The sequence below is a fragment of the Miniopterus natalensis genome, chromosome 20, assembly GCF_054644295.1.
Source record: "Miniopterus natalensis isolate mMinNat1 chromosome 20, mMinNat1.hap1, whole genome shotgun sequence".
Classification (NCBI taxonomy): domain Eukaryota; kingdom Metazoa; phylum Chordata; class Mammalia; order Chiroptera; family Miniopteridae; genus Miniopterus; species Miniopterus natalensis.
Genome location: NC_142100.1, coordinates 25,002,025 through 25,071,604, shown reverse-complemented (window position 1 = coordinate 25,071,604; position 69,580 = coordinate 25,002,025). Strand labels below are relative to the sequence as shown.

At 46.5% G+C, this 69,580-nt stretch overlaps 1 protein-coding gene across 1 annotated transcript; it reads left to right on the top strand.

Moving 5' to 3' along the window:
- Positions 1-26,761: 26,761 nt before the first annotated feature.
- Positions 26,762-63,631, top strand: ATP2A2 (ATPase sarcoplasmic/endoplasmic reticulum Ca2+ transporting 2). The gene is made up of 20 exons (XM_087828391.1): positions 26,762-26,879; positions 27,633-27,650; positions 27,742-27,824; positions 34,454-34,558; positions 36,052-36,190; positions 47,572-47,652; positions 49,559-49,644; positions 50,947-51,411; positions 55,153-55,241; positions 55,774-55,876; positions 56,627-56,758; positions 57,940-58,062; positions 58,161-58,379; positions 58,795-59,130; positions 59,364-59,584; positions 59,988-60,190; positions 60,860-60,945; positions 61,223-61,356; positions 61,955-62,072; positions 62,158-63,631. The coding sequence occupies exons 1-20, from the start codon at positions 26,762-26,764 to the stop codon at positions 62,425-62,427; spliced, it is 3,129 nt and encodes a 1,042-aa protein (XP_087684517.1). The 3' UTR covers positions 62,428-63,631.
- Positions 63,632-69,580: the final 5,949 nt, after the last annotated feature.

Below are 69,580 nucleotides of genomic sequence, written 5' to 3'. Positions count from 1 at the left end.
TCGCTTCCCAGCCCCGCCCGGTCGAGGGACCACAGTGCCGCTCCCTCCTCTCCAGGGAGCCTGTTCTGCGGTCAAAGAGCACAGTCTGATTCGTTTCTTGGTCCTGAAAGTGAAACACACTCACCGAGGGAGAAAATAACTTTCAAACAGCCGTTGGGCAAAGCAAGATGGAACACACTGGACTCCCCGCAGCTCCAGAACCATAGTAACCCTGATGGAGACGGTGACAATGACAATGGCAGTGGCCAGCCCATCACTGAGCACCTCGTATGCACCACGCACTGTCCTGAGTGCTTGGCCTGTTTGGACTAACGTGACTCTCACAACAGGCCTGTGAGGTCCGTAATAATATCCTCCTTGTCCACATGAGTAAACCAAGGCCCGGAGAGGCGTCCACAGCATTGCACAGCTGGTAAGTGCGGCAGAGCCGGGGCTGAGGCCTGTCGTCCTCACTGCCAGCTGCACTGCGGGGTGACCCCTCGATGTCCACTTATGAACTGTAACACGCGTGAAGCAATTTTTAACGCTGCTTATAATTCTTTCTTTCAGTGTGTTCGCTCACTAAACCCGAAGCACAAACTTGACTGAGTGACTAAGAATAAACTCAACCAGCCAGATGGGGGAAAATGCACATGACCTGGTTTTGCTGTGAACAGAGTCGCTGTCTAGATGACTCTAATATTATGTCGCAAAAAAATTTTTATAGTTCTTTATATGTAAAAAAACAACAGCAGAGGAAGAAGCAGTTAATTCCGACATGAGGGATGCAGATAGATGGGAGAGGTAGGACCTGAGCTTGAGATTTTGGTAGGCCTAGGACAGGCGGGGACGTGGAGGCAGTTAAGGACCTGGAGCGGTCAGGGAATGGCCAGAGGTCCCCGCACAGCAGCTGCCCAGCCGCACGGGGGAGGGGAAGGAGCGCCTATCGGGCTCCAAGCTCTTGGGCCCTGTCATCTGATGTGCTGGACTCTACAAAAAGGCACAGCAAAAAGTGTGAGACTTGCCCGGCCCGCGTGGCTCAGCGGTGGAGCATCGACCTAGGATCCGGGAGATCATGGTTCGATTCCCGGTCAGGGCACAGGCCCGGGGTGCGGGCTCGATCCCCAGCAGGGGGCGTGCAGGAGGCAGCCGGTCAGTGACTCTCATCATCGATGTTTCTCTCTCTCCCTCTCCCTTCCTCTCTCTGAAATCAAGACACATTTAAAAAGAAAAAATGTGTAAGACGTGGCCCCTGTCACCAGCAGGACTGACAACACGTCGGACACGCCAAAACCTACTGGCCCAGTGCTAAGTGCCGCGGTGCCGTTAACGTCCATGGAAGGAAGGCCTAGGGAAAACTACAGGAGCAAAGGGGAGGCCAGGGCTCTCCGTCAAAGAGGGAGAGGTGACCAGGGCCAGGAAAGGTGAGTGAGGATCGGGTAGGTGAATGGGGGGCAGGCCAGGGGGAGGGCAGGAGCGAAGCCTCCGCACCCTGCTCTGCATGGAGCCCATCGGGCAGGAAAGGCCAGGGCCCCTCCTCTCGGGGGACTCAGCCTAGGTGTCAGGACGAGAAATGTAACAGTTTACAGCCCCGGATCGTCTAGTACGTGAACGAATGCCCCCCGAGTTTTCTGAAAGTATTTGCTGTCTTAGAAATCAAAGAAGCTTTCATTAGAAACATCGGAACTCTATGAGACTTCCTTACATTCTTTGGGGGGGTTTAGGGTCCCTAAAATTTCAGTTCGGCCTTTGGGACTGGGGTCGGGAGTCCATCGTCCTAAAGTAATTCAAAGGGGGGGGAAACACACGCACACACACGCCCTCACGCAGCACCGGGCTGGAGCAATCTGGGCGGCTGGAGGGGGCCCTTCTGGAAGCACAGGTAGAGCTGGGCTCAGGGCGGGAACGAGGGGGGCGCGGAAAAGTGGGAGGGGGCGCCCCGGGGTGCAGGCCCCAGGGCCCGAGGGAACAGCGTTGAAGCTGGGAGAGGGAGGAAGCTAAACTGCCGAGGGTTTGGCGTTGTGGGTGCAGCTGCGAACCGCGGTCTCTCTGGCATCCGATCGTCGCAGTTGTGCCCAATATTCCCGCTTCCTCCCGGGCCCTTGACGAAATGAGAGAAGCGGCTGCGTTGCAGGGTGACAGGTACGTTCGGCTGGTTTGCTGTGACCCAGGAGAGCAGTGCAGGCAATGAGCCAGCTATTTGTTTCATTGTATCTCTGGGGGGATAGTTTTTACACCGCGGAGATTCAGCCTTTTACCCTTCGATTCCGCCCAGGACTCTAGGTCATTTACACCCTGGCTTTTTTGTTACATGTAACATTTTCAGACATTTTACACCCTCGCTTTTTTGGTTACATGTAACATTTTCACACGGGCAAAAAGATCCCATCATTCCAGGGAATTTAGCTGGGAAGCAGAACATTTCACAGTTGTGTTTTTGTCGGGAGACATTTCTATAAGCGTATATGATTTTCCTGTGTATCGGAAAAATGAGAGAGGAATCCGGAGCTGCCGTGTAAGGGCGCCCGGTTTCTCTTTCCCGGGGGGAGGGGAGAGGACCTCCTTTTCTGTAATCGTTTTGCCAAGTGTCCCTGGGGCGCGCGCCCCGGCGCTGGAGAGGCCCACTTGCTGGGGACTTGGCAGTGTCAAGCGAATGTTCAACTTTTATTCTGACACGTCTTGAAGAATTTGATTGAAACTATATATGTCCAGATAACACTCAGCAAAGTGCCCTTCTTGCATTTGTTTCAAGATATATTTGGAAACAAGAGCGATGACCTTGGACTTGGACTCAGCTGCTTTTCCAATTTAGGACTTCTCTCGGGTCCACTGAGCAGTGTCCCTCGACATTGAGGAGGCGACGGACGGAGAAGCGTTTTGGCTACTATATGCCATAAGCGTTATGGTTAGAGGGTTGGGTTTGGTGGTTTTTTTTTTTTTCCCTTTTCCCTCGGCAATATGTTCTGCCTCTAAACGAATGTTATATTTAGACCGCAAGCTCTATGTTAACTTTCTAACCGTCTACTTCAAAATACATTTGGGAGCACATTTGCTTTTCATCAGAGAGCCTTTTTGTCATCTAAATTGAGCTGTCCCTGCTTTTTTAAACCATTTTAGCATCTAAGAAATAAAAAAATAACAAGCACTTAACCCTTCACCCTTGCTTCCTGGCATTTGAAGTTCGTTTCGAAGCCAGGGTTCATTGTTGCTTGATGTCAGATCTAAAAGGAGACACCGGAGGCTCCGACACTCCCGGGCCAAGGTTATTGCCACCTGTCCCGATGACAATAGAAGTCCTCCTGGTCTAACCTCAGGCCTGAAAGCCAAGGTTAGCGTCCAGCTGAGTCTACATTTAGCCCTTGGAGATGGATGTTTTTAACTGTCCTCAAAGTGACTTTTTCTTTTCCCAGTTACTATTTTGCATATTTTGAAGGTATGAGCAGTTCCATTTTTAACTTGTCAAAGTTACAGGACGGGACTTAGGTAACCTTTTTGATAAAGTGACTTTATTTTGAAGCAAATAAATGGCTGAGAATTATAGTCTGATCATGGTCCTACCGGGCCTATCACCAGGAATAGTTATATTTTCTATTTTCATATTGTTTCCTGAGATGTTGTAGTCAATCGGAGCGTGTATAGAGTCAATTACGTTGTTAGCAACAATCTCCAGCATGTGCAGTACATTAATCCCCCCAAAAATGTCATGTTGCACACACACGAGCACATGTAGAAATAGAAAAACATACAGTATTAAAATGCTTCAGGCCCTGGCCAGGTAGCTCAGGCCCTGAGCATCGGGATGGTCAGAGCATCGCCCCGATACGCCAAGGTTGCGGGTTTGAACCCCCAGTCAGGGCACATACAAGAATCAAGCAATGATGCATAAATAAGTGGAACCAAAAAAATCAATGTTCCTCTCCCCCCGCAAGTCAGTTAAAAAAATTTAAAAATAAAATAAACTTCAAAGGATAGCTTGTTGTCAAGGATCCCTGGTTCCTTGAGTCGGAAGCAAGTGTGATGTCAACTGTGAGCCACAAGGGGAACGATTGTGAACAGGTGGTCAACAGATTTTCAAGCTGTTATTAACTGAAGATGCTTTTAAAGGTGATCTGTCCTAACAAATAACAGCGATCTGAAATTTTGCATCGTTACGAAGTGTTGCACCAGCATTCCTCTGAAGTTTCCTGAGTCAAAAGCTGGTGACTTTTCTTTGTAATCTGCCATTGACGCCTATAGGAAAACAGGTTCTGCAGGGGCGTGGCCGCCCTGTGTACATTTCCATTATTTTATTGATGTTGAGCGAGCACAATTGCCACAGTCACCACACTGCCCTAATTAAGTAAATAAGAGCTCATAGGTCCCGAGCTAATTGATTTTACAAGATAAGCAGTGAGGTTTGCTTTTCCTGGTGCCGGGGACTCCTGTGCTTTCTAACGATGGCGGAGGAAACTCTGAGATGAGCCCCAGGAAGATCCGAATGAGGGAAAGCCTCGGGGGAAGCGTCATTCTACTTGAAGTAACGCAGATTAAGTGTGAGTTTTGCTGAATGTTTTCAGAAAACGTTACCTTTCGAATGCGTGTTATCCCGTCCGTCCTGTAAACAACACACACAAAACTTCGAGCCAGAGTCAGAATATTCCCGCCCGGCGTGTGCTCCGGGTGTCAGGATGTCTCAGGGGCCCCCTTTCTCTTGAAGCGGCTCCCCTTGGAATCTCACAGACTCTTAACCAAATCAGCATTTTTAAATTTTTTTTTAAATCCTGACGTGAGGATATTTTTTCCCATTGCTTTTCAGAGAGAGTGGAAAGGAGGGGGGGAGAAAGAGAGAAACATCGATGTGAGAGAGATGCATGGATGGGTTGCCTCCTGCCTGCCCCCCCCCCGGGACTGGGGTCGGGGATCAGCCTGCAACCGAGGTACAGGCCCTGGGTCGGAATCAAACCCCGGGGCCTTTCCGTCGGCGGCTGACGCTCTAACCACTGGGCAAACCGGCCAGGCGCATCCGTCTGAGCGTGCTTATGATTATTGCTTAGAAACAGAGCTGATAACTTGGGAAGACACATGCTACGCATACGGAGGGAGCCGGAGCTGTTCTCACAGCTACATGATCATAATGAGCGTCTGTCCCTTTCGGCTTATCTTGTGTCCGATCGTCAGAGTCCGTTTTAAGCAGTGGTTACATTTTGGAGCGAATGTGTGTGAAATCAGAATTTATGAAAGACCTGATGTGTTGCTCAAGGTAGTTTCTACGGCCTTTCCAGTGTGCGGAAAGAGGAAGCAAGTGTGCATTCTCAAACCGGTTAAAATAAAAATACACTTGGAAATGTAAAAGAGCATGAGCTCATAGGCCTCGGGGAGGGCACCTTCCCACGGGGCCCAGGCCCCCAAGCTCCAATTTATTTAGAAACAAATTTTTTATAAAAACGTGACGCTAAGGAGAACCATGTCTCAGCCTAGTCCTTCGTAGTATAATGCCGTAAAAATAACACACCGGCACCTAAACGGTCCTTTTTTTTCCTATCTGTGACCCAAAGCGTTGCGCAATCAGGCAGGATCCGGGAAGTAAAAGTAATCACCGAATTAAACCGAGTGGTCTGCTTTCATTCCGCCCGCAGAAATAAAAAGTCAAGAGAGAACACAGCCAGCCCAGTTCCTTTGTCAAATGCAGAGTTTCTTTCCGCGTCGGTCCCGCCTTAAGAGAATGAACTTTTTATTAAGGCTTTTCATTCAACACTGCCCTTGAAACTCCTTTAATTGTGGTGAGACACACATAATCTGAAATTTGCCACCTTAGCCCCCCTCGAGGGTACAGTTCAGTGGTGCTAATATAGTCACGCTGTTGTGCAATGCCTCTCCAGAACGTTTCATCTTGCAAAACTGAAACTCTTTGCCAATTAAACAATTTTCCATTCCCCCTCCCCCAGCCCCGGGCGGCCACCAGTCTGCCTGCTGCCTCCGTGAACCTGACTGCTCCGGGCTCCCCGTATGAGCGGAGTGACACAGCGTTTATCTTTTTGTGACGGGTGAATTTCGCTCAGCGTCACGTCCTCAAGGTCCTTCCACGCCGTAGGGTGTCACAGGACTTCCTTCCTTTTTTTTGAGGCCAAACGGCCCTTTTTAATATCGTGTTTATGGTCCGGTCCACTCTCATCTTGAACACCCTGGCCGGTGTCGCCGGTTAAGATGTCGCAGGAGCGTGGCCCAGCGCGGAGCCATGAGTGGCGAGCTCACATGCACGTTTGCCCTCCCGAGTGCTCTCGTCTAGGGACCCGAGGAGGCGATGAAGCCATTAAACAGCGCAGGGCTTCCTGGGAGTGAGGAAAACGAAAAGATGCTCAAGTAGCAAGCAGGCCGGAAAGAGGTTTTGCAGGCCCCCTGCCTGGACGGCTTTGGGTTGCCTTGCTTGTCTAGAAATGTCTTGCTTGCCCATTGCAACTTTTTTTGAAGCACCTTGTGATCTAGCTGCGCTGCTGGGGTATTTCTTCCCCCTCCAGCCTGCAGCCAATCTTTCTAAGATCTCCAGATGGAGTCAGCTGTGTCCCTGTTTGCAAATAACGCTCCTCCCCTGTTCTGCCATAGCAACGGCCCCGTGGCCCACGCGGGTCGTCAAGAGCGTGCAGTTGTCAACTGTAGATGCCGGTAGGTTGCAGAAGCTGACAATACTCTTTCTTTTAAAAGAAGCAGCTCAGCCCGGCCAGTGTGGCTCAGCAGTTCAGCATCGGCCTATGATCCAGGAGGTCACGGTTCGATTACAACTCACCCATTTAAAGATTCATCGGTTTTTGGCACCTTTCTAGAATTATGCCTCCAGGGCCATGTTCACTCTGAGAACAACATCTCACCACCCCCGAAAGAAACCCTGCGCCCATCAGCAATCACTCCTTGTTTACCCCAGACCCCCCAGCCTTAGACAACCACCAACCCGCTTTCTACCTCGCGACATGTGCCTGTTTTCTATCAATAAAGCGACACAATGCGTGGCCTTCTGTGTCCGACTTCTTTCCACAGCATCATGTCTTCAAGGTCATCCCTGTCATAGCGCGTATCATTATTTCACTCCTTTTTTTTAGAATTGTGGGAAATACACATGAAAAAATTGACCACTGTAACCATTTTTAAGTGTACACTTCAGTATTTTGCATTCCTGTTGTTGTGTAACCAATCTCCAGACCCCTCTGCATCTCATAAAACTCAGCTCTATTCCTGTTAAACAACGGTTTCCTGTTCTCCTCTCTCAGCCTCCGGCATCCACCATTCGAATTGTCTCCATGAATCTGGCGCCTGTAGGTGCCTCGGACATAAGCGGGATCCTACAGGGTCTGTCCTTTGGTATCTGGTTTGTTTCTCGTAGCCTAATATCCTCAAGAACCTTGTCGTTCACGTTGCCGCCTGTGTCAGCATTTCCTTCCTCCTTCGTTCCTTTTCATGGCTGAGTAATATTCCACCGTATGGATATACCAGATTTTGTTTATCCATTCACCTGTGGATGGACCTTCGGGTTATTTCTACTTTTGGGTTATCACGAAGGACACTGCTGTGAACGTCCATATTGAAGTTTTTGTGTAGATACGTTTTCGGCTCTATTGGGCATGACCCGTGGAGCGGAATTGCTGAGTCATAGGGCAACGCTGATGTTCCGTGGAACTGCGAAACTTTCTGAAAGCAACTGCACCCTTTCACACATGCGGGGTGGGCAGCCCCCAGGTGCCACGTATAAAAACCCTGAAGGGTGGCTGCAAGTTAGGCGCAATAACGGGAAGGTCACTGTCGCCTCGGCTACACCTCTCCCACGATGTGACTGCCTTGCCGCGGCAGTCATTATTTTGGGGTTCTTAGCAGTTTTTCATTGTTGTTAATCCTCACTTGAGGATATTTTTTTCCATTGATTTTTAGAGAGAGTGGGAGAAACGAAGGGGGGGGAGAAACATCGATGTGAGAGAGACACATCGATTGGTTGCCTCCCGCCCGCACCCCGACTGGGGCCAGGGATTGAACCTGCAACCCAGGTACGTGCCCTTAACCGGGAATTGAACCCGAGACCCTTCGGTGTGCAGGCCGACGCTCTAACCACTGGGCCACACCGGCCAGGGCTGGATTCGTAGTAGTTTCCTTCTCAGAAGGTAACCTTGTGAAGAGGTCTCGGGGCCGTCTGCCGTCCGCCGCTTTGCCCTGGGTCCCCGTCTTCCCTCCCCGCTTCCCCTCGCCAGGAAAACCCATTCCTCCCATCACGCTCCGTGGGGTACGTCTCACACAGGGGAAGGGCACTCGGGGGCATGGGTTATTTTTAGTTTAGGACTGGTATAAGGTTGAGCGATAGTCAACGAAACGCAAACCCGAGTCCGCCGGGAGCTCAGATGTTAACAAGCGCCGACCAGTCTTCCCAAGCCCCACAGGCGCGCCCGTCCTGTCTCTCGCCTCCTCTCGCCTTCGGCCCCCGCGGTGGTATTTCATCGCCTTCCTCCATCCAGATGCCGAGGGTGGGCGACCTTGCCTTTGTCGGCCGCTGTTTTCTGCCCTCTGCCCGGCGTAGCTCCGAGCCCAGGCTGTGGCCCTGCCCGCTCTGGGCGCTTCGGGAAGGCGCCTCGCAGCACCAGCCTGATCTCCGCGCCGGCTTTTGCGCAGCAGCCCCCCCGGGAACCTGTCCCACCGTCCGCGACGCTCAGACCCACTCCCTCCGCCCTCTTGCGGGGTTTGGGGACTCCTATTAGTTTTGCTCGGGAGAACGGCGGGGGGGGGGGGGGAGAGAAGCTAGAGAAAGATCTGCATTGATGCTAAGGGGGAAAAAGAAAGCTCAGCGTGGGCTGACTGGGGCAGGGCAGCAAACACCTGGAGCTGGCAGTTGCTTCGGCCGCACAGTTACTGCCTCCCAGGTTCACTCACACGCGTGCACATGCACACGCACACGCTCACACGCACACGCTCACACGCACACACACACACAGCCATTCAAAGCTCTGGGCTGGGAAACCTTTGCACGGGGGCGTCAGGAGCCTGTCTCTGATGACCGGCTTAACTCCAGGGAGACCACCCGCCGGAGCTGCACCCTGCCAGGGCCTGGCACGGGGCACGGGGCATGGGGCACGGGGCCAGGCGGGCGGCACAGGCCTGCGAGTGGGGAAAGCTGTGCGCGGCGCCTCTGACCCGCTGTGTGACTGCGTCCACGGGGCTTGCCCTCTCCGTAACTCAAGGTCCCAGGTTACACACCGGGACCGATGGCTCTCGTCTCCTAGAAATGTCACGAGAACCGAGTAAACCGTGGCCTTCAAGCGCTTGTCCTTCCAGGAGGCCAGGAATCAGGGAAACCCTGTGCGTTTCTCCTTTCTACGTTGAGACAGGGTTTCCGAGGCTCTCGTGTGCAAGCCCTTAGGAGATATTTAATCAGAAAATAGCCTGAGCCCCGCCGGTGTGGCTCAGGGGCTGAGCATTGGCCCGGGAACCAAGAGGTCACGGTTCGATTCCCCGTCAGGGCACGTGCCCGGGGTTGCAGGCTCGATCCCCGGGGGGGGCGCGCAGGAGGCCGCCGAGTGATGTTTCTCTCTCATCGATGTTTCTATGTATCCCCCGCTCTTCCTCCCTCTCTAAAATCAATTTTAAAAACATATTAGACAAGAAACTAGTCTGAAAAACAGAAAAAAGCAAACCTGGTCACCCAAAGAAAAGCCTCGCAGCCTCTTCAGTGTTTCCCAGAGATTCTTCAGTGGTTTCTGGCCGGCAACCTGGAACAGGGGGACAGAAGGGACTCAGTTTTCCTTTCTTCCAGTTTCCCTTTCTGGTCTGATCTCTCTTCGAGCGACACCGGTTGGGGTGGGGCCGCAGGTCCTGGGAGGAAACACAGGCCCCGCCGCTGGAGCCTGCGGGTTGTGTGACACATCGATCCGCCCGCCTGGTCTGTGTGTAGGGAAAGGAGCAGCCTTTTTATTGATTTGGGTTTATTTGGTCTACGGTAACGAATGGGCCCAGCTGACTCAGTCAGGGCCCTCCGGTGGCCTGGCCGTCCACGGTCAGGTGTGCAAGGAAGGAAACGCCTTGGTCCCCCAGGCTCCTGCCCGCGACACTGGAGTGCGGAGCACCCGGGAGCTAACCGTAGGCCTCCCGTCGTCGTGAGAGACCCTCGTGTTTCCAGCGGCTGTGTTAGCCTCCTTTTGCTGCTGTGGACAAATCGCCACAGACTTCAAACGACACACATGGGTTTTCTTACGCTTCTGGAGGTCAGAGTCTAGGAGGCTGAGACCCAGGCGCGGGCGGGGCTGGTCCCTGCGAGGCTCCGGGGCAGAGGCCGACTCCCCCTCTTTTCCAGCTTCTGGACGCCGCCCGCATCCCTCGGCTTGTGGCCCCTTCACCTGTCTCCCAAACGCATCGCTTCAGCCTCGTTTCCACGGTCACATTTCTAACTCGGACCCTCCTGCTTTCCTGGAACAAGGACCCTTGTAGCTAAGTTGGGCCCCAGCCCTCTCCTTCCTTGGGTTTCTGAGGCGTTCTCAAGAATGGGGACTCCGATCACCCCCAGGGCTGGGGGCCAGTCGGTGCTACATTGATTAGAGGAACCTTCCTTAGGCCGGGAGGCAGCCTGGCCTAACAGGCCCTGTGAGCCGCACACACACATACACCCTCCCACCAGCCCCAAATTTGCTGATTATAAGAAACTCTGTTAACAAAGGTGAAAGCAGCCCAGTCGGCAACACTCCTTCACCCCAATTTTGGGATTGCTTCACCAAAGCACCACCCCGCTTCCCATCCCTTAATGCCTTTATTTTTAGTTTAGACTATTTTCTATTGTTTGAAGGTTGCCTTGCAACCCATTTGCCTGGAGCATTTAAACACTATAGAGTTTCCTTGCTGAGCAGCAACAGTAGCCAAGAGAGAAGAAATAGAAACTTTTTGGTTTATTTTCTCAGAGTTTGATGGAGTTCGGGCATCGGTGAGGGCTCTAAACAGACCGACCCCCCCCCCCCCCCCAGGCTCGTCGCTCCCTCGGGAGGGGAAGGGGGCGAGGGGAGGGGGGTGAGAACATTTTGTGTCCTCTTATCTTCTGGGCTGGTGGACACGCAGCAGCACCAGAACAGGAAAACAAAAATATCTGGCTATTAATACACCCCGAGCCCTGCAGCACATGCACGGGGCTTGTTTATTTGCGAAAGACAGAAGATGCTGGAAGGAGCGCGGCGGGCGCCGTGGCCCCTCCGTGAGGTGAAGGGGACGGGGCACCGGGGCCCAGCTTCCTACTTGAAAGAGAAAAGACCCTCAAGCAACGTTGCCTTCCTGGCTCCACCTGCCTCAAGCCCCAGCAGCGCAGCAGCAGCATTCAGCAAAATTACCAAAAAATAAAATAAATAAATAAAATAAAATGGAAAAAATAGCCTCAGGTGTGGGTTAAAAAAAAAAGAAAGAAAATAGAGGAAGATTTACCATGAAAGAGCCAGAGAGCGCCCTTCCTCTCCCCACCAGACACGAGGGTTCATCTCAGTCCTGTGTCCTGCCTGGGGCACGAGAGGGCCAGAGAACCCCGGGGGCAGAGAGGACATACAGGGCCCCCCGATGACCCCTCAAGGGCATGAGCGAGGCGGAGGAAGGGGCTTGGTCTTCCCGGGGACCTGGGCTGCCAAGAGGCCAGCCAGCCTCCCTCCCGAGCTCAGGCTCCGGACCTGGTCCTTTATTACATTCGTTGGACCCTTCATGGTTGGCATGGGGTGCCCCAGAGTAGACAGTTTCCTAGAGGGGCAGGTGGTTCGTTAATGATAAGCTTTCCAGCTGGGACAGAGCCAAGAGGGAAGAGATTTCTGCTGGGGGCAGAAGGGCACATGCCTACCAGGCCCGCACCTGCCGAACCTTGACTGAGGTTCTGAGTGCCCTTTGCCTGCCTGAGAAGGCCTCTCCTTGCCACCCACCAGGGCCAGGCCCTCTCAGGTCCCCCCCAAAACACATTGGGTAGCCAGGAGTCCCAGGCGGACGCCCAGAGAAGAGCGGCCTCGGCGGCGCCCGCCCTCGCCAAGAGCAAACAGGGACAAAGGTCGGTGTACTCAAGGCCGCCTCTCCCGGCCCGCCAGCCCGCCTGCCAGGCTAGATGCCCAGGTCGTCCCGGCACTGCTACATGATGCATGAACCTGTCATCTGCTGCCTGCCGGGTCACCCAGTACCCCAGATCCAGTTCCCGGGCCAGAAGGTTAGGACACCTGGGCACAAGCAAAAGGCATTGGCACCGCAGAGCTTTAAAATCGCAGGCTGGCGTGTCTTCACCTGTCCACTCCGCCTGTTGCGATGTGAAGTATGTGAGAGGCAAGAACCTGTAAGCTCGCTCCCCTGCCTGTCGGAAAAGGCGCGGCTGTCTGCATAAACCACAGCTCTTCGGGCACTTAGAACTGGAGCAAACTCTCTATTTGATTTATTTTTTATTTCCTGTTAATCGTCACATGAGGATATTTTTTTTCCATTGCCTTTTCAGAGAGAGCGGAAGGGAGGGAGGTTGGAGGGGGGAGAGAGAGAGAGAAACATCGATGTGAGAGAGACACATCCATCGACTGGTTGCCTCCCTCACAGGCCCAGACGGGGCGGGGAGCCAACCCACAACCCAGGTACATGCCCTCGACCTGGAATCAAACCCTGGACCCTTTGGTGCGCAGGCCGGTGCTCTAACCGCTGAGCCACACCGGCCAGGCCTGGAGCAGACGTCCCTCGGGGTGACTTCTTCCACTGCCTTTCCTGCCACCCCAGCGCGTGTGAACCCGTCTCCGCCCCAGCAGGCCTGAGTGTCCCTGGTATTTGCTGTGAGAGTTTAAACAAGTCGGAGGCCACTGGGGTTGCCAAGCAGAACCGGGGCTGGCCCGGTCTGGCGAGAGAGCCAGCGGGGGGAAGATGCTCTGGGCCCCACGAACCCTCCGGGGCCTGGCCCACGGCCCTCCCCTCGGGGATTAGAATCAGATGCGGCGTTTTGGGCCCTGTTTCCTTTCCTTCTTTGTACCTGGGAACGGCCCTCAGCGAATGCTCCTGGAGGCGCCACATGCACTAAGCATGCTCCTGGAACGATCACATTTAACCTCAGCCTCGAACCCGCGCGGGAGACACAGCAGGATCCCTATCTGTAGGTGAGGATCCGGCCCAGAGAAGCAGAGTGACACCCTTACGGTGCTGGGCCGGTGCCGGGCTGTATCCACCTGCGACCAGGACTCGCCAGCACCCTATCCTGAGAGCAGCGGGAGAGAAATCGAGGCCGCGGCTGTGTACAGGTCCCTTGGAGGCTGGGCCCTCCCCGTTTATACTCCGTGGGGCCATCTGAGGGAGTTGTTTAGCTTCCGAGGTGACAGACGAGGGCTGGGGCAAGGGCAAGTCGGGACACCATTTCTCCCCGGTCCACGTCAGGGGCTCCGCAGGCCGACTCCTGCCGCTGTGTTTATATCATTATTTCGAAGGCACCAGCAGCAGCCCAGCAGCCCTAAGCTCTCCCTTCCTTTAGCCAAGGTCCGTGTGGAAAGAGCCAACGGGAGAACTTCCCCAGCCGCTTCCCCTCCGCGCAGCTGGTACCAGCTTGAAGCCGAAGACTCGGTAACCCCGCAGCCCAGCTGAAGCCTGGCGAAGCCGCATTTCTTTAGGTGCAGCAGGAAGCCATGGCCTGGTCTAATCTAGATACTAATCTAGGACCATCTCAGGCCCTGGCCGGTGTTGCTCAGTGGTTAGAGCGCCGGACTGCGGACTGAAGGGTCCCGGGTTCGATTCCGGCCAAGGGCATGTACCTGGGTTGCAGGCCTGATCCCTGGTTGGGCACATGAGGGAGGCACCCAACCGATAGATATGACTCTCTCACATCGATGTTTCTCTCTCTCTCTCTCTGTCTCTCTGTCTCTGTCTCTCTCTCTCCCTCTCTCTCACTCTCTCTAAAAAAATAACCTTGGGTGACAATTAACAACAACTAAAAAAGAACCATCTCAGGGCCCAGGAGGGGCTCTGCTTCCTTGGTTTGACCCAGGGGTCAGCTGGCCCAGGAAGCCCATAGCTAGTCACTCTGTAGACTGGGACTGTCCACAGCAGCTTTGCATATTTCATTTGGGGCCTCTTCTAGAAGAGTAGTCTCTAGAAAAGGAGTATGGTCCAGGAGGATGGCCCAGGAGTTCCTCCAGCACTGAATGAGCTCCCTCCACACGTGGCTTTGAGACGGAAGTGTCAACCCAATGCCTTGCCCACCCCAACCAGGATCCCTGCAGCCGCCTTCAGAGCCGTTCCTGTCCTTCGTCCTGGCTGGGGGAGCTCTTCTACAGGCCAGCGATGTTGGTAGTGAGCCCCGGCTCTCCTGACCACCCCCAAAGGTCACGGGGACCCTCCAGGGTGAGGCTCCAGCCTGGCGACCTGAGCCCGGTTCCATCCTGCTGGACCAGCTCTGTCACAGGGGCGGACAGCCTCCTCGGCTGCGTCCCAGCCTGCCTTTCTGAATTGCACTCACCAGCTCGCCCCTCCCGGTGCCCTGCTAGCCCCTGGTTAATAAGCAGCTCACGTAAACGCAGCGAGAGCCGCGCAGGCCAGGCCGGGAAAAAGGCCTCGGTGGCTGGCCCCAGGCCAGGGCGCCTGGACTTGGCCCAGGGGCTCCGTGGCTGCTTCTGTTCTCTGCCCTCCGGGAGCCTCCCTCCCGGCCGGGCTGTCGGAGGAGAAGCCTGCGTGGTCTCCGTGTTGGTCAGGCCTGCGTGGTCCGGGCCAGGAGCCTCGGACCCTAAGGCGGCAAGGTGTTTACTAACCCGTGAGACTCCGGCTGGAGCTGGCCGGGGCCCCTCCCGGAGGAAGGACATTGGTTCTCTCTAGACCAGGCCCAATTTCTGCCCCTTTATTCTTTCAAACCTATTTTAGGAAGAGTCTGAGGTCCCTGTTAATTAAGCACTAATCCCCCACTTCTCTCCCCTTCCTGCCCTTCTGAGCTGCCCAACTGGCACTTTTCCCACCCCCAGCCCCCCGCCCCACCTGACACCCCCCCATCTCCTGCACTGCTTTATCCCTCAGGGTCTGGAGATGTCCTTGAGATGTCCCTGTGGAAGGAACCGGTGGGGAGTGTGTGCCAGATACCCCTCCCTTCCCTCGTCACTTTGGTCTGAATCCAACCCCACAAGGGAGCCGGAGCCCTCTCCCTGGGCCTGCCCATTGTCAAGGTCCTGGTCACCTTTAACGCCTCCTGCAGGGAGTCCCAGTGCCAGCGGAGCCTCAGCCCCTCCTGGAGCCCCGCCCCGTGGCATTTCAGATTTGGAGATCCCTCAGCAAATGTGTCTGCTTAATCCCCACTGAGCTGACCCCCAGCAGAGACTCTGTCTCTCGGCCAAGCTTATCAAGTCCCACCAGTTCTACCAGCAAACGTTCCCTTTGCTCCAGGCATTGTGCCCGGGACTGGGGATACAGAATACACAACGCCAGGTCCCTGTCCTTGAGGGGCAGCCAGGCCACATAAAACGGGGGCCCCTCTCCCTCAGAATGCCTCCTACCCAACCCAATGTTCCTTTACTTTCCCAGGCCCTCCAAGACCGCGGCTCCCTCACTCTGACTTCAGCTCAATTGCTTATTACAAGCCTCGGGTTGCCTGTCTGCAAAATGGAGCCATTCATAGCATTCAACCTCCTGAAGACATTGTGGGGACTCAACAGAACCACTTCACGTAAGGCACATAGGGGTCAATAAATGCTGGCTGTTACTGTCTTCCTCCCACGAAAACGTTTGTCAGGGAACGCCGTAGAAGCAGGCGGAGCTGGCTTCGAGCCTCAGTTTCCCCACCCGCTAACAACTGCTCGCTTACTGGCAAAGCAGCCTTTCTCTGAGCGTCGGCTTCGTGGGCGACAATAATTTCCTTAATAGGAATGTTAACCCCTTGGACCGGAGGCCCTAGCGCTGCAGGAAGCCAGGAGGGACAGGGAGAGGTGCCAGTGCCTCCTCCGGGAACTGTCCCCACTCTCCCGGCTAGCCCCCAGAGCCTGACCCTCCCTGGTGTGCTTCTGTGCTCGGTGACCAGCCGTGTCCCCTCCCTCTGTCCTCTGAGCTCCTGTGCTAAGTACCTGGAGGCCCTTGTCCTGTCCACACTCAGGCGTCACTCGGCCCGAGATAGCCATTCCGCTCCCCTAATCTCTCCCCAGAGCTCCATCTCCCCCTCTCCTCGCCCCCCACTTCACCCCTTGCTCCCCCAGCTCCTTAATCAAATTAAGGGACAGACGAGGGTTTAGATAGAGTGACTAAATATATTTCTGTTCGGGGCAGGGAGACAAAGAGACGGGTTTGGCGGAGGAGGCGGCGTGTGAAATTCCTTAATGGAACGCGCCCCGAGAGCCTCCTTTCTCTAGAATAAGCCCCAGAACCACCTATCTGGACAGACTTTTCTCTCCGGCAAAGTGCTTTTCACAGACATTATCTCATTCCGACACGGGCCGGCCGGGTGGCAGGGTGCCCGCTCCCTGGAAGGTCCACCGGGGCCACCGCCCCTCGTGAGCCGGACCGGCCCTGGTCTATATATTTCACAGGACACCCTGGCCCCGTAGGGGTGGCTCTGGGCTCTCTCTGGAGCCTGACACCAACCAGGGGCCGCTCACGGCTGGAGGTCACAGTTCTCCCTTCTGTGTTCTCCCAGCAGCAGACTCACCATCTTCTGAAAATGCCTACTTTTTTAAAACTGTAAAGTGCTTATTGTAGAAACCTTTGAAAATACACCCACAAACAAAGGAGGAAACAAAATCACCCATAATCCACTATTTAATTACTGGTAATTTTTTTTTTTTTTTTTTTGGTTAATTCTCACCTGAGGATATTTTTTTCCATTGATTTTTAGAGAGAATGGAAGGGAGAGAGAGAGAGAAACAGCGATGTGAGAGAGACACGCCGATTGGCTGCCTCCCCCCTGCGTCCTGACCTGGGCCAGGGATGGAACCTGCAACCCAGGTATGTTCCCTCAGCCAGAATCGAACCCAGGACCCTTCAGTCCGAGGGCCAGTGCTCTAACCACAGAGCCAAACCAGCTAGGGCGACCATTCTGTTTTGAACATTTAAATTGTTTCCTTTTTTTTTTTTTTTTTTGCTATTATAATAATTCAATCATCATCGTTGCACAAAATCATCTGTGCTCACATCTCCTGTTATTCCTTTAGAATCATTTCCTAGAAGTGAAATGACTGAGTCATCGCTTTAGAAGTCTTGGCACTGATTACCCAGTGGCCTTGCAGAAAGCCAGCGCGAGCTGCCCCCAGCTCGGTCTTTAAGAACCGTCCAGTTAGGTTGTTAAAAGTTGTCTCTCTTTGATTTCCATTTCCTTGATTGCTGGTGAGGTTGACCTTTTCTTTCACGCATCTATCAGCTGTAGATCCCTGGGCAATTGTCACAGATTTCGGTTTGTCATTCCTGCTGGCATCTGTCTCCAGCTCTCACTCTCTTCTGTTGATTCAGCCTGGACCCAGATAATAATATCGGGGTGCATCGGCAAGGGAAGAGTCTTCCACATTTAACATATCTGGTAGGACTCTGGTCTTAGTGAGGCCTCCCCACTTGGCTCCCCCTTCTCACCCCCAGGCACACTGTGCGGGTCCCTCAGAATTGCCCCGCCTCAGGGGGGAGGTCAGAGTTCAAGGTTTTCCTTCAGACAACCGACCGGAAACTCAACCTGCAATCTCAGGTCTTCCTGGGGACAGAAGCGTTTATTCAGGAAGTCGCTGCGCTGTAGCCAGAAGGCCCATGAACTCTGCTCTCTCCTCCCAAGAAACTTCAGTTCCTTTTGTTGGGAGGTGAGAAAGGGGTAGGAGCCAAAGAAGAAACTCACTTTCTCCGGAGCCCCTGGCTGAGGCCCATGTATACAAAGTGTCCGATTGTATCATTAGCCTGCAGCCTGAAGTTCATCTCCTTCAACCCCGTGCCTACAGGCCTGGATCCTGGTGGGCTGGGAAAGCCGGGCCTGTCTTTTCTTACATTTCCACTCACTTCTCAAGTCTTTATTCCTGCCGGCCACGGGCACCTCTCGCTCTGTTTCCCTTTCTGTGTGTGCACGTGGTGTATTTGCTGGGTAGCCTTGAAACACCTTTGTCCTGCTATCATCGGTGGGCAAGCGAGCGATCACACTCTCCATTTAAAAGCTGGGTGAGATAAGGTCAGCAAGATGTGCGGTGTGGAGATGGCACCCGGACAAGGGAAAGTGACTGGCAGTGGCTCGCGTTGTTTTGGGGCCGGTTTATGTTGCCGTGCAGTTGTAATGGAAAAGAAATAAAAATAAAAACCCCGGGGCCCATTTCGGCCTGAGCTTGGGAAGTTAATCCCATGGTCCTGGCCGAGTTCCAGCTCAGGTCACCGCATTCTGCTGGCAGAAGCCTCCTGGTGCATTTTCCGGTGGCTGTAACTTTTTCTGTTTTGCCTCTTTCTCAGCTCCGTGTGCCGTGAATTAAACTGCTGTCCCTTCTCCACCCTGGGGAGGTTCCAGCTCTGTGGGACTCAGGATGACCCCCCCCCCTTACCCCAGTGGGAGGAGGGACTGATCTGGGACCAGGAAATAAACCAGGTCCGAGGACAAGCCCGGGAGATGTTTGCTACAGTCAAGATCTATGTGAATGTCACAGAGTCAGACTTCTTGCATTGAAGGTTTTTCAGGGTGCTCAGTGGTTAGAGTGTCTGCCCTTGCACCAAAGGGTCAAGGGTTCGATTCCTGGTCAAGGGCCCTTGCCTGGGTTGCACGTTCAGGAGGCAACCATTCCCTGTGTCTCTCCACGTCAGTGTTTCTCTCTCTCCCTTCCACTCTCTCTAAAAATCAATGGAAAAAATATTCTTGGGGGAGGATTCACACACACACACACACACACACACACACACACACAAGTTTTCCAGCAATCACCTAATTTGTTTCCAAAACTCTATGCATCTATTATTCCATTTGTTTTGTAACATTTGTTTTGCAATTTGAAAATGTTTCTTTATCTGAAACATTTCTTTACCCGGAGTACTTAGAAATGTATCTCCTTCCCTAATAGATATGCTTTTGTTGCTTCTTTTAATTGCTTTACAGATTTATCTTCCCTAACGTTTAACTCTTTCCCATGTGAAATTTAGTGCATTGCAGGGCGTGAGGAATGGATCTGATCTAATTCTCCTTACAAATAATCTATTCTCGACACTTTGCTGAATAGTGATTTCTAACTCGTGTGGCCTCAGCAAATGACTTAACCTCCCTGAGAATCAGCTTTCAGTAGCCGGAAGAATTGGCGTGAGAATGACACCTGTCAGCCCGGCGTGTCCTGAGGAGGGAGCGAGACCACGCGTGAAAAGTTCCCAGCGCGCTGCAGGCCCGGGATGGCTGTGTAATGAACGATGCCTTCCTTTTCGTCTCCTCCGCTTCCTTTTTATCTGCATCGGCCTTTCCTTTTCTTCCCTCTCCCAGAACTCTTTTATGTACCACTGAATTCAAGCCTAGCTGGAAGGAGCCAAAGGCTGTCTAGCCCAGGTTTTCTATTAGGAAGTTACTGAGCAGAGGACTTGGGAGAAGCGAGTGGGGCACTGAAGGCATTTTTCCTGAAAAGCCCCATCCTAACAACACGTGCACTTTCTTTGCCTGCGAGTGGCCGGGCTGTGTCTCCAGGCCCCTCTCTCCCCAGGTCAGAGAATGCTCTTAGAAGCTGTTCCTCTGAGGCCTCAAAACGCTCCACTCCCCATGGAGTCGCGTCAGATCTTGGGGCGAGTTTTGAGGACAAAGCTCTGCGTGTGGGTTGCTTTATTTTGGGGGTGGGGTGGGGGTGGGAGTTGGCCGTGGGTTTGCTGCATTCCAGGAAGAGGGAGGACTTCGCTCTCCTCTGATGAGTCATGGAAGAGAAATGGCTAATGTTTGCAAAGATCTCCAGCCAAGCCTCCGCTTTCTTGTGCTCCACCCATCCCCCACCTATGCAGATTGGACCCACCAGAGAAGATTCCCACGTTAGGCTTGAAGGCTCAAGCAAGAAGGCATGGGTTTGAGATGGAGAAGCAGCTGAGAGAAGGGGAGGCCCTCGTCGTGTACCCCTGGACTCCAGGTTTCGAGGCACAGGACAGGAGCTCACAATGGGTGGACCTGTCTCCCCATGAGGACGTGATCTGGGTGAGGTGGGAGGACTCAGTGAATGAACTGGGCCGTCCCAAGGGACCTGCATGAGAGAACTTCCAGTCAACTCTGCGTCTGCAGAGGGGTGAAGAAGGGAGCCAAGGGGACTGCAGAAAAGAAGGCAAGGGCTAGGAGGAGAGGGGAGTCTTGCAATTGAGAGGAGCCGTGAGCTTCATCTTGGACGGGGCAGGCGGGCGGGCGGGGTGAGCCAGGACAGGCCATCCCCTCAGCCTCCGCAGACTGCTGAGGCCAGATGGGGCTCATGAGGCCTCCTCCCAGATGGAAGGGATCAGGCAGGTCATCAGGCATGCTTCCTTCAGGATACACAGTGTCCCCCTTCCTCCCTTCTCCAAAATCGGGAGAGAATCACAAGGTGACAGGGGAGGGCAGCCAACCTCCTGGGACCTTTTGTGAACTCTCAGGTAGCTACAGCGGATCACAGCAGGAGACCCAAACAAGCCTCCACTCCCCCACACACACCCTCCCTGTTTTTTTTCTATTGTGGGACATCAGGGGAGCCAGAGCTTGGGAACAAAGATCCTATTCTAGGAATTTGTCCACTGCAACCCTACCCACTGCATTCATAGTCCTTGAATTTCTGCCCGAAGGAAACCCGACCTGCTCACCATGCCACCAGCAGGGCCGGAGCAGCACCCTGGCACCCAGCGGGGCAGGGAGAGTCTGAGCAACTCATCGTTTAAAATTCAAATCGAGCTTAATCACTATTCAGTTTCCTACCAGGCCCCGGAGGCCCCGTCTCTGCTGCATTTTAAATATTTCCCTGTTTAAGGTCTGAGCACCTAGTGGGGGGAGTTGGGGGGGGGCTATGGATGGAGGGCGATGGGGGAGAACTTTTGAAATCTTTCCACCAAAATCAAAGAACAAACCGACCAGAGAGAAAATAGCTGCTATATTTAAACTACATTATCCCATCAGGGAGCTATGGTTCCAAAAACCATTCCATGGGACTCTGTCGCTGCATGGGTTTCTTCAAATTGTTTGCAAATGAAAGACCTCGTTAATTTTGTAGATATGTACTGAGCACCTGCTACATGCCCCGCACTGCGCTAGGCACTGGGGACGCGAAGGAAATAAGGGAAACTCAGTCCTGAAAGCAAATGGCGATCACGCGGTCATTCATTTCTGTGCACCTTCTAAGGGGCGATGACCCCTGTCCTCCTGGAGTTTAAACTCTGGTGGGAGACAGGCAAAAAAACAAGTGGCTTAGGTGGTAAGTGCCATGAAAGAGAGAGAACTCTTCACCGGTGTGCCCCTTTGTTTTCTGTCCTGCCCTCAATGCTGTTCTTCTCAGTTCTGGATATGCAAACGGAGGCAAATTATTGGAGACTCAGGTCTCAGGGGAAGGTGGCTATCCTACCACCCCGCCCGCTACCTGTCACTTTTGTACGTGAGTCCGTGTCTCCGTCGTGTGGCAAGTTCAGTCAAGGTAGACAGCTGGGTATAAAAGTCTGGATTTACAAACATGTATATCATTAATATCTTGGTGGCGTTTAAAGCAATGGGCCAAGCAAGGGAAGGTGGCAGGTGGGGGGAAATGCCAAGTCCTAAGTCCTGGGCCACGGCACAGTTCGAGTGGAGCAGAAGACAGGAGGGGTGGGAGAAGAAGCCTGGAAAAGGGTCAGCCAGGGAAGTAGGAGGCAAACCTGAGTTACCGTGTCGTAGCTGAGCAATATACAAAATGCTGTGACTAACTTTTGGGTGGTGGGGAGGGAAGCAATGGAGAGGGCCATTCTCAGGGAGGGTTTCCCACAGGGGGTGAGATTTGAGCCCTCATGATTAGAGGCTCACCAGGCAGATCCGAGTGGCAGGAACAGCCTGAGCAAAAGGTAGAGATCTTGGACCCTCCTCAGTGAGGTGGACATCTTTTGTTGGGCCAATCCAACGTTTTTCACCCCTCCTCCTGGTACCAGCACCATGATTTTCCTTTGGGGCATTGTTTTCCTGGAAATGGGTCCTGAACTAGCAGGTTAACCTCACCTGGGAACTCATTAGAAATGCAAATTCTCAGGCTCCATCCCAGACCTACTGAAAGGAGAGTTGTGGAGGTAGGGCCCAGAGCCTGCCTGGCGATGCTGGTGGGTGCCAGAGTTTGATGATGGCTGCTCTAGGGAACCACTTGTCCCCCACTCTCAGTCCATGTGATTCAGGTGGGGCTGACCACAGCGCATGCTTCAGTGGGGGGTGGGGGGGGGGGCATGTGACCCTGAAAAAATATTATTAGGCCTTTCCCTCTATGGAAATTGCTGAACTTGGTGAATGGTAAATTGCAGATGCTGGGAGGGCCATGTCTGCTACCACCTGGACAGAGCCCACCTGAGAGCAAAAAACTAAGGTAAGCAGCGGAGCCCCGAGAGAGATTCTCAGTGACTTTATCTGAGCACCTGGGTCAGGCTGTTCTCAATTTGGAGTCTCTTTCCAAGAAGTCTCTCTCTTTTTTTTTTTTTATAAGCATAAGTTAGTCAGTTGGCTTTTTGACCCTGAGCCATCAAAAGAATGCTTATTAATAGTGTCAGGAGGCAAATTTTGGAAATGATATTCTATTAAGTTTGGCAAATTCTCAGATGTTAGAGTTATGGTTTGTGGTCATGTAGGAAAAGCGGTGGTCCCTAGGCCCTGGCATGTGCTTGGTAACAGGAGCTATGACAAACTGGATGCATTTCTGTGAAAAGATAACTGGACAGTGGAGGTGGAAACTCTTGTAGACAATGTATCTGGAACTTAGCAACATATTTGAGAGTCTTCTCATTAAGTTCTTACTGACAAGAAGTGTGGGCTAGCTAATAGCGTAATGGATTAACATCCCATAATCGCCTTAAGAGACTTTGATTTACATAACAAAGAATGTATTTTTCATACCGCAGGACCCTTCAGTCAAGCTGACTACATCAGGTGTTCAGCCAAAAGAATGGCCTGTTCTAAGGCTATAGGATAAAGTATTACGGGAGCTAAGGAGGCAGGGGAATGCCTTATCAGATTTTCACTTCCCTGACTTTGGAACCTAGAGTCGAGTCGGTTTATAGCAGTTGAACAACTAAATCCAGTTGACCGGTCATTTTCTGATCTGCAATGAGTCTCTAGAGGTTCTGTTGGGTAAGGACATAGCAGTCACAAGTCCTGCCTGTCACATTTGCGTGTCACAGCAGCTGGGATATCTAGCCAAAACATCGCTTTGAAGGACTCTAAAAGAGCACGACAGATTGCAGAGACGGGCCAAAGTGAACAGGAGAACATTCCCCTATAGTCAGAGCTCAATGCCTGGGTTAAAAAATAATAATAAATCAACAGTTCAAGGACACAACGGGAAGAGTTAACGTGACCGCAATTCACATATACAGAGCTCAGTGGATTGTTAACACAGATCAGCAATGTGAGGGGAAAGCATCCGGAACGAAGGCCGGCAGCGAGAGGCCCCGACCAGACTCTCGCGCCCAGGGTCGGGTGTGTCCAGGGCTGGCCGCGAGGACGCTGAGGGGCTGCAGGCGCCTGCTACAGGAGGAACAGCTCAGGGCCCACGCTGTTCTTTTCAGCCGAGAAGAGAGACTTATCTGGAAATACTCAAAGGGATCTCGCACAGAGGAGGAATTAAACCTATTCAGGGTGGCTCGGGAGCGCTAAACAGGAACCGATGTATAGGAGGAGCTAGTGGGAGGTGGATTCAGCCCCGAGTGAGCCGGCTTTAATGATGAGAGCTGTCCTAATATGGAACAGGCTGCCTTTTGCAGCCTCCGTGGCTTTACAGGAGGGCTGTACAGGGCTGGGGAGCTGGCCCCGGCCTCTTCCGCAGAGTCGCTCTTCCTACTGGGCCTTTTATCCTCTCTGTCTTTTCTGGCTGCCTAGCTTTTTTAAACTAGCCTGCCTCCTACCAGCTGATGACCTCCTCTATCAATTCCTTTGAGGTTCTTTGATCGAATCGTCCATCTTTCTGAATCCCAGTTTCTCTTTATCCCTTCGCTGTCCTCAATTAGTAGAACGAAAACCCGTCCTCGCCTTGGTTGACCTTGTTAATGAGCACATGGAGGTTATACATGGAGCTGCAATTAAATTGCTACGTATGAGTAACTAGATCATTCTGCCTTTCCTAGGGGTTGAGGAGCCAAAGTGTATAGCTGTTATGTGATGCAGAAAAGGGCAACACTGTTTCAGTTTAAGGGAGTTGATAGGGCAAAGAACAGTCTAGGAGGGTGTTGACAATGTGCTAACAGTACCAGTGGGAACACACACCGGTTACTTGTTCCTGGGAAACCTGCAATGCTCCCTAGCTCTGTTTCTCGGTTGTCTGAAATCCCACTAACCTTCACAGCCATTCCCACCACACCAGTAGTTCAGAGGCCCTCCTGTTGATTTCACAAATTGGAAATCAATGAACTTGAGTCGGGCAAAGGGAGGCAAGGCCCTTTGCCAGTGGCTGAGAGTTCAGGGATGGTGGGACTCTTTCATTCACTCGAGCAGTAGGCGGTCCATCGGTGAGGAGCGTATCCCAGGGATTGTACTGCCTCCTGAGGTTGGACAAGCTGGAGGAGCCCCTGGTTCTCACAAAGCTTATATCCTAGGAGGGGGAGACAGGCAGTGGACAGCTAAACACAAATATGGCCAAAGAGGTAAGTGCTGCAAAGAAAATAAAACAGTGTGATGCTATAGCGAGGGCGACTGGGGAGGGTAGCTACTTAAGTGAGCCCAGGCATCCCTGAGGTGACACACAAGCCGAGATCTGAATGAGATGGAACCAGGCACTGTCCCTCCTGCAGGAGGCTGCAATCCTGTGACCCAACCAGTTTCCACCTGGCCTGCCTCAGTGCAGTTGCCCTGCGCTAGACTTTTGTTTCATGTAGGGTTTTGTTGGTTCCTGTCCAAGTATCAATCAAAACTGCATGCCAGCCTCCTCCACTCCTTGGAAATAATTAAATGAAATGACGTGCCTGATTTTTTTTTTCCAGCTGGGTTAATGCGCGGTGATTTACATCTGTTGAAGGCATTTATCTGAAGTCCCGAGGCTGAGCCATCTGGGACAAGGGAGGTGATTTTTTTTTTTTTTTTTTTTTTTGCTCCGCTTTGGCACCCGCGGATGATACATTGTTGCCGAACACAAAAGCGGACTAAAATGTTTCATTCTGCGACACGCTCTTAAGAAAGCTGTTCCCTGCGACGCCAATATGTTCACGCTTCGATCATGCATTTTTCACCGCAAAGGTCCCCGTTGAGTGGTCTAACTTCCTTATATGGCAAAATTCCCTTCATCTTGCTGTTACCTAGGTTTCCGTACAGATTTCAGGGGCTTCGAATTAAAAGTCCCTTTTCTGCCTAGTGGGGAACGTGGGAGTCTAGAAAATAAGCCTTGATTTCAGCGCCCAAGCGAAGCCCCTTCTAGCGCAACTCTCTCTGCTATTTAGCAGCGTGACCTGTGTCTTCGATGCAGACGTGAGTCAAAGGCCGCGTGGGCTAATTAAACATAAAATCAAAGCTCCTCCTTCCTCCCCTCCAGTGGGATTTCCGCAGTCAGGGCACAGAGCCCGCTGGGGAAGGGCTCCTGGCGCGCGGCGGGGCCCCCGGCTGGGGGCGCGGGGCTCCCGAGGCGGCGGATGAAGGGTGTGGGCCGCGTGGGACGTGAGCTGCGGCACCCCTGCCCTCGGTCCCTGCGGCGGCGCTGCGAAGGAGACTTCAGGCTGCAGAGTGCGGCCCTGGCGGCCAAGGGCGAGGGGGCGAGCCAAGGACACGCACCCGCGTGCGCTTCGGGGAGCCCGGCGCGGACCGAGCTCCCGGGCTCCCGGGCTGCCACCCCGGCACGTGCCGACCCCAAGGGCAAGCGGCTCCCTCGGGGAAGCGAGTGCAGGGAGCCCTCCGTGAGCCCCTCGCACCCCGGGACCATAGTTCTTTGGATGGATGGGGATCGATAGGCGCACAAGCGCCGGACAGATGGGGCCCGAGCTCGCCCTGCGCCAGACAGCGGGCCGCAGGGCGCACGGCGGCCTCGATCCGGGTTCCTGGGGGCGGTGCGCGAGGGGCGGGGCCTGCGTGGCAGCGTGGGCGCGAGTCGCGCAGGAGGGAGGGGGCGGGGCCGCGCCTCCCGCGCCGCGCTGGGCCCTCTCGGCCAATGAGCGGCGTCCACATGCCGCGGCGGCGGCGAGAGGGGAGGCAGCGGCGGATAAATGCTATTAGAGCAGCCGCCGCGGAGCCGTCCCCGACGCCACCTCCTTCTCCGCCGCCGCAGTTTCCTCCGCCGCTGTCGGGGGTGCGGGGCTGAGGGAACCGCGCGAGCGCGCTGCGCACCACCCGCTGGGCCCGCTGCCCTCGATCGGTGCCGCTGTCAGCGGACGGCCAGGCGCCCCCTCCTCCGGCCCGGGCGGGGCCGCGAATCACCTCAGGCGCGCGGGGAGGGGGCTCGGGGGCCGCGGCCTGCGCCCCGGACGGGCTGTTGAGGGCGAAAGGAGGCCCTCTCTTCGGAGGAGGAGAGGGAGGGTCGGGAGCCCCCCGCCGCCCAGCGGAGCCCGAGGTGGGCGCCGGCGAGGCCGGGCCGCGAGAGGGGCGGTTGTCCGCGGGAGGGGTGCGGGGTGATTCAGCGCCCCGCGAGGCGGAAGCGGCCGGAGGAGGAGGAGGGGGAGACGCCAGTCCGCGCCGGGGCGCCCGGGGTGGCACGAGCCCGCGGTCCGAGTGCGAGGCGGAGGCGAGGAGGCCGCGGGGACGGGAGGCGAGGCCGGCCGGGCCCCCGCAGCCATGGAGAACGCGCACACAAAGACGGTGGAGGAGGTGCTGGGTCACTTCGGCGTCAACGAGAGCACGGGGCTGAGCCTGGAGCAGGTCAAGAAGCTCAAGGAGAGATGGGGCTCCAACGGTAGGTGGCCGGCGCCGGGGCTGCACGGGCCCCGCGAGGCCGGGCGCGGGCCCCGCGAGCCAGGGAAAATGGCTGACCGGGCCCCACCTCGTGGGTCTCGGCTCCGCGCCCGCCGAGGGCTGCAGGCGGCCGGCCGAGCCCGCGCGCGCGGGCCCCGCGGGAGAGGGGCTGCCGGCGGGGGGCGCGGGGGCGCGGGGGCCGCGGCTCCTCCTCCGCCCCCTGGCCGCTCGAGCCCTTGACCTTCCCCGCGCGCGGCGGGATCCGAGGCTTGTCAGCCGCCGCGGCCGCGGGCCCCGGTGGAGGGAAGGACGAGCCCTCCTGCAGCTGGGCTGAGCCCCGCGAGACATTTTCTCGTCCCCGGCCGGCGGGGAGGCGGCGGCGGCGTTGAGAACGCCGCCCGCGGTCGGCCTCGCACTGCCCCGACTGGCACATCTGGCAGAAGGGATGACCTCGCCGAAAAGACTCCCGGTCTCAGGATCCCGGTCTAGGTGGCGAGGAGATTTTTAACGCTCTGGGGGTAGAGACAGACCTAAGGCCATTGGTTGCAACGAGTACGGCGTATTTCCTCGGGGTACCATTTTAGTGTGGTTTCCATTAAAAAATGGTCGAATGTGCAGATATCCAGTTACGTCTTTCCAAAACAGGGATAATTTTTAGCAATTTTTTTTAGGAAGACAGAACGCTAAAATGTTTTTTGTTTTTTTTTTTACTCCCCTCTTGACACGTTGCCTGGCGAATTTCTCCGTTCTGCAGAGTTACCGGCTGAAGAAGGTAAGTAACCTTAAAATGTTCTCCCCCCCCCCCTTCTCCTTGGTGCTGATGTTAAGATGACATTTGCAGCAAATATGTTTGCTTTTAACAGGAAAAACCTTGCTGGAACTTGTGATTGAGCAGTTTGAAGACTTACTAGTTAGAATTTTATTGCTGGCCGCATGTATATCTTTTGTAAGTATAAAGCAATTTATTTTCTCTCCAAAGAGTTGAGAATGTTCCATAGATGAAAATCCAGGAAATAAATGATGTCTGTTGGGTGAGGACATTATATTTGGAGGTTTAAGCAGTATCTCTATGAGTTGTTTTTTTTTAACCTAGGTATTTTAAAATTACAAACAAAACACTGGAAGCCATTTGTGAACAAAATAAATGGATGCCTGACATTTGTAGTGCAGTTAGAAATTATTCTCAAGTGTGGCAGGGTCTTACAAGTTCTTGTGATTTATCAGTTTTTAATATTGAAAAGTTCTTTATTGGAAGGCCTTTTCTGTTTTGGGTTCATCCATTGTGTAAGGTCATACCGAGATGATGATGGGCTCTTTATAGTCTGTAAATAGAACTTACAAAAGGAATATTCCAGTTGCTCTCCTGTCCTGGTAATGGCAAGGTGACAGTTGTTTCTGACAGTGACAAGAATGATGACGGCAGTGATGGCACCGCTGTTGACCAAATTTGGTCACTGACCTTTAGGGTGGCATATTTATCTAAATTGGACCCTTGTCTTGAGTGACTCCTGGGTTAAGAGAACAAGGTTCAGTACAGTTGGTTCTAGATCTTAAAAGAAAAATAGAACCCTAGCGGTTTTTCTTGTTCTGTACGTGCTCACCCGCTGGAGTCCTGTACGGTTGCTAAGAAACTGGTGAAATGCAGAAGACTTAGAGCAGAAGAAAGGATGGGGGCTGGCTAGGATATTTCTACATTATTAACATCTTTTTCTGTTGAGTATTAATTTTTTACTGTATTTTTTTCTTGAGCAGTAGACTTCTTGGTAGTTTTCCTAAAAATGGTCATGAATAGGACACAGATGTTCTTGATCCTAACAGCATGAGATGCCTTTTGTTCTTAACTTACGGTATTTTATGCTTATGAAAACTGTGATGGGAAATGAAATTCACCCAGCATAGCACTCTTTTCAGTCTTCGAAAAATTGACACAGCTTCAGGCTTTATTTTTGTATGTTTATATGTATGTGAACCCCAGGGATCTGCCTTAGTGCTTATGACAACCATACCATAGCGGGCTGTTTTGAAAACTAAATTAAGGAAGTAGCGGATATTAATTTAGGTGAAGGGAAAAACTTGGAAAGAGGTGAACTTTGTTTTGGAGTAATTCTGTACACAAATTTTGCCATTGGGACTTTAATATATATTATGCCGCATTAGCTAAGTGATGTGTAGCCATTAATCAGCCCTCTTTTCGATGGTTTTCCCTGAGTAAAATTAAGAGTGATATGTCAAACCATTCAACATCCTGAGTTAATAATCCATATCTCTTACATATCCATTCTTAATTTAACCCTTCAACTTCCCCCCAATAGCTGCTGTTTTAACCAATTAAGAGATATTAATTAAGATCTGCTTAACTAGTTTCAGTATATTGTCATGGAGCAAAAATTATAATTTGGGCGAGTGTAATATTTATATGTAAGCTGGCTACATAATTCTGAAATAGTCTTAGCTTTGTTAATTAAAATACTGGGTTTCAATAAGGTCATCAGGGACTTCTTAGAAGTTAATCAACTGATTTATACAAGCTAGAGCTAAAATGAACTTATATTAAGTATTCTATGTATGTAACTTAAGGCGCTGTTGTAACATCAGTGGCATTATTTCCAATAAGCAAGCTAATTGACAATTTGGGTTATATGGGTATCTTGAGTGGCCAGTTTGTGTGACTGTATTAACATTTTTAATTAATGATGTGTGTGATATTTACTTTGAAGTAAGTAGTTTATAGTTTCTAGGCATTTTCAAGTGGGTTTTAAAATAAGTGCTTTAATTTTTGTAAGGCAGGATGTTGGGTTTTTGTAGCTTTATTTTGAAATTGAGATTTGAGTTACCTTTGGGTAACTACTTGGAGTTATTGCTCAGGAAATGAACTACGTTACATTTTTATTTTATTGGTTGCTATGTAGAAAAGTAATATGTGTCTAGGAAGTATTGTTACTTAATTTGCTTTGTTTGATTAAGAGATTGCAGATATAGCCCAGCTGGTTTGGCTCAGTGGTTAGAGCCTCAGCCCGAGGACTGAAGGGTCCTGGGCTCGATTCCGGCCAAGGGCACGTTCCCTGGTTGCAGGCTTGATCCCTGGTCCTGATCATAGGCATGCAGGAGGCAACCAATCGATCTCTCATAGATACATCTTTCCCCTCTTCCACTCTCTGAAACGCAATTGGAAAAAATACCCTCAGAGGAGGATTAAAGAAAGAAAGAAAGAAATTGCATGTTTGCTACCCTGGCTGGTTTGCCTCGGTGGTTAGAGCGTCAGTCCACACAGGGAAGGGTCTTGAGTTAGATTCCCTGTCAGGGGCCTGTACCTGGGTTGCAGATTCAGTCCCCACCAGGTCAGGACGCTTTTGGGAGGTGACCAATTGATGTGTCTTTCTCACATTGGTCTTTCTCTTTCTCTCTCGTCTCTCTCTCTGACTCGCTCTCTCTTTCTCCCCCCTTCCCCCCTTCCCCCCTTCCCCCCTTCCCTTCTACCCTTCTACTCTCTCAAAATCAATGGAGAAAATATCCTCGGGGGAGGATTAGCAAAGAAAAAAACCCCATAAAAACCTGTTTGGTGATTTTCTTCAGGTGTGGTTGGCACTCCTGCTACCTTTTTACTTGACCTTTTCATTCCCCATTTCTTTATCTTTCAAAAGAGCACTGTAGTTCTCAGTTTATTCCTATTTAATAGGAAAAACTGGTAGAATATCCATGTTCTTTTGGAGAAGCAAATATAGAGGTCTATATATATGATAATCATCAGGTTCTGATCAAGTTAAAAAGAAATATTATGCTTTAGTGATTTATTTCAAATATCAAACTAGGTAGTAAACTGTTAACCATAGTTAATATTTTGCTGTGGCAGAAAGTAGGAAACTATTAATGTTTTACACTTGTGACCTGTAGGGATAGTATAATTAAATTATAATATTGAAAGTAGTTTATTTTAAAGGTCACTTAGATTGGAAGTAAGTGATACATCTCCCATTGCATATGAAATAACATTAAAAATTCCATAATTTAAAATTTTTTTATTTATTGATTTGAGAGAGAGAAACATCGACTTGTTACACTGATTTATGTACTCATTGGTTGATTCTTATATGTGCCCTGACTGAGGGATCGAACCTGCAGCCTTGGTGTATTGGGATGATGCTCTAACCGCCTGAGCTTGACCAGCCAGGGCCAAAATTTCTTAATTTTAACATTCAGGACCGTCTATCCTTTTATTTTGTCTTTCTATCCTTCATCACCAACTTTTCCATTCATATAACGCATCATATGGTTGCTTACCTGCAATTCTCCTTTCCTCTTTCGCCGTTTCGTTAGGTATTTATTTAACACTTGGTATATGGCACGGACATTGGGGATGTAGTATCAGACAAAATAGACATATTCTTACCTGGAGCTGACATTCTAGTGGAGACAGATAACAAACAAGTAAAATATATAATAACCTTTCGGACATTGATAGTGCTGTGAAGAAAAATTAAGTGGGGGTGGGGGGAGCAGTAGAATAACGAAGTAATGAAGAGGGGAGTACAGTTTTCAAATAGGGTGGTCAGGAGAGGCCTCTAAGAAGGTGACATTTGAGAAAAGACCCGAAGGAGGGGAGCGTGAGGGCCATGTTTGTCTCATCTGAATCATAGAGTCCTCTATGGTAACACAATTTGCATAAGTTTCACTACCCCCACCCCCATTTCCCCACCTCAGCTGCTTAGATAAACCCTAAAATGCTAGTAGAACTTTCTTAGACCAAGGCACTTCTCAGCTTTTCACTTACATTTGAATAATTGTGTTTTCTACCTACTGGACCCTTTAAAGGGATTCTTAATTCCTTTTAGAGCCTTGATTATTGGTTTTGCTATATCTAATATGTATTTGGGTGAGTTCGTTGGTAGCGTTTTCAAAATATGTGAGCTCTGTATACTGTGGTTTTCTCAGAATAGTATATTTAAGAAGTGTTTGATATTGTATTATGTAGTGATTTGAAAATTTTTTTTGTTTACAGTTTCTTATTTTAAAAAAGATAAAATGGGCAGTTACTGATTGGTTTAACTAACTTATTTAGAGCCTTTCTTTAAAATATGGTTTAAAAGGTGAATGTGTGTGTGTAGTAAGAGTCTTACACCTTAGAGGTTCCATGAGGTTTTGTTTATGCATTTGGGTGTCTATTTAATAAATACATAGTGAGCATCAGCTGAGTCTAAGAGACTCTCAAGGCCCCTGGGGAGGCAACAGTGAACAGAACGCCATACAAACAGATAGTCTTTTTTGTTCAACCTATTCTCAGTAAAGACTTTTTTAAACATTTCCCCCTTCCTCCTGTATAAACATATTTTGTATAACTTCTGGTAAATCCTAATTGTGAGCTAGCTCTACTATTATGCTAATAAGGCATCTTGCAATTCAGTAATAATGTGTCACTCATCCAATTTCTCTCCTTTTCTCTACCCTTTTCCTCATCTTTTGTCAGCACCACTTACACAAGAGAGATTTTCTTTTTAGTAGAACAAAACCATGGAGGATTGCACAATGTAATTTGAACATGATTGACTGGATTGGTTCTTACCAGTTATTGAAATATGGTTGATCTTCATTTTGGGCTGTTGCATTTAATTCTTTGGGTTATTTGTTGTTTTAAAATAGACATTTTTAAGTGTTCAGGAAATTGTTGGTTCTTAGTTTTTAATAGGTTCGACACATCCTTCAACCCTAGAGATTTGCCCATTAGTTTCTTATTAAACAGTAATAAGTATATCTGTAAACTTTTAAATAACTATGAATTCCTGTGTTTCTTACACATAAATATTTAAAGTCATATAGTGGAAGGAAAGACTACTGCATTGTACAGATTAAGATTATTATATTATTGATGAACACCACTGGGCAAGGGAACTACACATTTCTTGAAAAGGAGAGGTCTGCTCTGATAGTTCTGTCACTGCTTGCTTAGTCTTTTCCCTTTGCTCCAGCTGGTAGGGGATATTGCTCTAAGTTTGTTCCTCAGGCCTAGCTGCCAAGAGGGAAATTCATATCTGCGTTAACAAGGTGTGAAGCTTATCTTACGGTTGCTAATGCTCACTGACCTTTTGGAAAGGTCCTGGTTACTCTTCAAGTTGAGCAATTTTTCTCCCCCAAGTAATTAAGCTTCTTATTTCTGGTGTACTGTCCTTGGCAAATGTTTGGAAGGCTAGTATCAAGGCAGCTGTGATCTTGCATCTATCAAAATTATAACTTCCTAGAGAAGATTTCATTTTGGCATTAGGCCTGGCTTTAACACCAGGAATGCCCTGTTGAAAGCTTGCAGCAACATTATATCCATTCTGGTTTTCTGCCTGCCCTGGTCCACTAGCTGTCAGTGGTGAGTGGCATTTATCAGGACCTGGTCCTGGTGTCTTTTGTTTTTTTCCTGCTCAAATTGATAATTCTTGTTAATTCACTGTTACCCTCTTTTACTTGTCAGTATTCATGTTGAACCTTGCCTCAGTCATCCTGGTCATTTGCTATTTGTGTGAAAACTCACTTTATAGTATCCACTAAGTACACAGTTAGATGGCTTCATTATTGCCATAAATGATATCCGACAATATTAAAAGTATCAAAAACGATGCTTTTATTGTTTACTAAATAGGTCTTTTAAAGAAAAGGTTTTATTGTGAAACATGCAAACATTTTAAGCAATGTTAAAAAACAAAGGCACATCTTAGCTTCCAGATTGAGTCATTAGATAATATTTAACATCCTTTCTGAATTGGCAGTTTTTCACAGAAATAGGTGTTAAAATTTTAATATTAAGATTCATTGTGTTGGATCCTCTCTTACCTCCTTAGGATTGCTCAGTTATGAAGTATACCATGGCTCTTTTGTAGCTTCTAAACCTTAATAAAGTTATGATTGTGTGAGCTAGAAGTTTATTCTCTGCTCATTTTTTGGGCAGTGTTCTGTGTCCTGTTAGAATATTTTTAGACTTATGTCATTTCTGAAATGCTGTGCTGCTGTACCAGATGTCATATGGAGGATAGCCTTCAAAATATATTCCTGATTATGGGACAACCTTTCAGTAATTCTGAGACAACCTTCAGTAATACCAGTGAAAATTTCAGAGCTGCATTAATAGTTTACATACTCTAAAAATTTGAGTCGGTGATCAAGTCATTTTTATTTTGGATTTCTGCCACAGGGTGTTATTTGATATGAATATTACCCAAATCAAAGTTGTTAATTGTTGCCTTTTACTTCAACAAAATTAAGAGTTTGTTTTCTTTTTGCTGAATATATACATATAAAATGAATGGGATTTATTTCCCCAAAAGTATTTTATTTGGACTTTAAAACAGAATCACATGAAAAAATGAATTAGTTCTTAAGGGTATTGTTAAGTTGTATAGTTTCAGTGTTCAAGAATTATTTTAAACAAGACATAAGCTGGTCTTTGGGGTCATTACATTTCACCACTACTGGTTTCTAGGGATGGTAAGAAAAGAGATTTTGTGGGTCGTGATTCCTTTAGTACCTGCCACTTTTGTTATAAAGTGGCGCTAAACCTAAAACATTACAATTCTAATACCCATGCCTTTTCTCTTTTAGGTTCTGGCTTGGTTTGAAGAAGGTGAAGAAACAATTACAGCCTTTGTAGAGCCCTTTGTCATTTTACTTATATTAGTAGCCAATGCAATTGTGGGTGTGTGGCAGGTAAGCACAAAATTCTGCACTGCTGAATTTTAGTAATTTCTGTGGCTTAAACTCTTAATCTTTCTCTTAATTTGTTTTTTTTCTGATGTGTTGACTAAAAACAACTTCTGGAATGTCTACATGTGTTTTTTCTTTTGTCCATTAGTTTATTTAATGGCAAAATATTAGATCTCTCGTGTATATATACTTTGCTCATGCACATATGAATTGCTCGTCCTTCATGATAGCATGGAGTTAAGAACAGTGGATGAGAGAAGCTACTTAAGGAAAACCAGAAAATTTGAGACCCAAGTCTGTCTGTCCAAATAAAGGTTAAATTGAAGAACTTTAAATTGGAGGGCCAGCCCTAGTCGTTTTGGCTCAGTGGTTAGAGCATCGACCAGTGGACTGAAGGGTCTTGGGTTCAGTTCTGGACAAGGGCATGTACCTGGGTTGCAGGCTCGATCCCCGGCCCCAGTTGGGGCGTGTGCGGGAGGCAGCCAATCGATGTGTTTCTCTCACACTGATGTTTCTCTCTCTCCCCCCCCCACTTTCTCTGACGAGCAATGGAAAAAATATCCTCGGGTGAGGGTTTAAAAAAAATTTAATTGGAGGGAGAAATGTGAGAGAAATGAAAAGAATCCTCTCCTCACCTGGGCATGCACTTTGTAGGCTTGCTTTGTAACTTCTAACTGCTTATTTTTTAAAAGGAGATAAGACAAATTTTGGCACACAAGGTTTTCTTTCTTTTTCCCCCACGCCCTTAAAGGAACTTCCCGGTAGCTTTTTTTGCCCAAACATGACTCATTTTGATTCTACATCTTTCATCTTGAAATTAGGAAAGAAAAACTGTCTAAGTCTTGATATGTTCATGTATAATATGGTAAATGTGGTATGCGACTGGCAGTGCTGTGCTGAGATCCCTGCCATTTATTGGCCTTTACCACTGGAGAGAGTTTTCTTAGAATTTGTGAGACATAGCAATTTTCTTAATTCATCAATCGTGGCATTTACTGTGTGCCAAAGCACAGTCTAAGCATTCTATATATAGCTTGTAAATCCTCATAACCCTTAAAGTAGGTACTATAAGTGTCCTGGTTTTGTAGGCAGTGAACCTGTGTGTTGTGTGAATTACCCACAATCGTAGCTGTTAAGTCTGGATTGAACCTAGGCAAGTCAGACCCCAACCCATCACCTTTCATGTGAGACAGGGTTGATCTAGGTGGCAGAGGTGTGTGTGGCTAGAGGTGAGACCTGCATTTCTGTGCGCTTAGGGGCAGCAGGCTCATTTTCCGCCTTATGATTTTATTCTCTTACCCTTCTTAGGGGGCTTAGTTTTTTCATTTTTAACACAAACTCGTAAGGGCCTAGCGTTTGTCACCTTAAATGTGAATTGTTTACAACTGTCATTAATGTACTTCTCTTGTGTCTCTTAGGTTAGATTAGAACTCTAAAATTTGATTCCTTGGGCTAGAAATACTTGCAGTGATAGGCATGTGTTTTCTCTTTTACAGGAAAGAAATGCTGAAAATGCAATCGAGGCCCTTAAGGAGTATGAGCCTGAAATGGGCAAAGTGTATCGACAGGACAGAAAGAGTGTACAGCGGATTAAAGCTAAAGACATAGTTCCTGGTGATATTGTAGAAATTGCTGGTGAGTTTGTCATTTTTGTTTTACTCTGGATTGTATATCCAAATGCATTCTTTTTTCAGGGTTCATAATTAAGTGTTTTAAAAATTATGCTCATGTATATGTATCGGTTTTAGTGCCATCAAACAAATAAGGCTTTGTATAAGCTTTCAAAGTATTTTGGTACCTCCCTTCATGTTACTGATATTTTTTAAACAAAGCGTTTTTAATTGTTTGTACTTATTACTACTTTTGGTACATTGCAGTACACTAGCCTTAGCGAGATGATGTACTTAATTTTGATTTGGCAATTAGTTATGCAGTCTGTTAGAATGCTAGTAAATGGCTTTGTAGTTTTTTGTTTCTTGGCATAAATGTTAAGTCATACTTGCAACTGTCAAACTGAGTTGATAGTTAAGGGTAGTATCATGAATCTAAAAGCTGTGGTTAAAAGTACTTCTCCATTGCACTGAGCCAGGTGTCTTAGCCTGGGTTCTCTAGGTGAGCTTCAGAGAGTTCATGAATGCACTGCACAGCCAGAGCCCTCCACAGACCACCAACTGCCTGTTTCCTCATGGTCTTGGTCAGTGCCATTCCTCAGGTGGCCCACAACACCCTTGGAACTCAAGGACAGTTGAGTCTTTTTGTTGGAGAGTCATTACATTGGATTGTTCAAATCATCGTGGTTTTCACACCCTGTAGAGCTTAGAATACTTGTTACTTGGTTTCTATTTGTGAATTGTCTCATAGTAACACTTTTACACTGATGGGGAAGGTGTGCTTTGTGCTTATTGTCTGTCTTACTTTAATAAAGAATTCAACGAGCTGCATCTGTTGGCCTGTGCTGTACAGTTTCGCCTCTAAAAGGAAGTTGTCACAGATATTTTCTCATCCATAATTTTTGTCTTTCTTGTTCCAGAAAAGGAACAGTGTTGCCTGTAGACCATCATGTTGGTTAAGTAGGGCTGCAGAATGTGTGTCAGTGAACAAGTTGTAGGCTCAATGCCCCTTTACTCCAGAGTACTTCAGTGTTTATTATTATTTTTTAAATATGTTTTTATAAGTTGATTCTTAGAGAGAGAGGAAGGGAGAGGGAGAGAGAGAGAGAAACACCAATGTGAGAGAGAAACATTAATTGGCTGCCTCCTGCACTCGCCCGCAAGCTGGACATGTGCCCTGACCGGGAAGCGAAACGGACCTTTCGGTGCATGGGACCGTGCTCAACCAAGCCACGCTGGCCAAGGCTTGAGTGTTTGTTTTATAAAATTGAGGGCATTCTCTTAATATGACTCCAATACAAGTATCAAAATCAGGAAATTGATAAAATACTGTTATCTAATCTACAGACCTTATTCAGATTTTACCATTTGTCACAATGGATTTCATAGAAAAAATATGAGTTGAGGAATTCTGGCAGTAATGTAGAAAGGAGGTCGGAATGACCCTGGCCGGGTAGCTCGGTTGGAGCGTCTTCCCAGTGGGCCATGGTTGTGGGTTCAGTGTTTGGTCAGGGCCCATACAAGGAACAACCAGATGAGTGAGTGCATGGATGGGGTGGAGTGGGAGTTTCTCTCTCTCCTCTTCCCCTCTCTCTTAAAAAATAAAATCAAGTAAAAAAGAAGAAAGGAAAAGAAAATAGGTTGGAATGGGGAAGCTGGAGATGGGCTATTTTGATAGCCTAGGCAAGAGGTAATGAGGGCGAGATAATGAGTGCAACCGCATTGAGAGTGGGACGATTTTGAGTTATGAGCAGTAGTTCTTGTGCAGGAGGGCACATCAGAATCCTCTGGGGCACTCTCTAAAAGTTTTTACCAGTCTCAACCCTCTCAAATTAAGCATATTTTAAGAATTTTTATGCTAGATAGGGGATTTCAGTGTATTGAGTCTGTTTGAAAACTTAGAGAAATTACCCCCAAGCATCTATCTTTGGTTTGCATCAGTAGACAGCAGTGGTCGACAACGTCAGAGGAAACTGTGGCCTTGATCCTCAAGGCACCTTCCCTTTTGAAGACATAAACAAGGCCAGCTTCTGTTCAGCGGTGGTGGTTCAGATTTTTTCTTCCCTCTGAGTCCTGGTCCTCTTTCTTCCCCTTCTCGGTAGGTCACTCTAACCGCCTAGCTAACTGAGGAACGACAGAGTCATCTCGATTCTTTTCTCTTATTCTCTGTCTCTAAGGCCAGTTGATTCTGTCTCCAAAACACACCCAAATCTGTGAACTTCTGTTTCCTCAGTTCCACCATCACCTCACACTGACACTGCCATTGTGTTCTAACCTGACTTTGGCTTTTTTGGTTTTCATTCGGTTCTCCATGCAGCAGCCAGAATGGTTTTCTAAAGGTCACGTTATTTATTCACCTGCTAAAGCTTTCAATGGCTTCCTAGTGCACCTGAAATATAAAATTCTTTCTTTTACCTAAAAGACTGTGCATTGTGTAGCTCCTGCTTATGTCTATGATTTCATCTTAATGCCACTCCCTGTGCTCTAGCCATACATGCCTCTCTATTCAGTTTTCAGTTCCAGCAGACTTTTCTGGCCTTTTTGGGCAGGTTAGGCAAATTTTATATAATATATTAATGTGCCCAGTGCACAGATCTCTTAGTGGTAAAGCCTGATTATAACCCTGATCTGCCTGACTTCTGTTGCCCACTGTGAAAATCCATTTCTTGTGCATAGCATTCTGTATATTGTACTTAATAGTTTAGGAAGGACAAAAATGATTGACCCATACCATGCGTGACCTAAGATATCCAGTCTTCTGGAGTTTGCCTTATTATATTTGTTTATATTATGGTAAAATACTCACAGTAAAAACTACCATTTTAACCATGTTTAAGTGCATCAGTTCCATGGCATTAAATACATTCACATCACTGTGTAACCATCACCACCACTCATCTCCAGAACTTTCTCGTCTTCCCAAACTACAGCTCCGTCCCTGTTACAGTGATTTTCCTTAACCCACTTCCTTCAGCTTCCAACAGCCACTCCCTTTCTTTTAATATTCAAAAAACAGTGAGTTTAATATTAAAAGATGAGTTTATATCTCTCATCTGAGGTCAATATATTTACTACAGATAGCAACTATTCTAAGCAGTACATACAAACCCGTTCTGAGAAGTACAAATTGGCAGTTACAAAGTAGTCATAGGGATGTAAAGCACAGCAACCACTTAGCCACACCTGCCAGGGCTATTGTGAACTATTTTGAAGATGAAAGTAAGTTTGGAGCTGCTATTTTGATACTTCCAGAAATAGACCTTTTTGTGGTAATTTTTGGATGTAAGGATCATCTGCTCAGTTCAGGTAATGTTAAGCTCGCTTTTTGCAAGCTTTAGGAAGACATCTGATAAGATGGTTCTGGGTTCCGCTGCACTTTCTGAAGGCTAGATTGGACTCGGTGGTGTTTTGAGGGGGAGATACAGGGAGTTACGGAAATTAAATTTTAGATGTTGCTATACCAGCTAATAACCTTTCCAAAGAGACATTGTGTAAGCATGCACAGCAGATGCTTAGGTAAACCTTAGAAGTGTGTAGAAGCCAAATAAAATTGACTTGACAAGTAAAAATATGGAGAGAGTACCCCCCATTTCGTCTTCTGGAGCCACAGTAATTTTGTATTATCTTAATGCCAGGAAAATATTTCTCTGGATGGATGAAAACCACGGTAGTAAAATCAGGTGTCATTTTTTGAGAAATGAACATAAGTGTTTTTAAGCTTTCTGTATTACCTGCTAATATTATCAAAGTAAATCAAGTTTATGATGTCATAAAAGTCTTAAATTTAGAATTTTGGAGGTTTCAGTATATGCCCTGGGGGTAGGAGATTATTTATTGACTTCTCAAGGCCACTGTTTTCAGGATAGTTTAAAACAAACTTCATGTATCTTGGTAACCCAGAGTTGATGAATAGCACAAGTACATAAATATCCTCAGATGATTTCTGTCCTGTTGTATACTCTGGAGCAAATCATATTTTAAGATTACGTACGTGATAGGAATGGCACAGTCTTAACATAAATTGAATTTGCTTTAGCTTCTAAAGAAATTGGTTTTATATTTCACAAAATGAAGAGTAAATGTTTAGCAATAGTACCAGCAATTTCAGAATTTATTCAGTAAAAAAAAAGACTAATTCTATAACTATTTAAGGGAAGAAAAATGTTTTTGAAAAGTCCACTTGCAGTAATGATACTTAGCATCTCTAAAGTGGCATTTCTGAGCTGTTGGAGAACAGGAAGGATGGAGCTGTGAAATAGGAAGGTGACTGGTTCCTGTGAGAACCTGAATTACTCTCCCAACTCTGCACGGTGCTGGACAGAGGAAACTAACCTACAGAATGCGGTAATTGGAGCTTTCTGGCTCTATGTAATGTTTGGTTCAGATTATGTGGCCGTATCATTTGTGGATTTCTTTTGCTTTTAGGAAAAAAGGATTGGTGCATCCTAACTATCCAGTCAGCAGACACTTAATCCATACCTTCCAAGCTCACTAACACAGATATCAGAGACGTGCTGTAGAGCAGAGGGATTGGCAAACCTTTTTGTTTGTTTTTTGTCTTTTTGTACAGGGTCCCAGTCTCTCTAGAAAAATTTTTTTTTTTTAAAAAGCCTTCAAAAATGTAAAAAATCATTCTTGGCTCAAGGGCTGTTTTAAAACAAACAAACAAAAACAGGCCTTCAGATTTGGCCAGCTACTTAGAGCACTGTTTCTCTAACTTCATGTGAGTGGGGGGATTTGTTAAAATGTAAATTTTGATTCTATAAGTCTGGAGTGGGGTCTGAATATCTGAATTTGTACCAAGCTCCCAGGTGGACCCCATTTTGAAAAGCAAAGCTCTATAGCTGTAGTTTTTAATTACTCCTAAATCACAGTTCCTTTGAGAATTAATGAGGTTATAGATGCCAGGACATTCAAAATCTTAAATGCAATTTTATGGGTTTCATTGCCTTTCTTCCCAGGATTCTGTTTGGTTTTTAAAAATGAAACATACCATATGACCTAGCAATTCCACTTCCGAGTATATATCCAAAAGAAACAAAATCACTGTTCTGAAGAAATAATGTTCTTTGCAGCATTATTTGCAGTATCCAAGACATGATAACATCCTAAGTGCCTGTCAGTGAATGAATGGATAAAGAATATGGTGTGTGGCCCAGCCGGGTGTGGCTCAGCAGTTGAGCGTCAACCTAGGATCCAGGAGATCGAGGTTCGATTCCTGGTCAGGGCACATGCCCGGGTTGCGGGCTCGATCCCCAGTAGGGGGTGTGCAAGAGGCAGGCGGTCAGTGACTCATTGATGTTTCTCTCTCCTTCTCCCTTCCTCTCTGTGAAATCAATAAAGATATATTTAAAAAAAAATAAAAAAATAAAATGACACACATTGATCTGAGAAGTAGAAGCAAAGGTGTATGGCCAAAGAAAGTGGTGAGCATGGAGTTGTTTCACAGTGAGGATAGAACAGGGCTCCTTAGAGATGTAGATCTGCACCATCTGTATCTAAATGACAGAAGTCATTGTTTTAGTCATTCCTGTAAGTTATATCTCTCTTTTACTAAGAGATGTAAGTTCTTAGGAACTTGTATATAAGCAGAAGAGCCAATGGTCTAAAACAGAAATCGGTGTGGATATAGTAGAAGGTCTGAGTTTTGAGGCCTTTGTTCAACACTGTTGGGGTAGCTAAGACATGAAGAACCGCGAGGAACTCGGGAAGGTCTCCCCAACCACCAGATCATGATAGACCAGTTGACTCTGAATCCTGACCTGAGTTTCATGCAGCTGGCATTTCCTAATTTCCTATAATCCCCTCCTCCCTTCTCCCCATTACTCAGTGGTAGCTATAGTACCAGTTAAGTGCCAACTTTTCCATCCTTGCCACTGTGGTTGAAATTTTGGAAAAATCAGAAGAAACCACATTGTATATATAGGGAACACATTTCCTTAGTGTTATAAAACCACCAAGATACCAGATTTGACTAAAAATGTAAAACAACTTTTATTTTGAAGATAATAAAGGAATTTTGAAGATAAAGTGCTTGGTATTACTGGTGCTCCAGAAAAGTACAGGATTGAAAATATGGGGACACGGCAAGGATAGAAATTTGATGGAAGTATACATTTGTAGGAAAATTCCACTCCTATGAATCTATCCTCCAGAAGTGATCCAAATGCCCAGAGATGGAAAAATTAGAAACACCTAGATGGCCATGAAAATGGTGACTGATTTAGTCTGTAGATGACTATGAAACACTGACCTTGAGCAAGTTCATTTTCTGTGCCTCATTCTCCGCTGTGTAAACTGGGAATGCAGATAATCACGCCTTTAGAGTTTGGAGGTGAGGAGTGACCTGTAAAGCCCTTGCAGCAGTGTTTGGTGTAGAATGAACATGCTCTGGATTTTAGTGGGTATTGTTCCTATGCAGCCATTTAAAAGAATGAGACAGGTAAGTATACACTGATGGAGAAGGGTCTTTACATTAGTATATACTGTGGTTTTTATTTCAGTGATGTTTTAAGTGTTATCCATAGAGAAAGGTCTGGAAGATACATACTCTTAACAGTTTGATGTACGTTTGTTGGGTGGGGGGAGTGATGGATGGGTTGGTGAGCATGCCAGATGATGTGTCCTCTAACCTTGCTTAGTTATGGGTTGCCTTCACAGCATCTAGTGAGTGGTTTACATCTCTAGTAATTGGAAACTTGCCTGCTTAGTACTAGCTATGCCATTTTTAGTCATTTTTATTATAAAATATCCCATATAAGGAGCTTAAATATGCTTGTCTGTTTTATACATTCGTTTTTTGTTTGGGAGCCACTTAGAAGTCTGATTCCTCTTCCTATGATGGCTTGTTGAAGGTAAATTCATCACCCTTTATTTCCAAGTTAGTCTTAGCTCTTTCAGTTTTTCATGTAATTATTTGCAAACCCTTTACTATTTTGATGGCTTTCTTTGGTGCCCAGACTTGAATGCAGTTATGTAAAGGAGTCTGGTTGATATTCTGGGCACCTTTCTCCTGCTCTTACAGCTTAAGGGTACTTCTTTGGCAGCCTTAATTGCCTGTCCAGCTAAAACCCAAGCTCTTTCTCCCTACACCTCTGGTCCTCTACTAGCACATACGGGTTTTTTGGTGTTTAGTCTAAATATAGAATGTAACCAACAATCACTAGTAAACCTCATTCAGCTCAACTGAGTCTGAAATCTCTTTGGCTCCTGATTTTTTTTAGGGTTCCTAGCTTTGTGACATTCTTCAACTTGATCATTAGCATAAGTCTCTGCTGCTTGTTTATTTAAAGAAATAATGTTTGCAAGTATGTACTTCTTTCATTGACAGATATTTTATTGGGCATCCACTGTTGTGAAAGCACAGTGCCGGGGGGCTAGGAAGTCAGTGGTGACTGAGTAGCTCTTCCTTCGTGGGGAAGACATCAGACACGCAGTGTGATGAGAGTTTGGAAAGGAAAGGACAGCTCTCTGAAGGCACAGCATAAGGAATACCGACCTAACCTTGAAATTCGTGGACAGCTTTTCTGTTTGGAGGAGAAGAGGGTATGTGAAAGCTCAGAAAGAACTCGGAGGAGCTGAAGGCCATTGTGCTTGGAGCTTGGAGAGGAAGGGAGAGTGGTAAGAAGTAAGCAGCAGTTGAGTCATGAAGGGTGTTATAAACCATGGTTAAGATACTAAACTTTAGCCAGGCATGGTGGCATGTGCCTGTAGGCCCAGCTACTGGGGGTGCTGAGGCAGGGACGTGTGAGCCCCAGGAGTTCTGGGTTGTAGTGCGCTATGGCCATTGGGTGTCCACACTAAGTTCAGCATCAGTATGGCAACCTCTCAGGGACCACCAGGTTGCCTAAGGAGGGGAGAACCTGCCCAGTTCAGAAAAGGAACAGGTCAAGATACTAAACTTTATTTCAAGTCTAGTAAGAAGAAGTTATTGAAGGATTTTAAACAAGATTATGATAGATATCACATTACGTTTTTAAAAGATGAGTCTTATCATAGATAATAACTCCCCAGCCCTCACAAAAAACCCAGAGTGGGAGCAAACTTAGTATACTATGGCAATTTATAATGTTCCTTCTCTGCTCATGCTGAGGCCTGGAAATAGTTTTAAGTAGGGCTTCTCAAGTGAAGGATTTCATTCACTGTGCCTGTCTGCAAAAGTTATGACTCAAATTGGAAACATAGTGAAAATGTTTGAGTCATAGTTAAATGTTTAAGTAATTTAGGTTAATTCTATTATGGCTTGCTTTTCCTGGGAACCATTTAAACTCAAAAACAATAGTGGTATTTTCAAGGTAAGTTCTAATTTTATATAGTTTTCTTTTAGAAAAGATTTGAATAACTTTGGTGGAATTTGTCACAATAAATTAGGTTTTTTGTTTGCTGGTTTGTTACATAAAGCCAATTTATAAAAAGCCCTTTTTTACTGATTTTAACCATCAGTATTTATTTTTGACATAGTTGTAAACAGTGTTTAAGTATCATGGCTTATAACCACTCCTTCCTAGATTTTAAGGTAAAGAAAGCTTGTGTTCAGTTCTAAAATGTGGCAAAGTAATAACTTCCTTTAACTTTTACTTGCATTCTTGGTAACCTAGCATAAAGCATACATTGAAGATTTTGTCCAAACTGGAAATCTCTATTGTGATACCAGGTTAAAGCTCTAAGGATTTATGGAGCCAAGAGCTGAATTTGAAAAGTGTCAAATGTTAAATGGAAGGTTTATAACAGAATTTATTATTTTATTACACTGCTGAACTCAAGAGACAGAGAAGAAAAGTTTCAGAGGAAAAAATTGCAGAACATCTCCTTGGCAAGAATAAGAATTTTCCACTACCACTTGCCCTAAGGACATTGACATGCCCCATCAGGGAAATAGCACTGGATGTAATCATCAGGACAGCACTGCCTACTCCTCACGCACAAAACCCTGTCTGAAATTCACAGAAGCCTGAACACAAAGGAAAATTATGTCTTAGTTTGAAAAGTATTCGCTGAATCTTTACTTTCATGGATCTTTTGCTTCCTTTAGAGAACCTGCTCCCTGATAGATTTAAACCTAAATTGACTCTTAAAAAAACTAGAGTCGCAAAGCAAGTTAAAAGAAGTCTTTCGTTAATTGAGGTTTCCTTAGGCAAGACTCCTTTTACTCTTACCTTTAGTTTCCTGTCTGAAATGAGGGACATGGGTTGGTCAAGATTATGTGGGGGTCTTTCTAGCTAAGAGAATACTAGAATATGACAGGTTTTTATGACCAGTTTGGATTTATGTTTACCTGTCTGCAAAGAGATCAGTTTCTAATGGAATGAGAAGTGTAAATAAAACTGTAAAGTAGTACATTTTCCAAGTGTTGGGGGACTTTGGGTCTTCTTGTCCTAGAGGTGGAATGTTTGGTGCATGAAAAACAGCACATAGTAAAGGTTGTTTTAAACAAGCCTCACAGGATCTGTGACCCCGGTTATGCTTGGTTTTGTTTTCTTGTATTAATTTTTTAGTATGTTTGGAAAACTTTTTTAAGATGTGGATCCTTGGACCTTACCACAGAATGCATTGAACCAGACTCTTGACGAGCAGGTCCCGAGGTTCTGTAGTTTATAAAAGGCCCCCAGGTTATCTTTCCTTTGATTCTTAAATATTTAATTGCCTCCCAATTAGAATGGCTGGTGTAGCATGGAAGGTTGAGAAGAACTTGAGGTCAGTTTTTAAGGGCTTCCCAAGTCATTTGTTTCACCAGCATTTGACATTTGGGGTATTCCTGAATATTTGGCCAACAATTAAATGTATATCAGTATAATTTCTGTACAGCAAAGAGACAGCCTTCATGCTATTAAAATGGTCCTTCAGGGGGAAAGTAGCTGGTTTCTTTATAATTCCAGTATAATTTTTAATGCTACATCTATATAGTGTTGATTCCATCTTAAGCTAATAGCTAATATTTTGACTGCGTTAACGAAAAAAGAAACTTAACCTTGGGACTTATTGCCTTAAAAATACATTTTCCATCCATTTCAGATTCTCTGAGCTTCCACTGAAACACAGCAAAGTAAATAGTGAGACACTACATTTGGGTCCTGTTGTAGTTTATCCTTAGTTTGAATATTAGATTTGTTGGCCTTAAATGTGGCAGGTATGTGAGAGTAAGAGCTAAGGCTTATATATGAGATTGTTTACAGAGAAAAGGGATTAAACTTTCAGTAGCAAATGAAACGTACTGCTTTCGATTGCTGGTGCGTGCTTAGCTGTTACAGTGCAGAAGTGTGATGAAGCTTACTGACTGAGGACCTCTGTGCCACCTCTGAGAGGAGAGAGGAGTGTTCTGCTCCTGTAGGATGGTGACATAAATTGCCACAGGCATCAAAGGAACATTTTCAAGTAAATTTCCCATTTAGGGTCATATGCTTGTCATTGAACTTGTGGTTTTTTTCATGTTCAGGGTCATGCGGGATAAAATTAATTACAACCACCAGAAATAATACAGTAAAAAATATTTTATGTTGGTTTAAAATTTCCATCCTGATGGGGCATTTCAGCTGTTGAAGGTCACTCAAGTTTAGGATGTGGTTACTTTATTGTAGTATGAACAGAAGTATGTTAAAATGAAGGGTTCTGGCTCACTCAGTCTGAATATTGCTATTTGTTGCATAAGCATTTCCAGCAGTGTTACTTGCACTTAATGTGTCCCTGCAGTCAAATGCAAGGATGATCTTTGCCCCTTGAGATTATATGTTGGCAGTCTCTTTGCCGCCTTGTGACCACGTGTCCTACTTGGGCCATAGGGTTGTTATATGAACTGGAGTTCAAAAACAAACCATCCTCTCCCTGAATTTAAAAGCTGAGAAATGCAGGAAAAAAACGACTAAATTGGTTTAATAAATGAAATAAAATCTATTTCTTGGACAGAATGGCTGTTTTGCCATTTTGCATATTACCAGTGACAATTACAATTCAGTGTGTGGGGTAAATCTGGAAAATGAATATTTGACTTAAAAATGCCCTATGCAGTTCTAGGGGAGACTTTACTTACTTACTCTAATTTTTTACTGTCCTTGCGTAAGACTTCCAAAGGTACCTTAGCAACTTCTCAGAAAGTCAGGGAAAGCTGTTGTGCATTTATTTTTACTGTTCAGTTGCTTTGTTACTGATGTGTACTCCTTCAGTATTTTGAACACAGTGCTGCGCCCTGTTTGTTATTTTCCTTCTGTGTAATTCAAATCTTATATCTATCAGCAAAAGAGTTTTTATTACCCTAGGATAAGTTGGTTATCTTGCTTATTTTAATAGATTTTTATATATTTGTGCTGTATACAGGTATTTTCTTTTAGAGTTGCATTTAGAGACAAATTTATCTCTATGTAGCATGATAGCAAAAGTTGCTTATTTTAACTGCCCCCTTCTCTCCCCAATTAGTTGGTGACAAAGTTCCTGCTGATATAAGGTTAACTTCCATCAAGTCTACTACTCTAAGAGTTGACCAGTCAATTCTCACAGGTAAGTATTATGCATTGGAAGGTCATTGAATTTCTGAAGCCTCTCTCAGACCCCACACTAATATTTAGCCCTTGTCCCCGCTATCCCTTTATGATATCCTATCTTAATTCTCTCTAAGGTCTTTATTTCTTAAAGCTTTAACTATTAGACTTTTTGGCAATATATGGGGTTTAAAGGTATGATTTTTAAAAAACTAACTTGGCTTTCATCTCATAAGGCCTTTATCTTTTAATTTTATCAAAAATTAGTTTTCACCAAAAATCAGCATTGTTTTTACTGTTTTTAAAAGGTTACAAATTCTTCCATTGGCAGAGGTTAATCTTACGGTAGAAATGTCTGTTTTGTGGGAAGTGAATCAATTACTTATTTAGTCTTCTTTTTCCAGGCTGGAAAAAAAGGGCTCTAGAACTGTAATTTTTTCGCATTGGGTGAATGCTAATCTTGAATCTTAACATACTGTGCAATAATCAAATGTATAATTAACAAAAGTTAGCACCCCCAGATAGTGAATATTTTACAACTTAAAGTTTGCACACTTAGATTTGGGATTGTTTGGAACATTTCCCCATTTTTGTTTAATAAAGGCACAGAGTAGGGTGGAGGGTTCATATTAACCGGAAGTAACATGGTTAGAAGATTAACTTAAACACAATGCTAAACTGAATTAGAGAATAAATATAAAATTCAAAGATTATCAAGATTTATCTGATTATCAGTTTTGGAAAACAGCTAATGTCATAGAGGTGGTGATGTAAGTAACCTTGTTTAGTGTTTTTTGTTTCTTTATGAATAGCTTTTTTACTAAACCTCCCATTAGCAACAAGCTGGAAGCTGATTAAGCCATAAAATGTTGGGGAATTAGGTTGTATTGATGCAATTCTCATAATGTGCCTACAGAAATAATTATCATTCTTAAACTTACACTTTTTTTAATGTAATTTTTTGTTGAATAATTATACTGTAGTTTTAGGCTAGGTTGAGGAACCAGGCTTTCTTTTTTGTGAAATATCGATAGTGACGTTTAATACCTGACATTTGAATTAACAGTTAGAGTCATATGGCACATATTTCACTCAGGCTGACCCTGATTGTATATTTTATGAGTGCTATTAAGTAAAGTTGAAACCAGATTCAGTGAGACATTGTAAAACTTCTAAGAATTACTGCTTTCTACCATGTGCTCTTTTTAGTGCAACTGCTGATTGCTGTTTTTCAGTTTTGTTTTATTGAAATGGAAGTCTGGTTAGTACATGCAAATATTTCTAAAACATTTTCATTTTTCATCTTTGACATTATTGAACAAAAGCAAGCTTTCCAGTGGATGATGCTCATTATTCATATAATGTTCTACAGTTTGTTCAGTTCATTAAAAGTAAATACACTTTGACTTTAAAAAAAAAATAAAAAAATTGGAGCCTGGCTGGTGTGGCTAAGTGGTTGAGTGTCGACCTATGAGCCAGGAGATCATGGTTCAATTCCTAGTCAGGGCACAGGCCCAGATTTTGGGCTCGATCCCCAGTGGGGGGCATGCAGGAGGCAGCCAGTCGATGATCCTCTCTTATCATTGATGTTTCTATCTCTCTCTGTCTCCCTCTCCCTTCCTCTCTGAAATCAATTAAAAAAAATTATTGGAGTGTGTGTATAAGTTACTCCAGAAAATAAAGGTAATTGGCTGGGATTTTACTTCAAAATTAAGTTCCTTTATTTTGAAATATATTTATTTTAATCCTGACATTGCTTTCAAATTAGTTTATATTACTAAATTTTACTACTTTACCTCCTTTGAATGAATTGGTTCTTTTACTGGTTTCTTGAGAGAAGCAGTGGCATGAGTGGATGAGGGTTCCTAGGTGCCAGGTGTGGCTTGCACCGATCTAACCTTCCCTCTGTCTCTCAACCTGCTTAGGTGAATCTGTCTCTGTCATCAAGCACACTGACCCCGTCCCTGACCCACGGGCTGTTAACCAAGATAAGAAGAACATGCTCTTTTCTGTAAGTACTTTAGCAAATGTTTTTTTGTTTGTGTGTTTTTTAGACATTTTCAGGGTTTTAAGTCTGCAGGTGTTACTTTTTCTCGCTGCCTACCTTCAGTGGTCAGATTTTAGAAAGTGGATAATCACAGTCCATCTCAGCTGTCAGAAAACATCAGGAACACGTAATGGTGGGATATGTGACCTAGATGTCTTGTTTTAGTTGGCAGAATTTTTTTAATCTTCACCCAGGGATGGCTTTGATTGATTCTTTTAGAACCAATGATTGATTCTTTTAGAGAGAAAGTAAGGGGGGTAAGAAACATCAATTGGTTGCTCCCCATATGCGCCCCAACCAGGGATCAAACCTTCAACCCTGCGGTGCACGGGTGATGCTGTAACCAACAGAGCCACACTGGCCAGGGCTTAATTGGCAAGCTTTTGAGGATTAAAATAAAAAGATCAGGTCACACATCTTTAAACTCTTTATCTATAAACGTAGTAGAAAAGTAGGTTTATTTGGAAAAGGCTTACATTATAAAGGATGTTTTTTAAAATGATGTGGATGATACCTGTATGAGTTCACAATAAAAAGGTGTGTGTTTAGAGAGAAACAAATGTAGCAAGCCATTAATAAATGGTGAAGATGGGTGAAACGTCAAATGGCTGTTCATTGTACTATTTCAATTTTTCTGTTAAATTTTTTCAAAATAAAAAGTTGGGAAATTTATAGATTTTGTTTGTTTGGAATTTAAAATATTTCACCTCATGGGCTTTTGTGGGTTAGTGTGGGAGCCTAAGCACCCAAAGTAAGTAAAGTACTATCAAGTTACAATGAAATAACAAACCTTATCATTCCAACATTAGGAATTTAGCGGGGTATGGAGAGAACTCTCATACTTGAGTTCACTGATTTTAGAATGCCAATGCTTGAGTGGAGGTTGTCAGTCAAGGTAGCCCATAATGCTGGTTGCCCTTATTGGTGACAAAAGTAGGGGAAGTTGAGTTGGAGCCAGAGGTAGAGAATGCTTAGGGTTTAGAGCTGAAAAAATTGAGAATGCAGTTGGGTTAGAGCCCAGCTCCAGCCCAAAGCTATCTGCAAGCCAGATTCAGTGTTGTGAATAGAGACCCAGGTGGGTCAGTGTAGAGCTGCTATAGGTGAAATGAACACCAGGGAGAGATGTACCGCACTGCCTGCATGTTATTGCTCATCCAAGTTGGATGGCTGGTTCTCTAGTCATGATCCACACTGAGTTTACTAGTCAGTATTTAAGTTGGGAATGGTGTTAATCTTATAACCAGTTCTTCTCTGTTTCTGTTCTAGGGTACGAACATTGCTGCTGGCAAAGCCATGGGAGTGGTGGTAGCAACTGGAGTTAACACTGAAATTGGCAAGATCCGGGATGAAATGGTAGCAACGGAACAGGAGAGAACACCTCTCCAGCAAAAACTAGATGAATTTGGGGAGCAGCTTTCCAAAGTCATCTCCCTTATTTGCATCGCAGTCTGGATCATAAACATTGGGCACTTCAATGATCCAGTTCATGGAGGCTCCTGGATCAGAGGTGCTATTTACTACTTTAAAATCGCAGTGGCCCTGGCTGTAGCAGCCATTCCTGAAGGTCTGCCTGCTGTGATCACCACCTGCCTGGCCCTTGGAACTCGCAGAATGGCAAAGAAAAATGCCATCGTTCGAAGCCTCCCTTCTGTGGAAACCCTTGGTTGTACTTCTGTTATCTGCTCAGACAAGACTGGTACACTTACAACGAACCAGATGTCAGCCTGCAGGGTAAGTGGGAGTAATTTAAGAGCCTTTCCTGTCGGTCGGTGTTGATTCATCCTAACAATGTACCCTCGTGCCATCAAAATCTTTGATTTGTAATTTGGTACCTTGTATGTGCTTTTAACAGATTGGGTTATGTGAGCCCAAGGTTATTTCTAATACTTCAGAGGAAATTAATCATTTACTTCCTAAAACTGATGAAATAAAGGGTATCTGTATGGCTGATGTACTTGTATTGAGGAAATAACTATAGGTGGTCTGTAAACGTTAGGTGACTGCTGCCTTTCTTTCCCTGCTCCTCTGTCTCTAAGTGTATGTTTGTTAACAGACAGGCTTCAAAGGAAGAGAGTTCTGTAAAGCAGCTCGTTACCTACCTGCCTACTTAAAATTCTAATTGATATTTCCATAACACATTCAAGGAGACATGCTTTCTTCTTGAAAAGTAAAAATTGCCTTTAACTTTGTTCTTTGTGTTTCATCCTTCCTTTCTTAGGTTGTCTGACCATCACTTGGGGGTAAAATAAATTGTTTAAATCTGCTCTTAGAAAAATAGGAACTAAAGAAATATAATAATGATACAGCTGAATTAAATTCTTTCATATAATTCAGCTCATAAATTTTATGTAAACAATTTTGTAGAACTCACAGTATAATTTTCCAAAAGGTACACAACTCATACAAATATTTAGTGGACACATGTCAAAGATTCTTTCTGGCTCATTCATTAATGAGAGAATCAATCAGTAAGATGGTCAGACTGGTCACGAGCATTTGAGGAAGTGCTCAAGATTAGAATAGAGTCGCTGTTAGATTACAAAGACTGGTTAACGTCCTGTGGGACAATAAAACTACTAGGTTATCTTCTACAGCATACAAATCCACAGCTTTACATAACATGAGCCCTTAATTAATAAATAGCTTAGTGAAACACATTTTTCTAGACCACTAAATCTTTGATGGGCCTGTTAGATAATACTTCTGAGTGACATTGAAAGGACATGTGGTCATCCTCTTGGTCTTATCTCCAGGTTTTGGAAAAAAATTTTAGTATTGGAAATTGTTTTAATACAGTTAAACCCTCTGAATTGAATCTCTATCTTGCCAAATTTAAATTCATGATGATTTTTAGATAAAAATACCTCCAACTCTTTTTGTTGGCCAAATCCAGATTTAGAATGAATGGGCAGATGTTTAAAATAGATTAGGATGTTCTCTCAAGTGCTAAGCTTCTAGTTTGTCTTGCATTCCCCTACCAGATGCAGAGTTTGACTGAGCTACCTAACTTCTCATTCCTTGGAACCAGAAAAGTTTGGAAAGTTTGGCTAAAAGCTAATTGTCTGCTAAAAGCTGATTATTTGGGGGACAGAAAAGGAATTTCATGTTACCTGTTTAGTATTCCCCAGCAAACTGTTTAAACTTCAGCCTGAAAGCTTTTAATTCTCGAAATAGACCTTTCTATCCATGAAGTAAGCAGTGCGCAATTGTAACCTTTAAAAAAAATTTAATTTCAAAGTATTGGCAGCAAATCAGATTTCAAACTAAGTATAAAATAGAGTCCATAATAAAAAAAAAATTTGTCCTTTTATTTTATTTGATTTTAAATGTTTTCTTCTATTAAAGAAACAGCCTGTGTCTGTTCTCTTCTACCTCAGCACAGAAAGCTGACGCTAATCAGTATTCTATAGGAGGCTTCTTGCAGTGGATTGCATAACTGCCCTTGACTTGGGAATACTTTGATCATGCAGTTTCTAAGTGGTTTACTTGCTCACAATCTAAAATGTCAAAGGGCATTCGGATTTAGCTAACTAACGTGCAGCAGAGTTCTGAATGCCTTAGAATATTTTAGACTGGTATAGACCCAAAGAGTTTCACTTTTTATAAATGGTATTATTAAAGAAATGGCATGGTCATTAATAATAATACTGCCAGCATACTTTGCTATTGCTTAGTGCAGTAAATTTTTCACATGCGACTTGATTTGAATCATGGGAATCCTGCTCAAGAGGTGAGAAAACTAAGGCTCTGAGAAGCTGTGATGTGTCTGAAGGTCACACAACTTTTAATACACAGGCTAAGGTGGGTTTTCTTATAGAAAAGGCTGGTAGTTAAACCTGATCCTCTCTTCCACTCAGTAATTGTGTAACCTTGAGCGTATCCTTTAACCAGTCTGGCCCTTTGTTTCCTCTTCTGTAAAATGTCAAACATCTTTGGAAAGAGCCTTTTGACAAGCTTTCTTTTTCAGGTGTTTATCTGTAAAAAAAATTGTAGGAGTCAGTGACCTTGCTGCATGTGACCTTTAGAATCTTTTCCTCGTTTGACATTCTGATACGTGTTTGAACTAGAGCCTTTTTTCAGGAGTCATCACAGCTTTTAAATCCAGTTATATGTTTTGATTTAAAACCATTTTGTATGTCTTACTCATGGTTTTAGTTCAGTTCCAAGGTTGATTTAATTCTTAGTATACTTTTAAAATGAAGCTTTTGAAATTTAAAAGTATGTGCTATATAACAAGCAAATCTTGTGAGGCAAAAAAGTTATTTTAAAATAAAGATGAGTTGATTTTCTTATTGAATGTGCGTTGGGATGCTCTGAAAAGATGTTTTAAAAGCATGACATGGTTCCCTTTTCCATGAACTTAAAATTCCTCATTGAGCCAGCTTGATCATTTTCTTGCTCATATTGCAGAGAGATTTTGGCATGATTAAAGTATAGTTGAAGTATCGCTTTGTGTGTTTTTGTCCATTCCCTCCCACTTCCCCCCCTTTTAAAGGGGTTTTGTAGTTTTAATTTGCAATGAAAACACAGATCTAAATCTTAGTCTTCCAAACTAGGCTTCTGAGTTATAATTAGAATGCAAATTTTAAAAACCCTCATCTTCAAGAAACTAGCTTTTGGCCCTGGCTGGTGTGGCTTAATTGGTTGAGTGTCGTCTGTGAACCAAAAGGTTGCTGGTTCGATTTCTGGTCAGGATACATGCTGGGGCTAAGGACTCGATCCCCCATGGGGGGCATGTAGGAGGCAACTGATCGATGTTCTGGTGTTTGTCTCTCTACCCCTCCCCTCGTCTCTCTCAAAATCAGTAAAAATATTTTTTTAAAAAAGAAACTAGCTTTTGTCACCTTACTAATCTATAAAATTAAGAATTCTTTCCTAAGCCTGCTTCTGTCTGTATTGTCGTGGTAACATCAGCTCATTCAGCTCTGCGGGCTCCTTACTGCATACATATAGTTACACAGCTTCATGGAAAATGACCTAATGCCACAATAAAAATAAGTGGAAAGGAGCAGAGAAGCAGTTTGCCTGTCTTTTCTCAGGGAATGGTGATCCAACTCTGAAATGTGAATTTATTCTTCTCAAGCTTTTACTCTGAGCTCTCAGGCAGGACTGGGACTACCTAATACCCACCTTCTCAGTCGGCCGTTTGAGACTTGGAATTCTGAGCATTCTAGAGCACTGCTGACCATGGTCCCCGGAGCTCGGGTGTCATGTGGGTTGCCCTCTGTGTAGTGCCACTGCTGCTTGCTAGTTTTATATTCACCTCAGTGATGCTGTTTCTCAGCTTGTTAGATGGATGAGGGAAGCAGTCTTAAACGGTCTAAGGGACAATACTTCCGTTGCTGAGCTTCAGTTAATGTTTCATTAAAATCATCTTAAATAAGAAAGACTTTTTGTCTTAGCAAAGATTTTTTTCCCCCTAGCATATTTTTTGTACCTTTTAAACACTTAATGCTTTTTATCTTTCTATAGATGTTCATTCTGGACAAAGTTGAAGGTGATACTTGTTTCCTGAATGAATTCACCATAAGTGGGTCAACATATGAACCAACTGGAGAAGTGTGAGTAAACCCGCCTGTCACTTTAAGGACCCATTATGCCCGTTTGGGACTTGTATAGACTTGCAGTGTCTAGAAAAGTTAAGACAGCTTTCTGAGTGTGGCTCATGGCATCAGTTATTAGAGTAATAAGTATTTGTACACTTTTTAAAAAATAAATCTTTGCCCAGTGTTTTTTGTTTGTTTGTTTTAATTTTAGAGAGAGAGAAAACATCGATTTTACACATTCAGTAGTTGCTTCTTGTATGTGCCTTGACTGGGGGTCGAACCCACAACCTTGGTGTTTTGGGGCAATGCTCTAACCAACTGAGCTACCCGGCAAGGGCAGTGTTTGTACACTTTGAAAGAGAAAGCACGAGTTATAAACCAATGACCTTTTCATCTTACTGAGCTTCCACTTGAAGCCTAAATTTTTAAACAGGGCTTCTGTTTGTTCTTTATTGATACCAGTGATGGAGGAATTTCATGAACGAAGAAAATAAAGATTGGCAGAGATAACCACACTGTGCTCTAAGACTGTTTTTCCTTTTGACAGGTATAAAGATGATAAACCAGTGAAATGTCATCAATATGATGGCCTTGTAGAATTGGCAACAATTTGTGCTCTTTGTAATGACTCTGCTTTGGATTACAATGAGGTAAGGCTCCTCAGAAATGAGAAACTAGACCTGACTGTTCCTAGTCAAGGGTGGGGTGGGTGGATGAAAATCCAGCCTTCCTTCCTCCCTTTCGAAAGTAAGGGTTCCTGATTTTATTTCCCCTTTCCATTCAAGATTCGATCTCTATTAGTCGGCACGACCGAGCCCAAGAAAGCTGAGTGCCTTTCCCATATTCTGCAACTGAGCATTGCAGTTACTTAACTAAGAGTTTTAGTGGACATGATGCTCTCGTCTGTTTATAGTTTAACTATACATGACTAAAACCAGGATAGAAAATGTTTTCCTGAAAGCATAGGGTGTTGATCTTGCTTTTTAAGATGGGTAGTGTTTTACCCTTGAGTACAAGCTGAGGCTTAGAGGGTTGTTTTGATGACATTGAAAGGAAAAAATTTAACCAACAGAAAACCTTTTTTCCTTTCTTTTTAATTATAAAAGAGTGAGATAAATCTTTTGGTTTCTAAAAGGCAAGTCAGTCCCCATCAGAAACAGAATGCAATACTATGATTAGTGAGTGGCTCCTTATAGTTAAGGGAAATGTAAGGCCTATTGTTAGAATAAGATAAGATACACACCTGTACTTTTCGAGTTCCTAGTTCTCTGGATCCTGTGCTCCATAGAAGGATGTCATGGAGGGCAGGTCATCCTCCTGTGGAAAAGTCTATTAAAGACAAATTGCTTGTTTATACTGCTTTTCCCTCTCTGCACTTTCTGTGTCTTTAACCAATACAGGCAAAGGGTGTGTATGAAAAAGTTGGAGAAGCTACAGAGACTGCTCTCACTTGCCTGGTAGAGAAGATGAATGTATTTGATACGGAATTGAAGGGTCTTTCCAAGATAGAACGAGCGAATGCCTGCAACTCGGTCAGTGCTAGAACGTGCTATCCTGTTCATGCCGCCCGCCTCACCACGCACACGCTCTCATACTCTCAGACAGCTACCTGTCCCCCTGATCCCCTCAAACTTGCAATGTCTTCTTCCCCATATTCACTCAGGTGAAATGATCTATCTGAAGAAAATAAAAGTAATCGATAGATAATTCCCACATGCAGCCATTTGTACCCACAAAGTCTGCCTTTTCCCGTGGCGCTGCGAATGAACACAACTTTCTAAACTGACACAAGAAAAATGGAATAATCCCGAATCTGTTAAATTGACTGAATATAATTCAGAACCTACCCCCACAAAAATTCTCCAGGCCAATTTCTGCCAGACACTTAAGAAAGAAACACCAGTTTTACACATACTGTGAGAACAAGTAAAAAGAAACCCTTCTCAACTAATTTGATGAGGCCTGGGATACCAAAACCTGAGGTGACAAGAAAAGGAAGCTACAAACCAATATATATTTTTACTTTTTAAAATTTACTTACTGATTTTAGAGAAACATCATTTTTTTGGTTCCACTTATTTATGCATTTATTGGTTGGTTCTTGTATGTGCCCTGACGGGCATCAAACCCACCTTTGGCATATCAGGACGACACTAACCAGCTGAGCTACCTGGCCAGGGCCTAAACTAGTATTTTTAATAATAAAGATGTAAAGACAACACAACATTCTCAAATCAAGTCTAGTAATATATCAAAACTGCAATATGTTGTGTTCAAGCAGAATTACAGCTGTAAGGCTAGCTTAACATTCAGAGGTGAATCAGTGAGGTGGCAGTGATGGGAGCTGCAAAACCACATTGTCTGCCAGATCTGTGGTTGGTTGGTTGGTTGGTTGGTTGGTTGGTTGGTTGGTTGGTTGGTGTGACTAAATCCCTCAGCTTGAAGACAGCTTCAGAGAGACTGAGGTTTAGAATTGTTTGACTCCAGACTTGTAACAACTCGGTAAAGGGAAACAAGTAACATTATGGAGCTTAAAAGTAGTGCGTTAACTGTAATGACCACCACAAATAAGGGCCGGACTGTATGATTTGTTTATTGTCTGTCGCTTTATCCCCAGTGCCTGTCACATAACAGGTGCTGAGTGTTTGTTGTAGAAGTGAAAAATTTACAGAAATCATCATCCAATAGTATTCCATATATGTTCTTTTCATAGGTCATTAAACAATTGATGAAAAAAGAATTTACTCTAGAGTTTTCACGTGATAGAAAATCAATGTCGGTTTATTGTACCCCAAACAAGCCAAGCCGGACGTCGATGAGCAAAATGTTTGTGAAGGCAAGTACAGCAGATTGTCACTGAGGTGTTCTTGCCAGGATTAGGATCCTGAGTTAGCCAGTAAATAAAATTGCTGACCAAATTTGTACCATTTCTAGGGTGCTCCTGAAGGTGTCATTGACAGGTGCACCAACATTCGAGTTGGAAGCACTAAAGTTCCTATGACCCCTGGAATCAAGCAGAAGATCATGTCTGTCATTCGGGAATGGGGTAGTGGCAGTGACACACTGCGATGCCTGGCTCTGGCCACTCACGACAATCCACTGAGAAGAGAAGACATGAACCTTGAGGACTCTGCCAACTTTATTAAATATGAGGTTAGCTGATGAAAAGTTTCTTCACCCACGCCCTGCACATTCATTGTGTTTAAACAGCACTCCTTCGGTAAAAGGTCAAATGAGCCTTGCTTTTGCCAAGGAAGAGGTGTGGTTATTTATTTTTCTGCGGGCCAAATGCATCACTGTTATAATTCAGGTTGCTGCTGCAAACATATATAGTTAAAGTCAAGTATTACCAAAATTTGAGCTAAACAAACTTGTAAAACCTATTTTGCAACTCGGTAATTTTTTTTATTTTTTTTTGTGGGGAAGGGACTGGCAAGGGCATGCTGCCTAGAGGGAGAGTGCGCCTAAGAAAATACAGAAACCTTTGCTCTTAATATCTAAGTAGCGGCTCACACTAGGGGAAAAACCAGAACTTCCTGCTTTAAGATAAGGTGATTCTTCTGTGCAGACCAATTTGACTTTCGTTGGCTGCGTGGGCATGCTGGACCCTCCGAGGATTGAAGTCGCCTCTTCTGTGAAGCTGTGCCGGCAGGCAGGCATCCGGGTCATCATGATCACGGGGGACAACAAGGGCACTGCCGTGGCCATCTGTCGCCGCATTGGCATCTTTGGGCAGAATGAGGATGTGACAGCAAAGGCTTTCACAGGCCGGGAGTTCGACGAGCTCAGTCCTGCAGCCCAGAGAGATGCCTGCTTGAATGCCCGCTGCTTCGCTCGAGTCGAACCTTCCCACAAGTCTAAAATTGTAGAATTTCTTCAGTCTTTTGATGAGATTACAGCTATGGTGAGTATCTTTGGACATGTACAAATTTTGACCATTAAATTTTTAGCAACAGCTCCCAGGTTTGGAATTTCTTGGGTATTGTCATGATCTGGGCTGTTTCTCTAGGCTTCTCTTGCCCAGGAGTTGGCATGCTGTGTGTTGCATGCAGGGAAGAACAGGGGAGTTTATGGCGCAGCAGTGCCTTCTAAGTCAGCCACAGGGGAAGTACTTAGTGATGTTGGGTTCCCTTTCAGACTGGGGATGGTGTGAATGATGCTCCTGCTCTGAAGAAAGCCGAGATCGGCATCGCCATGGGCTCTGGCACCGCGGTGGCTAAAACCGCCTCGGAGATGGTCCTGGCCGACGACAACTTCTCCACCATCGTGGCTGCTGTGGAGGAGGGACGGGCAATATACAACAACATGAAGCAGTTCATCCGCTACCTCATCTCATCGAACGTGGGGGAAGTTGTCTGGTGGGTCCCTAACACAAGTCACTTGTGTTCCTTTATCTAAAATCGGCTTGTGGCAGTCAGTTTTCCAGATTTGTTCTTCTTGTGGCAGCAGCTTTGGTCTCTGTGAACGAGGCAGGAGGGAAGACCGGGCAAGATGGAGGAAGCAAGGGCGCTCTGTGGCTGTCTTTAACGTAGAAATGAGTTTAAGTTAACTGTATCAAATAATACTCTTGGCCTTCTAGAAGTTAGCTGTAATTTGAAATTGGGTATAATAATTGTTTTATGATTGCCAAAAAAAGTGTGATTTCAAGTATGCATTGTTGCTGTCCATTGGTTGTTACGGAGGAGGGGGCTTGGTGATGAGATTTGAGTAGTGGCCAAAAATGATTTGGGGTCTTTCTCTTCTTTCCTTGCATGGAAACAGCATTTTCCTGACAGCTGCCCTTGGATTTCCTGAGGCTTTAATTCCTGTCCAGCTGCTCTGGGTCAATTTGGTGACAGATGGCCTGCCTGCCACCGCACTGGGGTTCAACCCCCCTGATCTGGACATCATGAATAAACCCCCCCGGAACCCGAAGGAGCCGCTGATCAGTGGGTGGCTGTTTTTCCGTTACCTGGCTATTGGCTGTGAGTAGGTTTTTTACATAGATATACATATACACATATACATATAGTTCATTTATAAACAAAATGGGGGCCAAAATTTTGTAAATTCATCCCTTAAAAGCACATTTATTAGGGCAGCAAAAAATGGAAGCTGCCCTCTTAGAGTTTAATGAACTGGATGCCCGATTTTCAGTAAAGTGAGTCCCTGTTCTAGCACCTTCATCCTTCCTTGGACCTTTGTGAATGAGGTTTTCAGATTTAACCTCTGGGCAAAGGGATACAGGGACAGCTTAGGCCTTATATCACTAAGATATAAAATGAAGTTCCCTTTCCCTCAGCGAGAAAAGGGACCGGCCTATGTGCTCTTCAGCAGTGGTTGGTAAAAGCGTGGAGCCTGGCCGCAGGTTAGACTCTCCTACAGAGGTCACCTGTGTAATCCTCATCCTCCTGACCCGGGTGCTGGTTCCCTGCCCCATTTCATAGGTTAGGAAAGTGAGTCCCGAAGGTTAAATACCTTCTCTAGGGCTCCGTAGGAAGGCAACTTAAAATTCAAAAAGCACACCCTGGCGTAAAGTGGGCAGGCTCTCGGCCAGCCAGTTCCCTCCTGCGGTGACAGCTTCTGTCCTGGGGAAAGGCCCACAAGCTGCAGTGACGGCTGCAGCGTGTCAGCGCCGTGATGTTTGTTTCCAGGTTATGTTGGCGCTGCTACTGTGGGTGCTGCTGCGTGGTGGTTCATTGCTGCTGATGGTGGTCCAAGAGTGTCCTTATACCAGCTGGTAGGTAGCCGCCTTCCCTTCTGTGCCTTGGCGCAGAGAGCTGGGAGCCCTCACAAGCAAGGATATCCTTATGCTCTCTGTGGTTTGGGTGCTGGTCAGACAATCTTAAGGCTCAAACAATCTACAGTTGCATCAAAGATTGTTCTGAAGGGCCCGCTTCTCTGGAAAACGGGGTGAGGTCTTGTGTGGGTCTGTGTTCTGGGCTGAGTTGGAATTGGTGCGTGGACTTAGGAAATGTACTTGGCTGATCAGGAACTTGATTGGACTTTTGTTGCAGAGTCATTTCCTACAGTGTAAAGAGGACAACCCAGACTTTGAAGGAGTGGATTGTGCAATCTTTGAATCCCCATACCCGATGACAATGGCACTCTCTGTTCTAGTAACCATAGAGATGTGTAACGCCCTCAACAGGTCAGTGAGTCTTCCCGGCAAGCTGGGGCGAAAGCTCTGGCAGCCAGGGCGCTGTGGGCCTGTGTGTCATGGTTGGTCGCAGGTCACAGGAAGGCTCTTCCTTCCCAAAAGAAAGAACAGGCAGCACAGGCTTCTAAAGCAGCGGCGTCCTCTCCAGGAAGCAATGGGAGGGCTTAGCCACGTGTTCCTTACGAGGCGGCGGGGGACAAAAATAGGGACTTCAGTGCCCGTGTGCCAGTGCCCACAGGGAAGGAAGGAGCTTTTCCCTTTAGCATTGCAACACATGGTATCATCCAATTAAGCTAGTGACAAAAATGGAAATTTCAGAAATAGCCTAAGTGTCAAGGGCAGTTGAGCAGCTTTGAGCCCAATGAAACAGAATCCGCTGTGCCGAAGCCTAGATTTAAAATTGGAAATTCGTCCTATATCTGAACTTCTTCCTCAACTTTGCCATGCTATAAACTTCAGTCAGTAGAATTAGGTCAGTGGGTGATGTCAAGTTAGCTGCTGCTCAGTGCAGTGTTTCTGAACAATCCCTGTCTCTTGTGACACATGCCTTTTGATTGGGCCTGTTCCGTGTACCTCTCTCCTTGTGCAGCTTGTCTGAAAACCAGTCCCTGCTGAGGATGCCCCCTTGGGAGAATATCTGGCTCGTGGGCTCCATCTGCCTGTCCATGTCGCTCCACTTCCTAATCCTCTATGTGGAACCCTTGCCAGTAAGCAGTGGTGGGGCCGGGGCCGGGGCCGGGGCCTGGCTGCCTCCAGTGAGGCTGGGAGCCTGACGCGGCTTCTGTGTTTCAGCTTATCTTCCAGATCACACCGCTAAATTTGACCCAGTGGCTGATGGTGCTGAAAATCTCCTTGCCTGTGATTCTATTGGATGAGACGCTTAAGTTTGTGGCCCGCAACTACCTGGAACCTGGTAAAGAGTGTGTGCAGCCTGCCAGCAAATCCTGCTCGTTCTCGGCATGCACCGATGGGATTTCCTGGCCGTTTGTGCTGTTCATAATGCCCCTTGTGATCTGGGTGTATAGCACAGACACTAACTTTAGCGATATGTTCTGGTCTTGACTGACAGTTTTACATAAAGAAGATGTTTAACTTAATCAATTAATTTTTTATTGTTTAAAGCAACTGTCTATTTCTGCTGAATTTCACATGAACATATTGGCTGGTGAAGGAGGTTTCATACTCTAGATTTTGTTTTGCTTTTTCTGACTCCAGTGGGGCAAGATTTTCCTTTTTTATACACATAATTAAAGTGTCCATTGACATGTACAGAGAACTAACACTATTTTATGCAAATATTTTTTTGTAGATGAAAAAGCATGTACAGTGTTCTGTTTAATACTCATCCTTGTATAAAAAAAAAAAGTTGAGCCAGCAGACATTGTCAGCAAATTAATTGGCAGCAGATTTTAGGAAATGAATGTGTGTGGTTTTTTCTAAAACAAAATAGCATGTATTGTGTCTTTTGCATGATCATCTGGGTTTAATCTGAGATCACAGTCTAATTTTTATTCGTAAGCCAATTTTTCTGCACTGGGCAGAGTACTGCTACCTCAGTCAGTATTTTTTGGTTTGCCACTCCCTCACCCCTCTCGGTTCACCTCCACCCCCACCCCACCCCGGTCCTGCCCGCTCAGCCCGCTTCTCCTGTAGGATTTCGATGGTTCTGTTTACATCAGTCTTAAGAGGTATGCCTGTTCTCGCTTGTGCAGAAAACATTGTTCCAGATTCGATTGACTGGGTTCATGTCCCCTCACGTAGTTTTTAAGGTTATTTATTTAAATGTCTAGTCTATTTTATTGTAACAGACATTGTTTTGCCAACATTGCCTATTTCAGTGGCACTTCACAATCTAGTTAAAAAAATAAAACATTTTAAATGGACAGAAAAATAACTGCCTTGTTTTTAACTCTTAAGTGGCCTAGCTTGAACTACCAACTTTCTCCTAAGTCCTTAGCGCAGACCCTAGTTTTACTGTGGTTACAGGGAAGAAGGAGCCTGTTCTGCTGCAGAGGTAGCTGTAAGAATTTTATTTTTTAATTTATAGGCACTGTCATCTGTGACATTTTATGCAAGTTTCTGCTGGCCTGTTTTAGCCTGGTGTAGAGAACATAAGGGCAGGCGTGTGTGTGTATGTGCGTGTATGTGTTTTGTAAAATCTGTAAATAGCACATGACCAAATGAACATATTGTATAGAACTATTTTTATTTGAATGTGGCACTAACCACCACCATCATACTATGATAAATGTTTGCGCATGTTCCAGATCAGTCTTATCAACAGTGTGTAAGTCATTAACAGCCCTAACTGTGGTGTTTTCCTCCAATGCCTTCCAACATCCATCAACTAACGTGAGTATTCCCTGGAATTCAGAGGCTCTAGCCTAAAGATGACTGCCACCAAGTGAGCTGGCTTTATGACACTAATGAATAAGCCCCGTGTGTCAGACACTGCTGTGCTCTGTGGCTGTCCCTGAGAGCAGGGGGCATACGATGCAAGCTGCCTGGGACAGCGGCCCAGCCAGATGTTGGCCGCGAGGGCCCAGAGGAAGAGGAACCGTTCTGACTTGGTCCGGCTGGTCGGCTGAGTGAGGGAGCTGTGCCTTGGCTAGTGCTGAGGTGGGGACTCACGAACAGTTGTGGTTCATTTGATCTTTGTTAATTGCAAGGACTTGTCCCAGAACCTTGGTTCATTTAAAAAGCAAAAGGCTAGTGAAAGCAAGTAACCGAACCGGTGAACTCACGTATCTGTAGGTTCCTCTTAGGTTGGCTGCCTTCACTTTCTGGGTCACATCCTTTGCAGCTGAGACTTGTCTTCTCTCTGCAGGGCCGTTAGGGCACGGTCATTAGGGCATGGCCCTCTCGGCCAGCAGCCGGCCCGCCTCGTGTTAGCCGGGGCGAAGGCGGCCGCCTCCCTGTGGGGCCCTGAGTGTTCTTGTGAAGGTACTTGGGCCCTGGTTGCTGGGTCAGAAGATGTGCTATAAATGCTGGCTGTTGGGGGAAAAGGTAACGGGCAGGACAAGGTGCTGCTGCCAAGTTCAGAGGTCAGAGTGTAGGGTGGAAGTGGGCGCAGAGACTGAATGCCGAGCTCTGGCCTGGCTCACTTGAGGCTTCTCTCAGAGAAAAGGGAGGTTGGTTTGCTTGGCAGAGACCGTAGGGGGTAGGTTTTGCCGATTTTAGCATTGTGAGGGGCAAAAAGAAAAGGGCTGAGTGGATCAAATGCCAGGAGTGCGCTTTGGCTACAAACCAAAACGGGATGTCTGAGCCTGTTGGGTGGTGTGCTCTTCAGTGGAAACCAAACCAACCAAGTAGTCAGCTTTTCCTGACTCAGTTCCTTGATTTAGTGGCTTTTACAAAGTAAGTTGGATGCTGTGGGCTGTTGTAGGAGACATGCAGAGCCCCAGGTGGCCCCGGGCTGGCTTTGCCTTGTGGTTTCTCAGCTTCAGGCCTGTCCAGCCCACAGAGGCAGTTCGGGCACCCACTTCCCTCCGCCCAGACAGCTGGGAGAGGGAAGGCTCTGCTGCCTCCAGCAGGCCCTGTGGGCCCTGCGTCCACCTCTGGGAACCATGTCCGTGTCGGTGCCTCCTCAGCAATGGGGTTGCTGTGGGCACCCCCTGGCCTCAGGTTTCCGTCCTGCAGTGAGCGGCAGCCACCCGCCCCCTCCTCACCCGGCAGGAAGGCACTGTTGGCCTCTGCTTTTGCCGCCATCAGTGACTGGATGGGGCAGTGTCTTAGACCCACGCAGGTGTTGCCAGGCAGCTCTTGCCTGAAACACTTTACCTGTGGGCCTGTGGCCCATCCCATTAATCCTGCTTTTTGCCACCCCTTGCTCACCTGGCCTCTCTGATAAGCTTTGCCCAGAAGGTGGCAATCACACATCCATCCCACCCCGGGGGCACCACTCCAGCAGCGTGCTCTGCGTTTACAATACAGGTAATATGTTCTGTCTGGAGAGCTGCGGGAGCTCACAGCAAGGCAACTGCCAGCCTCCCTCATAAGCAGCTGCTACCACTTCACCCTCAGCCCGAGGCCTCGCCCCCTGGGTGTCTGTGGCAGGCGTCCCTCAGCGGTGTGAGGCCACAAGCCTTAGCTCAGTGTCTGCCAGGCACCTACCCACAGCCCAGAGCCTGCTGTGTCTGCAGAGCTAAATCGGCCATTGTCTTTTAAATTTAACCACCAAATTCTGTCAAAGCCACCACCCTGCAGTTAACAATGAGGGTAACCTCCAGCCTTCTTTCTTGAAGGGAATGGCGATAAGCAGCCCAGGTACAGCAGTTTCCCCTGGACCAGACGGCAGGGCTGGGCCTGCAGCGCAGAGGCTGCCCCTGGGGAGGGCTGGGGAGGGCTGGGGAGGAGGGAGCTCGAGGCCTGGGCTGCCTGCACACTGCTCGCTCCTGCATCTCCCTGCACTGCTAACCAAGAACTGTTCCTTCTCTTGTCCATCTCACTCCTGTTGCACCTGAAGCGGTTAAGTGCCTGGTGGGATTGTCCCGTGAGCCAGGGGCAGGGGGCTTTGCTCTGTAGCCAGAGGACGCCAGGGATCTGTGCTGCTGAGCCAGCGCTTCCAGATGCTGCCCTGCGTGGGCAGTGCCTCGGGGCAGCTTCTCAGAAGTGCTGGTCTTACAGTCTTGAAGGGTCAAACTGAATGTTCCTTTCATCTGTCACTATCTTAGGCTTGAGTAGGTATCTGACACGTCCCCCCACATTTCATCAAGCTGATCTCCTCTTTCTTTCCTTTTCAGCGATACTGGAGTAACCGCTTCCTAAGCCATTGTGCAGAAATGTGAGGGTGTTCGGTTGCGTGCATGTGCGTTTTTAGCAACACATCTGCCAGCCCTCTGCATGGTTGAAGTTGGGGGGGGGAAGAAAAGTAGAAAAAAGCCCCCGACTCATTGTGTGTTATGTGGAGGAAATGTGTATTACCAATGGGGTTTTTAGGTTTTAAATCAAAATAGTAATTATAAATGTACAGTTCAGCTTCATGAATCCGAGAGCCTCGCCAGAGAATTTGTTTCTCTGCTGCAAGAAGAATGAGGTTCTGAAACTTTATCCAAGAACTCAGATGCCATCAGCCAAGTCTCCATATTTCTCTGCAAAACGTCGGCTTATGTGAACATACAGTAGTCAATATTCAGCTGTACTGCATGCCTTCAGGTGGGAGTAGCCAGATTTCTACGGTGTCATTGAAACATGTTACCTTTTAATTGGCCCTGTACAGTTTTGCTTATTTATAAATTTACTGAAAACACTACAGGTGTTGAATGGTTAAAATGTAGGCCTCCAGTTCATAACTTGTTATTTTTTGAGTGTACAAACAGCTATTTTGCACTGTATTAAGTGTAACTTATTTAATGAAATCAGAAGCAGTAGACAGATGTTGGTGCAATACAAATATTGTGATGCATTTATCTTAATAAAATGCTAAATGTCAATTTATCACAACGCATGTTTGACTTTAGACTGTAAATAGAGATCAGTTTATCTCTGTGCTGGTAACAAGCATTGCACAGACATGTTTCAGGTAAATAAATCTATTCTACGATAAGCTCACAGTGTGGTGTTGACTGTCCTGTGGGCGGGAGGGGTGGTGACCTGTGCTGAGGGCCTGCAGCCCTGGGCAGTTCTGCCCTTGTGTGGATAAAAGGAAGGGGGTAGGTTCTTGGACTTGACTTTCTGGGTAGGAGAAGAGTGGTAGAAGGTCTGCTCATGTCACAAGATTTATAAAATATTTCTGCCCTGGCCTCCTGCCTTCCCCCGCGTGTGGGGACAGCGGAGTGTGTCATCGGGGTTTTCAGAGATAATTGACATGATTAAAAAGCCTGCACCTTGGAGACTAGCAGTGGAGAGGTGGTTCTAATCCTGTTCAGAGGCAAGATGTAGAATTCTGCCTGCCTGCTGCTGATGCAGAAGAGTAGGACCGAGGCAGGTCCTGACGCTCACTCGCCTGATGGTCACTTAGCGTTTATCTGCCGGGGTGGATGTTCGTGGGGCTTTTCTCTGTTTTCTAAATTCCCTACGATTGTCACTTTAAAAAAACAACCACCAGGGATGCAAGGGTAGTTGGATGAGTCTATAAAACTAATAAATACAAGCCCTGTGGACTCTATAGATGGGAAGAAACATTTGCTAAAATTTAACATCCATTCTTGACTTAACTCCCATTTTATAACATGATGAAAAATAACGTGAAGTATTGAAACCCCAGAGTCACTCACCGTCGGCCGCTGCCCACTGCTTAGCGCTGTCCTGGAGCGGTGGCCGTCAGGCAGGGGAAGGGACAAGCCTAGGAGGAAACAGAGCAGGGGTCATGGATCGGATCCATTGGTTCCTAGGAACGTTCGATCGTTCGAGGCGCACTGACGTCTTACTGCGAAGGATATATAATGCATATGTTAGTGACACATGAAATACAGGTAGGTGTTGTAATCAAGTAGGAAGGTGACACTGAAGCTTAGTAGGTACCCGTTGGGTTGCTTATTATGCCAGTGGGCATCTTGGGAAACACGGCTGTACTCCTGTACCCAGTCACAAAGGGATCAGAGGACGTGAATGAAACTACTTCCCCCGAAAGAAAAATGTCTAAATGACACAAACAAAACGTGAATGGCTTATAAATACGAAAAGATGTTCTGCCCCAGGGCCCACCCAGGGTAGCACAGTGCCTCCGGTCGTCTCCCACGCCGACGGGCCTGCGCAGGGCACAGGGCAGCTCTCTGCTGTCACTCGACTTTTCTGTAAAACTGTAAAAAATGGCTATTACTGAAAAAGGTGGGGTTACAGCAGCATTAATATGGGTCAATTTTTTAAATGTTAAGCAAAAGATACGCTGACAACATGACTGTACATTAATTAAGTTCAAGAACAAGCGAAAGTGTTTAGGATAAAAAACATGGTAAAACTAGAACAGCAGTGTTATTTTGCAGGTGAACCAAACGAGCCCACCATTTGCGCCGGGTTCGCGGACTTTCCGGGGTCAGAAGACAAATGAAGCGTAATAATGGTTGCCTCTGGCAGGGGAGGGGAGGGGAGGGCGGGAGGAGGGGCGCGGGGCGGGCGCGGGTCGGGCGCGGGTCTGCGCACAGGGCCCCGGGGTGGTGGGAGCGGCCTGTTCCTTGCCCTGTGATTCTTCAGACACCGCGTATGGTCGCGTACTTCTGTGTGTGTGCTCCCATTTCACAGATTTTACCAACCGCTCTGGCCTCGGAGCAGGCCTGTCTGGGCCCTGGTTCACTGGCCGAATTACTGTGTAGGAAGTAATTGTGTAGGAATTACTGTGTAGGATCTCGGGGGTCTCGACACGGCCTTGACCTTCCAGGAGGCTCCCCCTGGCCTCCCCTAAGCTGATGGAAGATGCCCCCCTGCTCCACACATGGCTGGCTTGAGTATGTGCCCGTCAGTCCAGAGAAAGCTCCCGCTGGGAACGGTGCATAGGGGTCACCTCTGTCCCTTCCCATCGCATGCTTTCAGGCTCAGCCTGGGCCTGCGGGGGCCTTGGGAGTCAGCTTGTTTCGGCCCGTCGAGGATGGGGCCGTAGCCTGGGCACCTCCAAGACTGGAGGGCGGGAGGCCTCTCAGGATAGACCCCTGATTGCTGCCAGTCCCACTGAATTCCTGGACCAAAGCCCCACTGCCCAAAGGACTAACAAGGGAGATGAGCCAGTGGCCAAGAGGAATGAAGTCATGGGTGAAAGATGACCCCCAAATTAACCATTTCCCTGGGCCAGAGGCCCATGCAGGACTAGGCCTGGCACTGAGAGGGGCTTAGGGCAAAGGCGTTGACCCAGCAACAAAGGGGGCCCAGCCCACGGGCCAGAGAGCAGGGCTCATGACCCCAAAGGGACCAAGATTTGGCCCTGGGAGGGCCACTCCCCTCCTGTGTGCCCCACCCCATGGTTGAGTGCTGAGACCCCTCCCGCAAACGCCCCACAGCCAACCCCAGAGAGAGGAGACCCAGCTCTCGGCCGTTTTCCAAAGGAGCAGGCAGCCAGGCTGGGGAGCTGCCCACAGCCACACAGCCAGTGACCCGCCAACAACCCCAGGCCTCCATCTGGTGGTGGAGGGAGGCCCTCCCTCCGAGAGGCTCCGCCCTCCTACTGGGGAGAGTGGGGGTCCTCCAAGGGGGCCCGAAGGAAGAATGGGGGTTCAGAGAGGACACGAGCAGCCAGCAAACCCCACCCACCTGAACACAATGAGCTGCATCAAGCACACCGTTGCCC

Excerpts from the sequence above, each read along its gene's own strand:
- ATP2A2 (XM_087828391.1), top strand. The coding sequence starts at position 26,762 with ATGGAGAACGCGCACACAAAGACGGTGGAGGAGGTGCTGGGTCACTTC. Across the intron at positions 58,063-58,160 it reads TGAGCAAAATGTTTGTGAAG|GGTGCTCCTGAAGGTGTCAT; the intron begins GCAAGTACAGCA and ends TACCATTTCTAG. Across the intron at positions 58,380-58,794 it reads CCAACTTTATTAAATATGAG|ACCAATTTGACTTTCGTTGG; the intron begins GTTAGCTGATGA and ends TCTTCTGTGCAG.